General features: G+C 49.5%; 2 protein-coding genes and 1 pseudogene across 4 annotated transcripts in view; all 3 read right to left on the bottom strand.

The window, feature by feature from the left end:
* Positions 1 to 20,796, bottom strand: part of LOC113909702 (corticosteroid-binding globulin-like) — a 26,272-nt gene extending 5,476 nt beyond the window's left edge. For 2 of the 3 annotated variants that reach the window (XM_027571159.2, XM_027571161.1), the window contains exons 1-3: positions 20,391 to 20,796; positions 6,426 to 7,057; positions 405 to 675 (exon numbers count right to left, since the gene is read on the bottom strand). In XM_027571159.2, the coding sequence (XP_027426960.1) occupies positions 405 to 675; positions 6,426 to 7,038 (884 nt within the window). In that variant the 5' untranslated portion in view covers positions 7,039 to 7,057; positions 20,391 to 20,796. Of the gene's footprint in view, positions 1 to 404; positions 676 to 6,425; positions 7,058 to 14,098; positions 14,213 to 20,390 lie in introns of those variants that run through there. The other variant, XM_027571160.2, reaches the window with a different exon arrangement.
* Positions 20,797 to 43,449: 22,653 nt separating this feature from the next.
* Positions 43,450 to 48,058, bottom strand: LOC113909357 (annotated as a pseudogene).
* Positions 48,059 to 56,832: 8,774 nt separating this feature from the next.
* On the bottom strand, positions 56,833 to 66,569 carry LOC113909083 (alpha-1-antitrypsin). The gene is made up of 5 exons (XM_035727905.1): positions 66,466 to 66,569; positions 60,933 to 61,591; positions 59,265 to 59,535; positions 57,951 to 58,098; positions 56,833 to 57,081 (listed from the first exon to the last, which is right to left on the bottom strand). Exons 2-5 carry the CDS (start codon positions 61,585 to 61,587, stop codon positions 56,890 to 56,892), a joined length of 1,266 nt encoding a protein of 421 aa, XP_035583798.1. The 5' UTR covers positions 61,588 to 61,591; positions 66,466 to 66,569; the 3' UTR covers positions 56,833 to 56,889.
* Positions 66,570 to 70,530: the final 3,961 nt, after the last annotated feature.

Raw genomic sequence — 70,530 nt, 5'->3', positions numbered from 1 at the left:
CGTGTGCGCTTGGAGCCCGCCCCTGGTGTGGGCCTGAGGTCAGGCATTCATGGGCTGGTTCTCCTCCTGACGCCCAGGTCATCTGCATATACACAGCTCACTCTCTTTCCCTTACTCACTTATTATCTACTTATGTCTTTCCTTTCTTACTTATTTACTGATGGACTGATTGCTTGAAGAAGAGCTACATCCCTGAGTGACTTAAGAACCATTCATAGGTTTTGTGCTGTTTCCGAGGCACAAACAGACCTCGTTTTGTGGAATGCCCCAAAGTATCTCAGTGTCAGTGGACAGAGATAAACAGGGCTGACTTCTTGGTCAGAGAGCCTCAGGCCTTTGGGGACCCAGCGGAAGAAAACAACGAGCCCTGCAGCGTGAGTTGCGGGGGAAGGACAAGGACTTACCCCCTGATCATGGACTCAGACCACCTCTGAATGGTGTCCCTGCTCAGCGCGGCGATGACCATGTCCATCTTCCCCTCGTCTGGGAGGACGAAGAAGACGGTCCCGTTGCCTACGTACTCTAGCTGGACCACCTGGCAGGGGAGCACCCGGTCATGAAGGTACTTGATGGTGCTCGACTGGAACATCATGGGCACTCTTACCACGGTGGTCTTGTTCACGTAGAAGTTCTCCTCCTTGGTGCTCTCGGGGTTGAAGGGGTGTTCCCATGTGCCTGGGAAGGGAAGGAAGGGGGGAGGCGGGAGATAGGCCTGTGAGAGCCAGAGGAAAACACAGTTTGGGGGGCAGCAGAGTGCTAAGCAGGTGTCATGGCAGCCATTGCCTGGAAGGTCCCCACCAGAGTGGCTAGAATTCTCTGGGAAGTTGTGAAATGCCCAGCAGTTTAAAGCCTGTTCTGTCTTCCACTTCTTGAACTGGATTGAGGATTAACTCAGTTTCTGAGTCTCTAAAATAGAAGAAGGGAGACAAAGGAGAATGCCCTTGGATTTGGGAGTAAACCAGATTCAGTAAACCAGACTTTGCCTCACCCCCTGGACAGGAGGGCTCTGGGAATGGTGCTGAATGGAACTTGGGCTACAAATTCAAGATCAGGGGTGGAGGAGGTTTGGAGAAACAGACAACCCATTCCATACCCACACCTTGACTTCTGGCCACAGAAGTCTAGCAGGCGGCCTGGCTGCCCAGTGGATTGTGTCCACTTCCCTGAGGGAGGCTCCTGACCTCCTGTGTGGCCCCGAGGGCCACACCACATTTCCTGGAGGGAAAGTCAGGATGAGAAGATGCTTTCAAGGTCACATGGTCCCACCCACAGGTGGACTTGAATCCTTCCCCCATGCTTCAGGATGGCATCACACAGCCTCTTTGCCTGCCTGGTGATAGGGAGCTCACTACCTTCACAGACCAGACTTTCATTACTGGTCAGCTCTCATGGGAGGAAAATTGCTCCTTAGAGCCAAAGCCTAACTGATCTTGAGGCCCATCGGCTGAGCCTCTTCGGCTCTTCTGGGCTTATTCCAAAAGACTGCGAGTCTTCTCACAGATGACAGAATTCTGGATGTTTGAAGACATGGGTTGACCTCACCAGGGCCTCCGATTCTCAAGGTTAACTCCTCAGGTCTCAAGGTGACTGAGGACCTTGCGTCCAGGGGTCCCCGGGTGTCTTGGCTGTCTGACCTTAAGCCTGGGATCCCTTGTGAAGTATCTGTTTCCCAACTGAGGCTGCCTGAGGGTGGTTGGCGCAGAGCTCCAGGCAGACCCTTCTCCATCCCACTGCTTGCAGGATCTACGGACCCCGAGGCCAGAACTCTTGTTTTGAGCCAGCCTCAAACCCCCACCCCCCATAAGGGCTCCTAAGGAGGTAGTAGGGAGAGGTGGAAGGATGGAGCGACAGGGCTGTGGATGCAGAGCCTGGAGACCCCAAAGCCATGCCTGCTCCATCCCCAGTGACTGAGTGTGCTGTCACAGTCTGGCTGTCTCACAGCAGGTGAGATCATTGGAAGGTTCTCAACCCATCCTCCAGAGGAGCCCTGGGATCCCCTGGACTGAAGGTGGCGGTGTTTTGTGGCTAACTTGTTCAATTCACAGCAAAAAAAAAAAAAAAAAAAAAAAGTGACTATTTTTCAGTGTTAAGTTTTTCATCCTTAAAAGTTTGCTTTGCTTTCTCCTGAGTATTTCTTTTCTAGAAGCAAACATAACATATCCAGTTTGCACAAAACAAAATACAGAATGGGGTCTAACCTCTACTTTAAGGGATTTCTTCTTGAAAATTCTCAGGCCAGGAGAACTCGTGGTAGGGAAACTTAAGAATTCATGGGGGCAAACTGGAGAGAGCAAGGACGAGCCCTGTAGAAAATCCCGCCTCCCCCCCCCCCCCCATAGAAAGACTGTTAAGATAGTTCACTAAGTAAGGAAGGAACATGCCAGGGACACTTTACGTGTCCTAAGCTTAGTGATGTTAGCTATGTCACCATTCATTGCTATTTATTATGCTGGCTTGCTGGAAATATGACAGGGTATCCCCAGCTTAAAGAGGGGCTTGCCAATTAGTTTTTCTGTGTCCCAGAAAATCTGTGTATAAGGCAGCACACAGCCCTGTCACCCAGAAACGTTTCTGGGCAAACATTCCCAGACTCCTTGACCCTCTCATGGTCAAGTGTAAAGAATGCTGCCTTTTGTATGGAAAAAAATGTAGCCAAAGCAATCTTGAGAAAGAACAAAGCTGGAGGCATCATGCTTCCTGATTTCAAACTATATTATAAAGCTATAGTAATCAAGAGAGTATGGCATAAAAACAGACACAGAGACCAGTGGAGCAGGATTGAAAATTGAGAAATAAACCTTACACATATGGTCAACTAATATTTGACAAGGGAGCCAAAACTACTCAATGGGAAAATGTCTCTTTAATAAATGGTGTTAGGAAAACTGGATATTCATGCAAAAGAATGAAACTGGACCCTTACCTTACACTACTTGCAAAAGTTAACTCAAAGTGGATTAAAGACTTAAACATAAGATTGGAAACCATAAAGCTCCGAGAAGAAAGCATAGGGAAAAAGAAGCTCTTTGACATTGGCTTTGGTGATGATTTTTGGATGTGACTCCAAAAGCACAAGCAACAAAAAGAGAAATAAACAAGAGGGACACATCAAACTCAAAAGCTTCTACACAGCAGAAGACACAATCAACAAAATGAAAGGCAACCTATAGAATGGGAGAAGATATTTGCAGACTGTATATTGGGTTAATATCCCAAATACATAAGGAGCTCATATAACTCAATAGCAACAAACAAACAAACAAACAAACAAAAAAACAAAACCAAAAACAAAACCCCAGGTAATTCAATTAAAAAATGGGCTGAGAACTTGAACAGACTTTTTTTTTCACAGAAGACATACAAATGGCCAACGGGTACATGAAAAGGTGCTCAACATCATTAGTCATCAGGGAAATCAAAACCACAGTAATTTATCCCCTCACACCTATGTGATGGCTAGTATCAAAAAGATAAGAGATAGTAAGTGTTGGCAAGGATGTGGGGAGAAGGGACCCTCCTGCACTGTTGGTGAGAATGTAAATTAGTGCAGGCAACTTAATGTGTGCAGTTCCTCAAAAAATTAAAAATAGAAATTCCATATGATCCAACAATCCCACTCTTGGGAATATATCAGAAGGAAATGCACTCATGGTCTCAAAGAGGTAAGTGTACTCCTATGTCCATTATTAACAACAACCAGGATGTGGAAGCAACTTGAGTGTCCAATTATGGATGGATGGATAAAGAAAATGTGGTGTGTGCATGTGCATGCACCATGGAATATTATTCAGCCATAAACAAGAAGGAAAACCTGTGATTTGGACAATATGGATGAACCCTGAAGGCATTATCCTAAGTGAAATGAGTCAGACAGAGAAAGACAGATCCTGTATGATCTCACTTATATGTAGAATCTAAAATCTAGAACTCATAAAAACAGAGTAGAATGATGGTTTGTCAGGAGCAGGAGGTTGGGAGAAATGGGTGAAGTGGTCAAAAGTTACAAACTTCCAGTTATAAGATGAATTAGTTGTGGGGATCTAATGTACAGCATGGTAACTTCAGTTAGCAACACTGTGTTCTATCCTTGAAAGTCGCTAGGGGAGCACAGCTAATGAATTCTCACCACACACACACACACAAGTAACTATGTGTTGACTCACCTTATTTTGGTAACCATTTTGCAATATACATATATATCAAATCATCACACTGTACATCTTAAACTTATGCAATGTTATAAGTCAATTATGTCTCAGTGAAGGTGGAGGGAAAAAAAATGCTGTTTTTGCCTGGTCAGCCTCACACCCTCCAAGGAGGGAGGCCTCTGCCAGGTGGATTCCCAGACTTGTGAAGAGGATGATGGCAGGAGGGGGGCTCACCAAGATGGTAAGTCTGTCCAGGTAACAAAGAGCTGGGGGGGGTGCAGTTGGCTAACGGGAGGCCCTGAGTAAGAAGCTGGGGAGAAGAAAAAGGGTGTGTGGGGATTCTTTCTGGAGATTATGATCTGGATGAGCTTTAATGTTGCTGAGAGATACATGTTACATGTCATGACTTTTTTTTTTTCTCTTTCACTTGCACTTCTTTGAGGATGACTGTTTAAATGAAACCGAGCCACTTTGGTCTGGGGTTACAAAGTTGTTAAAATGAGGTGTGGGAAGACGGTAGCAGGTACGTATAAGAAGCAAGGATTTCCCTGAGAGAATCGGGGGAGGCTTCATGGAGGACGTAACTTCAAAGCCAAGATTTGAAGAGTGGGAAGAAGTTTTAGGCACAGACCAGTTGAGGGAGGGCTCAGGGGACAGAAAGAGTATGGGTTTTGTGGCAGGCAGAATGGCTCCCTAAATATGTCCATTTCCCAATTCACAGAACCTGTGAATATGTTATGTTACATGGCAAGAGGACATTAAGGTTGCTAAACAAGTGACCTGGAGATGAGCTTATTCCGGATTACCCGGGTGGGTTCCCTATCATCACAAGAGTTTCCTTAAAAGTGGAAGAGGAAAACAGGAGGGGCAGTCAGAAGAGAGGTCATGGGGATGTGATCACTGGCTTTAAGGGGGAAAGGGCCACAAGCCAAGGAAGACAGGTGGCTTCTAGAAGCTGGGAAAGGCAAGGAACGGGTTCTCCCTTAGAGCCTCTGGAAGGAACACACCCTGCCAACACTTTGACTTTAACCCAGCATGACCAATCTTGGACTTCTAACCTCCAGAATTGTAAGGTAATAAATCTGAATTGTTTTAAGCCACGATGTTTGTGTGAATTTGTTAGAGCAGCCACAGGGAACTAATTCAGGCTTCCACGAGGATAGTCATGCTCAAGGACCTAGAAGGAATTCAGTGTGGTTGGACATTGTGTGTGTGTGTGTGTGTGTGTGTGTGAGTGAGAGAGTGTGTGAGTGAGTGTGTGAGAGTGTGTGTGAGAGTGTGTGTGAGTGTGTGTGAGTGTGCTGTGTGTTGGGAACTTGGAGGAGGAAAAATGTTGAGACATGAGGCTCTGAAAGGACAGAGAAGCAGATGCCTCTAGGCCAGGGTTTCTCAGCCTTGGATGATAGCCATTCTGTAGCAGATATCATTGTAGGGGCTGTCCTGTTTGGCAGCCTCCCTAGCCTTTACTTAATAGATGCCAGGAACACATCCCACCCCACCCTCAGTTGTGACAACTCAAAATATCTCTAGACATTGCCAAGTGTCCCAGAGAGTAGAAGGGGGTAAAGATAACCCTGGGTACAGAACCAGTGCTATAAACTAAGGAGTGTAGATTTTCTTCTCCAGGACAATGTATCTCCAAATTGTCTGTTCATAAAAATTATGGGGGAGTGCTTGTTAAAAATACAAATTGTAGGACTTTCTTGCAGAAGCTTTGCTTCAGTAGGTCTGGCATGGGCTCTGGAATCTATAATTTTAACAAGTTGCCATAGTGATTTTTACGAAAAAGATCTTTGGAAGACCTTGCTCCGAATTGGTGAGGACAGGCTGAATTTTGACTAAGAGGGGACTTAGTCAGAGCTGGCTGTGAGTGCTGGGGAAGTGTGTGGCATAAGGCCATCTGGGGGGGAGTTTCTGGGGGGCGGGGCAGGGGCTGTGTCTATCTGGTTCTAGGCTGTGCTTCCAGCCCCTGGTCCAGTGCCTGACTCACAGCGAGCACTCAGCCAATATTTGTAGACCATGAGGCAGCCAGTCTGTTCATTATTACATGTTTGGGCCTCAAAAGAACCTGTAAGAGCTTGGGCAAGTTGCTCAATTCCTTTGGGTGTCATTTTGATCACTTGTAAGATGATGTAGTCTACCTTCCTAGTAAGATTATGGTGAAGATGGAGATTCACAGATGAAAATGTGCTTTGTAAGATCAAAGGCTTTGCCCAAGATTGCACCCTGGGTTTTGATGGCTCTTACTATTCTTGGTAATGGGGTATAGGGGGGTACCTTTGAAGAAGATGTAGTTGACCAGGATGAGCATGGCTGAACTATCCAGCTTTGATAGAAAGTCCACAATTTTCCCTTGTGTCTTATTTTTGATATACTCATTGATTTGTCTGCTGGCTTCAGCCCCATCCTTGAAGTCTGCAGCCAAGGCCTCCAACTCATAGTAGTGCTTGGTGTCTGCTGAGAATGACTCCAGAAGCTCCAGGCTGCGGTCAAGGAACAAGGCATTACCCATAGCCATTTCCGACATGGTTTCTGATTCCTTCTTGAAGAGGTGGCGGAGGTGCTGAAAGCCCTGGTGGATCTCAGCTTCAGGCATCTTGGTGAGGTTGAAGCCCAGGCCTTGGAGAAGCTGGACCCGTGTGTGGCCACAAGCACCCAGAGACAGTATAGCTAAGGCCATGGAGATGCTCACAGGGGAGATGAAGACATTCTTGCCAGGAGCTGAAGCCACTAGATGCCTATACAGGGTAAAGGCAAAGTCAACATTCTTTGGAGCCAAGTCCCGGTGAGGGCTCCTTGTACTCAGGTCAGTATCTGGGTCCTTAGCCTGAACGGCCCAGAGGTCACTAGTGAAAAGCCAGAGGAAATAGGTGCCTAGGGCAAGCAGCATTGTCCAGGATGGTCAGGACCTGTAAAATCAGGAATTCTCATTAGATAATGTAGGGCCTCCAAGGCAGTGGGGCATGGTGAAGTGGTAGGCAAGAGACCCCATGGAGGACCCCATTCAAGCCTCAGTTCCTCCACATAGGCTGTGTGACCTGGGACAAGTCAGGACTCTGGACCTCAAATTCCTCATCTGAAAGTATGATTTTACCTGCTATGATTTATCAAGTACCTAACAGATGCCCAATACTGACCTATGTGTTTTGCCTATATTTTCTCATCTAATCCTCACCAACAAACTAATAAAGTAGGTATTATTATTATGATTTGAGGTAGGCAGAAATGGGGGCCCAGAAAGGTTAAATATCCAACCAGCTAATACATTCAAAGAACTGAAAGAAAAAAAACTGTCAACCAGGAATCCTGAATCTGGCAAAACCATCCTTGAAAAATGAGGGAGAAATCTAGACATTCCCAGATAAGCAAAAACAGAGGGAGTTTATTACCACTAGGCCTCCCCTGCAAGATATGCTAAAGGGAGTCCTTCTGGCTGAAATGAAAGGACACTAGAGAGTAAATACAATCTATATGAAGAAATAAAAATCTCTGGTAAAGGTAAATATATGAGCAACTAGAAAAACTCGTGTTATTGTAATCTTGCTTGGTAACTCCACTTTTTATTTTTGATATGATTTGAAAGACTAATCCATGAAAAGCAGTTATTAGTCTCTGTTTTTGGATACACAGTGAATAAAGTTATAATTTGTGACTTAAATAACTGAAAGAATGTGGGGAACGGAGCTACATAGGTGCAGGGCTTTTGTATGCTATTGAACTTAAGCTGGCATAAATTTGAATGAGAGTGTTATAACTTTAGGATGTTAAATGTAATTTCCATGGTAACCAGAAAGAAAATAGTTATAGAGTATGCGCAAAAGGAAGCAAGAAGGGAATTAGAATGTTTCACTACAAAAAAAAAAAAAAAATCCACTAAACATAAAAGAAGATAGTAATGCAGGAAATGAGGGACCAAAAAAAAAAAAAAAACCCTATAAGGCATATAGAAAACAAATAGGAAATGGCAGAAATCCTTCTTTGTTAGCAATTACTTTAAATGTAGATGGATAAAATTCCCCCATCAAAAGACAGAGATTGGCAGAACAGATTTAAAAAAGGATCCAGCTGTACACTGACTACAAGCGATACATTTTAGATACAAAGACATCAATATGAAAGTGGAAGGATGGGAAAAGATATTCCATATAGTCATTAAAAGAGAGTGGGGTAGCAGAAGGAAGGAAACAATAAAGATTAGAGCACAGATGTATAAAATAGAGAACAGAAAAACAGAGAAAATCAGTGAAACCAAAATATAATATATCTAATTGATACAGTATAATATAGTATGATGATATATAATGAATATAATGTGGTCTTCAAAAAGAAGAACAAAATTGACAAACCTTTAGCTAAACTGAGTAAGAAAAAAGGTGAAGTCTCAAATTACTAAAATCAGAAATGAAAATGGGGACTTTACTGCTAATTCTACAGAAATAAAAAGAATTATAAGAGCGGCTCCTGGATGGCTCAGTCACTTAAGTGTCTGACTTTTGATTTTGGTTCAGGTTTTGATCTCAGGATCCTGGGATTGAGCCCCGCATCAGGCTCTGTGCTCAGTGGGGAGTCTGCTTGAGATTCTCTCTCTCTGTCTCCCCCTATACCCCTCTCTAAAATAAAAATAAATACATTTTAAAAAATAATTATAAGAAAATATTATGAAAAAAATTACACACCAACAAACTGGATAGCCTAGATAAAATGAAAAAAAATTCTGGAAATGCAAAACATACCAAGACTGAATCACAAGAAATGGAAAATCTGAATAGACCTATATGTAGTAAGAAAATTGAATCAGTAATTGAAAACCCAACAAAGCAAGCCCTGGACCAAATGGCTTTACCGTTGAACTCTACCAAACATTGAAGAATTCACACGAATCTTCCTTCCAAAAAAACCAAAGTGGAGAGAACACTTCCTAACTCATTCACTGCCCTGACACCAAAGCCAGACAAAGATACATTAAGGACAGAAAAGTACTGATGAAGATTGCTTATGAACATTGATGCAAACATCCTCAACAAAATACTAGCAAATAGAATTCAGCAGCATATTAAAAGCATGATTATATAGCATGACCAAGTGGGGTTTATTTCTGGAATGCAAGGATGGTTGTACAGAAAAAACTCAACCAATGTGCTATACTACATTAACAGGATGAAGGAAAAAAAGACCATGATCATCTCACTTGATGCAGAAAAGGCATTTGGCATAATTCAACACACCCTTTCAAGATAAAAACACTCAACAAACTAAGACTAAAAGGAAACTACTTCAATATAAAAAAAATATGTGAAAAGCCCACAGCTAATGTAATGGTGAAAGATTGAAAGCTTTTCATCTAAGATTCAGAACAAGGCAGGATGCTTACTTTCGCCTCTTCTATTTAACACAGCACTGGACGTCCTAGCCAGAGAAATTAGGCAAGAAAAAGAAATAAAAGGCATCTAAATTCCAAAGGAAGGAGTAAAATTACCTCTGTCCATAGGCAACCTGATGAACGTCACAGCCACATGTAGAAAACCCTAAAGATTCCATGAAAACCCGGCTGGAACTAAGAAATGAATTAAGCAAAGTAGCAGGCTACAAAACCAGCACGCACACACACACACACACACACCCCGGTTCTGTTTCCATATACTAACAATGAACAAACTGAAAAGTAAATTAACAATTATGCTACTTATAATAGCATCAGAAAGAATGATTTCCTGGACACGACATTAAAGGTACAAACAACAAAAGAAAATTAGACACATTGGATTCTTTAAAATTAAGAACTCTTGATCACTAAAGGACACTGTCAATAGAATAGAGAGGTAACCCACAAAATGGGAGATAATATTTGCAAGTCCCATATCTGATAAAGGATTAACATCCAGATTACATAAAACTCAAGTATAAAAAAATTAAAAAAAAATCCAACTCAAAGAATGGGTAAAGATGTGGAGTAGACATTTCTTCAACAGAAGTTACACAGATAGCCAACAGGCACATGAAAAGATGCTCACATTAGAGTCATCAGGGAAATGCAAATCAAAACCGCAATGAGATACAATTCATACCCATTTGCGTGGCTGTCTCAAAAACCAAACCAAACCAAACTACAAACAGCAAAACAGAAAACAGGTATTGGCACAGATGTGGAAGGGCTGGAAACTACCTTGCTGGTGAGAACGGTACAGCTATGTGGAAAAAAAGGGAATGGTAGCTCCTCAAAAAATTAAATAGAATTACCATATGATCCAGCAATTCTTCTTCTGAGTAGATACACAGAAGAACTGGAAACAGGGACTCAAGCAGTTATTTGTACATTCCAATATTCATGACCGCATTGTTCACAATAGCCAAAAAACCGGAAACAATACAAATGTCCATCAGTGGATGGATGGATAAATAAAAGGTGGTTGTATAAATACGGAAAACACTCTTGTGTTTCTCCTTTCCTCACACACGATTGCCACGCTTCACTCTGACGCCAGAGATGTGGGTTTCCCACACACCAAGCAAGTCTCCACCACCAGCTGGTGGAGAATGTAACTCAATTCTGCAATGAACTACAATCCTACAATGTAACTCAGTTCTGACACTGTTCACCTAGAGGTAGTGTCAACGCCCCCCCCCCCCGCCCCGTGAAAGGCTCAGTTCCCACAAGATTGCCCACCCCCGACTTCAGATGCCAATCGTTAGTCCCAGATTGTCACCCTGTCCTTTTGACTGGGCACCCGAGACCTTCTCACTGGGTTTGATAATTTGTTAGACTGGCTCATGGAACTCAGGGAAACGCTTAGGTTTACTGGTTTATTATAAAGGATGTAAAAAAGAATATGAGTGAACAGCCAGATAAAGAGATTTATAGGGCGAGGTCCAGAAGGGTCCCAAATGCAGGAGCTCCTGTCCCCTGTGGAGCTGGTGTGCACCACCCTCTGGGCATGCAGATGTGGTCACCGACCCAGAAGCTCTTTAACCCCATACTTTGGGATTTTGATGGAAGCTTCATCACATAAGCAGGATGGATGATTAACTCCAGCCCCTCTCTTCTTCCCGGAGAAAGGAGGGTGGGGCTGAAAATTCCAAGCTTCTAATCATGGCTTGACCTTTCTGGGGCCAGCCCCATCCTGACGCTCTCCAGGCACCTACGAAAAGTCACCTCATTAGAACAAAAGACATTGTGATCACCTGGGAAATTCCAAGGGATTTAGGAACTCTGTGTCAGGAACCAGGGGCAAAGACCAAATACTAGAACAAGAGATGCTCCTGGTGCTCTTACCGCTTCAGAAATTAGAAGGGTTTTAGGAGCTCTGTGTCAGCAATGTGGGAGGCAGAGACTGATATATATTCTTTCTTTTATTTCACAGTGTTATAGCAGAGGCTATGGAGGGGGGAAATGGGGAGTTAGTATTTAATGGGTAGGCTTATGGCTGGGATGATGAAGAAGTTGTGGAGATGGACGGTGGTGGTGGTTGCGCAGCAATGAGAATGTATTTAATGCCACTGCACACTTAAAAATGATTAAAATGATCAATCTTTTGTATATTTTACCATAATAAAAAATTCAGGAAAAAATGAAATATAGGCCATTAAACGATGTTTGGTAAGAGAAATTTAAAAAATGCATGCAGCCAAGGTCAAAACATTCTACTTGCAAGGCTGGTGGTCCCAAGCCCTGCTTTATGGAGCCACCTGTATCCCAATAAAGAAGGAGGAGCAGGTCCCCCTGCACGGCCCCACCTATGGGGCCAGCCATTCTGGGAGGGAGTCGGGAGCCCACAGTGAAACCAGTGCCCCCAGGAGAATGTGCTGCCCTCTGAGCATGGGAACCACTGGTCTGCTCTGGAACACCCCAAGGCTGTTTCCCCGGCATGCTCCCAAACCAGAACCTCACGACAGACAGGTGCAACCACCCCCCGACCCCTCTTCCAACCCTCCCCGCGAGTCTCCCTCCGTGTGGAGGGAACAGGTCCTTCCTCGTGGGAAGTTCTCTGCTCTGAGCTCCCTGCTTCTGTGCTTTTCTGCTTTGGTAACAGCCTTGCTGCCCTCCCCTCCTTTCTTGGCTGCCTGGCTTTTCATTTTCCTGGTTTCGTGGCAGACCACGTTGGATTAGGACCCCAGCACTGCTATTTACCAACTTGGTGACTCGGGTGGACTATTTAAACTCTGCCTCCATTGCCTTAGTACAATATAGAATCAATAATAATGCCCACCATTGGCCTTGCCCATCTGACATTCTGATTTTCTGATGTTTGTTTCCCCACTGCCATTTCAGGACACAGTCCAAGTTCGGGGCCCGTCATCTCTCCCAGCTTTAGTGGTCACCCCTACCTGGTCTCTTGCCCCTGCCTGCTCAGCTCCCTCCCACCCTTCCCCTCATCTGCGGCCAGAGGCATCCTTTATGAAAATGCAAGCTGATTGGCCATTCTCCCACTGAAAAACTTTCGGTGGCTCTCATCATTTCCAGGAGGGGTTGGTCCTCACTTCATGACTTTGTGCCTGGTGACAGCCCTGCCCCAGCCTCAAATTTGGCCCCTTGAAGTCTGAGCCACGGCACCGCTGTGTGTGTCGGGGTTCCTCCCGCACACACCAGACTTTCCTCCCTCTGCCAGGGTCAGGGCAGGGCAGGTCATCTCAGTTCCCCATTGTTCGGGAGCCCTGCTCTGACCCGGGAGCTGGGGACAGAGACAGACCTGCCCCATCCGGCCCCCTGCGGCTCCACTCTGCTGTCCCATCCCTTCCCTGCCTTGCCTGGCTCCTTCCTTCTGTCCTTGGACACCCAAGTCCCAGCTCTCCTCCAGGAGCCCTGATCTCTGTGCTTCCCCATCACGGCCCTGTCACACTGCAGTGAAATCCCGGCTAGCCCCGTCCCCTCCAAACCTGTCGGGAGCCCTCTCGGGCAAGGACCTGGTGCCGTGTGCAGCCCAGAGCGGGGTGGGCTTGTCCACTTACCACTTCTTCTGGTCTCCCCTCCCCTTCCTGTTGTCTCTGGGATTTCACACCTCATCCCCTTCTGTGATAAGCCCCCAAGGTAGGGATGAAAACTCTATCCACCTCCCAAGATTGTCGCGAACATCAGTCACAGCGGTTATGAGTGCTTTCCCATGTGGCCTCATGCAGCTGGTCATCCTGGGCCCACTTTACAGATGAGAAAACTGAGGCCCAGGGAGGCAGAGTAACCTGTTCAGAGTTGAGATTCTAAGCCCTGCAGCCTGGCCTCAGAGTTGGTGCCATGCCGTTCTGCCTTTCTCTATAGAAAGCAGAGCGATGAGGGGAAAATAGGTCTCCAAAAAGTACCCAGCAATGTTACAATACAGAGTGTCGATATTCTTCATGAATTTCATTTCATGTATGTCCTCCTTTTCTCTCATTTTTGAAGTGAGGCTCAAAGTAAACGCCCACCGCATTCATTATTTTCATGAATGCCCCCATGGGCCAGGTAGTATCTTGGGCCCTCTGCGTTTAAGCCTTAGAACATGTGGTGTCATGCAGGGAGTCCTGTTGCATCTGCAGTACCCTCGCCCCAGGTGGATGAGCAAGGAGGTAGGTGTGTGCGACCTTGGGGCACGCACAGTCCACTGTGCCAAGGGGCACAGCTGTCCCTGCCTGCATCCCCCAGCAGGGGCCTTGCCTTGCACCCATTCAGCTCCGCTGTCAGACTCTCTTGTGTTACTTGGCTGGGTGGGCTTAGGAGCATCAGTGGAGTGACAGATGGAAATGACTCTTGGCTCAGTGTCAACCCCTGCAAGGCTGGAGGCCGGGGCAGATCAAACCCACATGGGTGACCCACAGATTGCAAAACCCTCCCCATATCACTGCCCATCTACCCAGCCCCAGATCACCCTGGCTACTGTAATGCTCAATGCCCATTAACAAATTAAATAAGCAAGATGCGCATGGCTTCATTCCGGTGGCTGGGCAGGAGCAGGAGGGATGGACAGCGATCAGGTGCTACTCACGGTCTGCAGAGGGCTCAGGCTGCCACCACCGGCTCGGCCCAGCTGTCCTGAGTCCTGGTATGTGTACAGTAAGCCCGCGGGCCACCACCGCTAAATCTTGTTGGCCAGCTTCCCTGCTGGTTAATGGTTAGAGGGGGGCCAGTGGCCTTCACCATTCGGTGGTCCCCTCCCCCCGGACATTAACCAATGGGCTTCCTTTCCAGGATATTTGAACAAACACAGCAGTGTGGCAAGTTAGCTTGCTTCCGTGTTCAGTTCCCTGAAGTTTTCTTTTTAATATCAAAATGAGGCTGGAGTTGCGTCAGTGCTTGTGGTTACCAGGAGGCAGCTGTCACGGAAGCCACAGGTGCCCTTAATTAGCCCAGTGGCATGGACACCTGTGAAGAACCAGGTGCTAAGCTCGGGCTGGGGATGAGTCTAACGTCTGGTAGAAAAGAGACGTGGAAGAAAAGCAGCCAAGTGCTTCCCATGGATTATCTCATGTAATCTTCCAAAGACATTACAAATTAGATGCTGTGCTTATCACTTTTGTTTAGATAAGGAAACTGAGTCACATGGAGCTTAGGTGAGCTTCCCTTGAGTTTCAAATCCAAGACCATTCTACTCGAAAGTCTAGTACCTTCTGTCTTTTCTGCATTTTTATTTATTAGTTCTCTTTTGGTTGAAATTGACAGGCAACAAACTTTTTTAAAGCAAAAAAAAAAAGAATATATGTTGGGTCTCATGAATGAGAGTTCTGAAGGGGGGCAGGGTTTCAGGCTTGGCTGGATCCAGGGGTTCCAAGTTGGGTATCATATCCCTCTGTCTCTTTTTAAAAAAATCTTTCTTAGCTCTTCTTTATTCAGCTTTCCTGCTTTAGCCTGTATGTTGAGGACAAAGGTGGCCACTGAAGTTCCAAGTTATTTGGTTCTAACTGGTTATTTGAGAGACTCACTTTTTCTCCTTGTTCATATCAGTCCCCCAAAGGACTCTGGGCATGATTGCTTATCGTTGGCCTGATCACAGCATGCAAAATATTATGGCCTTGCAAACGCTAGCCAGGGTCCTGTGCCCTCTGCTGGTTGATAACATTATTACTTCCAGGGAAGCTGTTTCCAGGAGTGAAGAGAAGTTGCACTGGTTCTAGAGATTTTGGAGGCACTTCAGTTTTATTAATACTTATGGGTCTTTTTTAAAAAGTTTTTTTATTTGTTAAGTCAATTTTGGTACTTATATCTAGGAATTTATTATTCTTAAATCTACGTCATATCAGTAATTTTTTTGTTTCTATATTTTAATTACATATTTCCTCTCTTCCCCCCCCTTGATGAGTCTTGTTAGGGAAATCTGTCTAGTTAATTAATCTTTTCAAAGGATCAGCTTTTAGTGTTTAGTTTTCTTAATCCTTACTGGTTTTTTTAAAATCTATTTTTTTATTGATTTCTTCCTTTATTTTTACCTTTCACCATCCTTTCAAATTCCTTGTTTTTTTTCTAAATCTGTTGTTCTTTTTATATTTTCTTGAGTTAAATGCTTAGCTAGCTTTCCTACTTTTTAACATTTCCAGTCTCCATATATAAATGTATTTAAAGTTAAAATTCTTCATCTAACTTCTGACTGAGCGATGCCCCACAAATTTTTGATATTGACTATTATCATTGTCATGTTTTGATGTGTTTCTAATTCCCTTTTATTTTTAACCCCAGGGTAAGTTAGTAATATGTCATTTAGTGTATTTAGAACCTTAGGTTACTCTTTTGTTATTTACTTTTTTTTTTTAAGATTATTTATTTATTTGAGAGAGAGAGACAGAGAGAGCATGAGCAGGGGAGAGGCGGAGGGAGAAGGAGAAGCAGACTCCGCAATGAGCAGGAAGCCCAACACGAGGCTTGATCCCAGGACCTCGCGATCATGACCTGAGCCAAAGGCAGACGCTTAACCAACTGAGCCACCCAGGCGCCCCTTGTGTTATTTACTTTTACTTCTCTTTGGTCAACAAATACTATCTACAAGGCATACCTAATAGATGTTGTTGGTTTGGTTCCAGACTACCACAATAAAGTGAATTTCAGAATAAGGTGAGTCAAATGAAGTTTGTGGCTTCCCAGTGTATATAAAAGTTATGTTTACACTACACGGTAGTCCATTAAGTGTCCAATAGCATTATGTCTAAAAAATGTATATACCTTAATTAAAAAATACTTTATTGCTAAAAAATGCTAAACATCATCTGAGCTTTCTGCAGGTCATAATCACTGATCAGAGATGACCATAACAAATATAATAATAATGAAAAAGTTTGAAATATAGTAAGAATTACCAAAACGTGCCATTGAAATACGAAACGAGTGAATGTTGTTAGAAAAATGGTGCCGACAGACTTGCTTGATGCAGGATTGCCAGAAACCTTTAATTTGAAAAAATACAATATCTGGGAAGCAGGATAAAGTGAAGCACAATAAAACAAGGTATGCCTGTATATGATATTGAATGTGTGGAGCTTATTGAGGATTTTTCGCAATCATATATGCTTTATTTTTATAAATGTTCCATGTTTTCTTAAAAATAATGGGTAGTGTCTGTTCAATATGCATAAATGTGTATACATATGTGTATATGTACAAATGTTCGAACTTATTTTTTTATTCAACATCTATGCTGATTCTCTATTTGCTTGACCTTTCCGTCTCTCAGAGAATGTTAAAATCTCCAATCACGATTGTTCATCCATTTATCTCTATCAGCTGTTGGTTGATGTACTTTGAGGCTGTTAAAGCAGATGTACTTTTGATAATCATATCCTCTTGCTCTATTGCTAATTTTTCTTTTATCTCTGTTTCATATGACACATTTTGCCTTAAATTCTACTTTATCCAAGAAGATTGCTTTCCTAACTTTGTTTTGGTTCACACTTGCCTGATATAGTTCACCCTCTCATTTCCAAACTATGTTTTCTTGTTTTAAAAGTGTCTCACATATACATTTGGTTGAATTTATTTTTATTATCCAAAAATGACATTCTGTCTTTTAATTGGCAAAATTAACCTATTTACATTTATCTTTAATTATTGTATTAGGACTGACATACCATTTTATTTCATATATTCCATTTACTATCTGTTTTTTCCTTTTTGTGTCTTTTACTTATTTGCATTGAAAAGATTGAACTTTCTCCTATGGGTTCAAAAGATGTTTATTCTAGTTTTGGTATTATGGTGGTTGCCCTTTACTGAAAAACCTTCAGCCGAGGTCCTAGCCATCATGGGGAGAGAGAAGCCACTCCCGCCATGCCTTGTCTGAATTCCTGTCCTCAGAATACAAGAGCATAATAAATGGTTGTTTCCAGCTATTAAAATTTTAGATAATTTATTATTAAGCCATAGTACCTAGAACAGATTTAGATACCTGGGAGTGGGTGGGGAGCTGAATAACAAGGAGGGAATGAAGCCGCAGTTCTGGGGTCAGCTGACAAATGGGAGTTGGAAAGGTCTTACATGACAGTTAGTGGACACCTGTGACCCTTGAGGAAGTTGTTGTTAGGAGCTTAATGGAAAGTGGGGACCAGGCTGGGGAAAGGTGGAAGAAGACTCTTACTATGCAGAGGGAGACAGTTTAGCAAGCTGTCACCTGCGGTAACATGAGTGTGGAAAATGTTACAAATGAGCTGGTAGCTGATGAGATTTCCAGGTCTGGCAGGTATGGTCTGGTTTATTCTTACTGCTTAGAGTAAAATGTGGGAGGTGCCAGATAAGCTTAAACGTTTTTGTTAAATACACAAGAGCTAGAACTTTCTGGGTTAAAAAGATAATATAGTTTCTCCCTCTTAGCCAAGGATATTGTCTTTTGAGAAGTACCTTGTTTAAGTAAGATTGAAGAGGAGTGACTGTCCCTGTCAGATTATCTTTTTCTTATTGATTGGTAGGAGTGCCGGAAAGAGAGATAAATATATTGCGAAAAACCTTCTCTAAATCTGTGGCCTGACTTTTTGCTATCTGTATGGAATGTTTTGGTGAACATAGTGCAGAGTTCCAGCGGAGCCCAGTCCTTCTATTTATTCTGCAGTCAATGCTGCTTCTGTCCTGTTTCAGAGATCTTTGCCTCCCCTGATGTTGTGAAACCCATTTTCTCATATTTTCTTTTTAGAAGCTTTGGTTGCTTTATTTTTCACATTTAGATCTGCACTCCACCTAGATCTGATTTGTGTGTATGGTGTGAGGTGGGGAGTCAAATTCGTCTTTTCCCATAGGTCTGTGCCATTTAGTGACAACAGGGACTGTGTTCTTTAATAAAAGTGTCAGTCTCATAAAAGCCGAAATGTGTTACCTCTCGGAGGAGATTGAAGAGGCATGGCATCTGTAATGGTGTGATTCCAGAGGAGGAGGCGGTGATTCTGGGAGGGCTTCAGCAAGAAGCTTCTTCCCGGGTTTGGGGTGACCCCAGAAAGACCAGCACGTCATCCCTGATGGCTTCCATTGAGGAAGCACACATTCCCTCCTTAACTGTGGGAATGTGTACCACGAAGGGCATTACTGAGACAATCTACAAGACTGGAATATGAACAGTACATTAGAGGGAAAGTGTTGTACCAGTGGTGACTTTCCCGAAGTTGAGAGTTTTACTGAAAAATAGTACCCCCAATTCTTAGAAAATATACATGGAAGTATTTAAGAGTGAAGGGTCATGGTGTATAAAATGGACTCAGAAAGAATCCTGAAAAGACATATACATATATATCATACACGGCAAAGCCTGGATGCCTCCGTGAGCCTAGCACAGCAGCGAGCACGTGGTCAGGCCTCGATCAGGAGAGCCAGAGCTGAAATTGTTGTTATTTTATCTCCTTAGCGACTGGCGCCTACAGAGTACTGGCTACTGTTAGTGACTGACATGAAGACCTTGTCCTTAACCATAAACCTGAGCCCCTTAATGGAACAAACTAATTTTCTAAATGAACATTTCTCTTAGGCACTTCTGAGTCAGATGTCCATTTGTTAGTCACGTGTTCCCTGAACCGCTGGTCTGTGTGCACCAGACCCTGGCTTGTGGCCTTTGGGTGAGTGAGACCACCTGGTTCAGGAGGACCTGTTCAGCATTGATGCATCTGGGTCTCATTCGGGAAAGATCTGCTGGTCTTCCAGGGTTCACCCCAAACCCTAGGAGGAGCTTCGGGCTGGAGTCCTCTAAGAATGACCATCTTCCCCTAGTGAAATCACCCCATCACAGATGTGTAGCTTGGGTTCCTCTTGTCCAACATTGCCAACCACAGAAGCTGGGACCGGCAGTGTTGCTCAGGGCCTTCTAACTTCTGTAGCTTTGTGGATAAGGCAATGTTGCCTGGAATCTCATCTCCAGGTAAACAGGACCTCGCTCTGGTGTGGGACAGGTCATATCAAGCCAGGGACCTATGGTGATCAGATTCACTAGGCAGGAGTCTTGGCTGGCCTTTGCTGAGCCCTGACTGGTTGTTTACCCAAGGAATCATGAGCTGTGTTGGCAAAGCAGGACGCCAACCTGTACTGATGGCCAATGTGGGGGTGGCATGGGCCAAATCTTGGACTTCAGAGGCTAACCTGAGATAGCCTTTGCTGGTCCCAGAGCCTGCCTTTTGCCTGTGGTAGGTCAGGGGAACTGCCTGACTCCCGGTCTTGCAGCCCTGCTGGCCCACACTGCGGGACCCACCTGCTCCACCTGTACGCTCAGCCTTCAGGCTTTTCCTGGACCAACCAGGACTCTAATCCTCTCTGGGCCTCCTTCACCCGGATAGGCAGGAAATCAGCCCAGAGGGGCGGCCATTAATTCACTGGTAAGCTTCTGCATTGGCTGGCCCCCTTTTATTTCCCTTTAGATTTCCCACCTGCCAATTCTTGCTCTGTTCTGGTTTCACAGCTGAGTGTAAAGCACTGAGCATGGGGTCTGGCGCCCAGGGAGGACAACAGCCAGCATTTAGCGAGCCCTGCCTGGGTGCTGGCTCTGGTGTTTAATGTGTATGGATCTATTTGATCCTGACCAGAACCCACAGGGTAGGTATTATTATCATGCAGGATAGTGCAGCAGTCAAGAGCATGGAACCGGGTTTGAATCCAGACCCTAGCTATGTGATGTCGGGCATCTTATGTCAGCTCTCTACACCTGAGCTAAGGAACAGAGATCCTGGTCTCTAGAATCTGTTAGGTTGTTGTAAAGAATGCCTGAGGTAGTATGTGGAGAGAGCACAGAACAGTGCCTGATGTATTCCAAAGCATAGGAATACTAACGATTATTGCTATTCCCATTTGCCAGATCAGGCTAATTGCAGAGAGGTTGGAGGGCTTACCTGTAGTCACCAGCACATGCAGGAATCAGAATTTGAACCCAGGCGACTTAGCCAAAGTCCTCACCACAGAGTTCGGCTGCCTCCGGCTTCATGCGTTCCCTCCCTGCCGGGCCCCACAGCAGAGCAGGGGTTGCGGGCACTCCAGTCTTGATCCGTAGGAGTTCCACGGGGCAGATTCCCGGGCCCAGGAGGTTGGCGGGGTGTGGAGTGGTGATGGGAACGCCCCCTGGCGGTCCACGTGTGGCCTACTTGGCAGGAGCCTGAAAAAGTCCCAGGAGCAGGGGATGCTGCGGGCAAGTTCTGGGGCGCAGTCCCAGCCTGTTCCTTGCTCTGTCACCAACTTGTTCTGTGACCTTGGGCAAGTTGCCCTACTTCTCTGAGGCTCAGTTTCCTAACCTCCCACCTTCCCTGAAGTCAGAGGAGGCAGGAGATTAGAATTGAAACACTAAGAGAAATGGCCAGGACCTTTGGAATTTGTCAGACCTGTCCCCAGTGTTGTTCGAGCAATTACTCATTATGTGACTTTGGCACATCCCTTACTGTCTGCAGACCTCAATTTTCTGGTCCATTAACTGATGTGAAGAATTGTGCCAGCCTAAGAGGGTTATCGTGTTGATGAGCGGAAATAATGCAATGTGTTACACACAGCAGTCGCAAGGTGCCCCTTGACGACTGCTCTGGCCACATCTGGGTCTCAGTGTCATGCCGGCCTCATTGAACAATTTGGGAAATGTACTCTGTTTCTCTAAAATCTGGACAAAAAGTGTGTAAATTTGATGTTGTTGTTTCCTTAAATGTTTCACAGAATCTGCCAGAGAAATCATTTGGGCTTGGGTTTCTTTGTGAGAAATGTTTTATACATGGATTTAATTCCTTATAGTTACAGAACTATTCAGATTTCCTATTTATTCAAGAAGGATTTTAAAAAATTGTCCATTTAATCTAGCTTTAAAAATTTATGTATATACAGTTTTTATAACATACTCATACTATTTTTTTTTTAGCATGTTCCAGATGCACAGGAATGGTCCATTTTTCAGTTCTGACCTTGGTTATTTGTGCTTCTTTTTTTTTTTTTTCTTGATCAGTCACACCAAGGGGTCATTAATGTTATTGTATATCCAAAGAACCAACTTCTGAGTTTCTTAATCTGTCTTATTTTATGTTGCTTTCTATTTCATTAACTTCCGTTGTGTTTATTATTTCCTTTCTTCTACATTGTTTCATTTGATTTGTGGTTCTTTTTTTAATGTCTTCAGATGATGGTGACCTCATCATTTTTTTTAGCGTATATGCTAACATATGCATTTGGAGCAGTAAAATTTCCTCCTCAGTGCAGTGTTTGATGTATGTGTAAAGGGCAGTTTTAAACAGCTTTATTGAGATATAACTTATATACCGTAAAACTGACCCACTGACAGTGTATGATTCAATGATTTTTAGTAAATTTAGAGTTGTAGCAATGTCATCTGTTTTGGAACGTTTCCACTGCCATACGCACGAAGAATCCCATAAACCCTTTTGCTATCAATTCCTACTCGTATATCCAGCTGTTGGCAATCATTGATCTGCTTTATGGCTCCATGCTTTTTCCTTTTCTGGGTGATTTGTATAAATGGAATCACGTAATTTGTAGTCTTTTTGGTCTGGCTTCTTTCACTTAACATATTGTTTTTGACATTTATCCACATTGTAGTATGTATCAACAGATATTCCTTTTTTGTTGGTGTTCCACTATGTTGATAGCCCATAGTGGTGTGTCTGTGGAGGAGGAAATGATTATATTTATCTCTGTTTCTACCTCTAATCTATCTCTGTCTCTGTTTATATCTATCATCACGTGTGGATGTCTGTATACCTATACCCAATCTGCGCATGCATCCACCCATCCATCTTATGGAAGCAAGAGGAGCATGTTTGCATCCTCATAGCACAAGGGTAGTAGATAGGGAGGATTTGTGATTGAGGGAGGTAGGGGGCAGGATTGCTGGCGTGGTGTCCTTGAGTGGGTGAGGTAAAATACCAACCAGTAGCGGAGGTGGAGGGGGGCCTCAGCCAGGACCATGCCCAGGTACTCCATTGGAACAGGAAGGAAGGTGGAGGTATGAGCAGAGCTTCAGGTGGTGGGCAGATGATCACTGCCCATGTTTTGCTAGTGAAAAAGGAAGTAAGGTTGTCAGCTGAGACTGATTTGCGGCAGGAAGCTCGGAGGTGAAGATGAAAGCCAAGTTATGGAGTATTTACTTAAGGCAGTGGGAGCATGAAAGGCTTGAGTAGAGAGTGATTGCTCCCAGGATCAATGCCACTTTCGAGGTTTAGCGATCATGAATTTAAAATGAGACCCATCAGTGTGTCGTATGTTTTTTTCTAGCTATATTCAGCAGTTCGCATGTAGGCTTGGAGCATGGGGAGAATCGGAGGGTTTTGCCAAGCAGGCATGATAAAGACAGAGAAGGCAGAGGAGCTGAGTACAGGTGGTCATGGAATTTAAGCAGGGCGAGGAGGAAGCAGGCCTGGAGGAAGAGAGGGAGGTGGAAACTGGTAGGCTCAATGGATCATGCATCCCAGTGGGTGGAAGGATTGTTGGGGTTGGATGCCAAAAGGAATGAGCTGGAGAGAAAGGAGGCGATGGTCAGAGAGAGGACACTTGAGCTTGTGGCGAGGTAGTGAAGCAGTGATGGTGTCTTTGCAATGACTTGTGGAGGGCCCTGGAACCCAGCTGGCCCCTCGTGGTGATGATGAGACAGTCCTACCCTCCATGTCCCACAAATAGTGCCCAGGCCACTCACAGCAGGTTCCCCAAGTCATGCAGGGGTAGGGGGCCTGCTGGCCCAGTGGCACCAAAGCACCCTCACACAAGGCGGTCATTTGCTGCGTTATTGAGCCAATTCTCCAAAGGAACACAGGTCTGCCACGGTCCAGGCAGCAAAGGGCACGTACTGACGGCAGGCAGAGGAAGAAGTCCAGAACCAGCCGGGGATGTGAAGCTGCCGGAAGGTCATGAGAGTGATCTGAGTTTGCAGATCCTCCCAGGAATGTTGGTGTTGGGGCAGTGGGTTTGGCTTGTGATCGTGCACCTGTTCTGGACCTTGGTGTGCTAATCTGTGCAATGGGGATAATGACTCAGAGGGGTTTTGTGCAAAGACCAGAATAGACCCATGAGCTGTGTGCTCAGCAGACGTCAGTCTTGGTTTTCCTTTTTCTTCAGGAGCCCAGGGTGGTGGAGGTGGAGGGGAGGCAGGGCCTCTGGGCACCTGACTATGACTTTGCTATGGGATTCATCACTTTCCCCATGAAGAGAAGGTTGCCGCTGCCTTCTTCAAATATTAATAGCAGGAAAGGTCGGTTGAAATGAAAGGTGGGAAGATGGGATCTGGGGAGGGCCCAGAAGCCCGAGGTATCCTCCGCCTCTGCTCCTGTCCCATCCATGGTCAGCTCCGCTGTGAGCTCCTTGAAGCTCAGATGCAATCCCGTCCTTGCTTATAGCCCCTGGTGGCCCTCCTCCCCCAGTTCACAGGCGACTGTCCCAGCATTAGCCTGGCTGACAAGACCCCTCTGGAGCCAGATCCAGCTCACCACGGACCCACTTCCCATCCTGCCCGCCCCCACTCGCGCCCCCCGCCCACTACTTGCCTTCTCCCAAAGTTATTTAATATTTCTGGGCAATTCCCCTTTCTATTCCCCAGAGATGCCACAGTGGTGCTAGGACTTCAGGACTCAATCCAGGGGGCCTTGCCTCTGATTCTTACAGAACCCCAAGGGGACTCCCCTGTCCTCCTGGAAGGGGTCAAGTTTGCAGAAACACACCTGGCCTCGCGCTCTCCACAGCTCCTCCCAGCTCCCCAGAGCAGGGGCGCTTGCCTTCGCGGTGAGCTTGGGAAAGGGGGCATCATCCCTCACTCCCTAATGAGGCTCAGCCCTCTCCTCCGGAGCAGCTCTCCTCAGGACACCACTGGGGTGTTGTAAATCACCATTTCCACGTTTGACTTCCCCACCAGCTGGGGAGCCCTGTGTGCCCCAGGGCACGGGACAGACATGGCATTGGTGGGGCCCCTGGGTGTATGTTGAATGAAGGAGGAAGAGAGGTGCATTATAAGTGGCCCAGACACCTGGGGCATCTAACTTACCCTGGAGATCTTCATGGGGATGGTCTGCAGAGAAATGCCCGTGATTCCTGCATGGTAACGGAATATATCTGGCATGCCCATTGAGGGCAGGAGCTGCTCCAGTTGGCTGTTCCCAGATAAAGAGAATTTTGGAAAATACAGCCTCCTCCTGCTACTTGGGGGAATGAGAGACGAGAACAGAGCTGAAATAATACTACCTAACGAATGGCCCGGGCCAGCAATCTCAGTGCTTGTAGATTAATAGAATAAAACCCATGTCAGCTGTGTCTACTGGGTGCCTTCAATGAACAGACCTGTGCCAGGTACTTTATAAGGTGATTTCATTTTGTCCTCACAGAAGTTCTGGGAGCTGGGTGCTACCATTACCCTCTTCGCATCGGGAGAATAGGGGGAGCCCAGGAGGCTAAGTGATTTCCCCCAAGTTATACGGTTTCTAAAGAGCAAGGACTGGACCCCCTGAAGCGAGCTGAAGCTCGCCCTCAAGCCGGGTTGCCGCCTGTCAGACTGGCCTGCCGCTGGGCCCCGCTGTCTAGGAGGCTGTCTGTCTGTCTGTCCATCCATCTTCCTTGGGCCCCACACATAGCCTTCCCCCCATGGCCCTGCATGAGGGTGGCCCTGAGGCAGGGCTGTGAGCCAGAGTTCCTATTTCCTCCTGACTCACCTTCCCCTGTCTGCACCTGAAAAGCACACAGGGGCTCTGCCCGCAGGAGGGCCCGATCCTGGCTGTCTGGGGTCACGGCCACATGGAGACCGAGTGCCGAGAATGCGTCTGCCCTTGGCCTCCCTGTCTCCATCGCCAGTTGAGCCAACAGTCTCCTCACAGCTGCAGGCGACTTGCAGGGGGCCAAGCAATGGGAAGAGAGCTGAGTCTCTCAGTCCTCTTGAGGGGCAGGGTGCTGGGGACTGAGAAAGTTCTGTCGGGGTAAAAACCTTGACCCTTAGCTTAGTGCAGCTCGCTCCATGTCTCATGGGCCAGGTCTTGGGTCGTGATGAGAACCTAGGGCGGGTGGGGTGCAGGGGCCCACAGTCTGCCCCTGGGTTCATTCCGTAGCACAAAGGAGACCTTATCTTCCAGGGGATAGCTTGCAATGTTTGGAGACATTTTTGGGGTGGTCACAACTGGGGCGGGGGGCGGGTTGTGCTACTGGCATCCAGTAGTTGGAGCATTTGGACATGCTGCCAAACATCACATGATGCACAGGATGGAGCCCCCCACCCCCACCCCATTCCCCGCCATGGTGAAGAGTGGTCCGGCCCATAACGTGCTGAGACAGAATGATGGCTGTCAAGAAGGCACGTGCGAGACAGCGCTTGGTGATTTGTAACGGCTGGGGATCTTGAAGATGGTCCCAGAAGCAGCAGGACCTGCCTGGAGCCCAGGGTAGGGATTCCCAGTCTACAATGTGCATGTGAATCCCCTGGGATCTTGTTAAACTAAAGACTCTGAGTCCGGAGGTGTGGGATGGAGCTCAAGATCCTCTATTTCTGTCAGACTCCCAGATGAAGCCACCGATGCTGATCCACAGGCCACACTGAGTAGCAGAGACCTCGAGTACCTCGGGGGAGCAAGTGAGTTGATCGAGGGCATGGCAAAGAGGAGGGAAGGGAAGTGCAGGTGGCTGGGAAGCCATGACCAGGTGTAGAGAGGCCTGGTCCTGGCTCCCACTGGGGCACTCATGGGTCACGGCGAATATATCAGTGAATGGCCGAGGAGGCAACTCTCCAACCATGGCTTCCATTGTACTTCCACTGTTTGTTTCTAGGTCTTATGTGAAAATGCATGGCATGTTCAGATCCTGTTTGAGAGATGCTGGGCAAAGCTAAGTGAAATATTGCTCGGTCCTTTCCAACAGCTCCGTGCTTTAAAACCTTAACACAAACTGTAAATCTCTCAGAGGAAAATTTGATGCTTCCCTGGGAAGGCACACCAGTTTCCAATGCTTGCAGGAGCATTCAGCTGAATCCTACCTAACAATTAAGGTGTGAACGGTCTCCTCTCCCTCCCATCATGGGTCCTGAGACCAGAAGGGTCACAGCCCCCAAGTTGCAAAGGCAGAGAGGGAGGTTGTTGAGATGGGCTCACTGCGTTCGGGAGCAGAGACAGCTGGGGGTTTACCTTAGTGGGAAGGGCTGAGACCATGTGTCAAACTCCTCTCTCATCAGAGCCTCTTCTGTGTCCCTGGCCTTGCCTCTAGGAGGAAGACAGCAGTGGTGTGGCGGCTGCAAGCAGCTGGAGGACATAGCTGTGCAGGTGGTAGAAACACTGGAGCTGGACCCAGCCCGGCCGCTGCATCATGGGCACCAGGATCTTGAACCCCTCGCTCACTGAGAAGGGTCTGATCCCAGTGAGCTTTGGGTCAAAGCGGATTTTCCACTTCCCTGAGAAGAGAGAGGACACCACCAGCATTCAGGGCAGAAGGCATGGGATGGCAGGTGTCTCGTTCATCTGGGAGGTAGTTTGCGAGGGGCTGCTGTGTGCCAGGCACTGTTCTTGGTGGGGGCACTACAGTGGTGCACAAGAGACTGTTGTTGGAGGGGAGCTTCCGTACCAGGGGGAACAAGGGACAAGAAAAATAAGGAAAAATATGTTCGATGGTGGTAGTGCTGAGGAGGACAGGAAATGCCAGAGGGAAGGGAGAGCCTCCCTGAGAAGGTGACATGGAGGAAAGACCCGACAGGGTGAGGGAGTGATGGCATGACAGGGAGAATATCCCAGAGAGCGGGGATGGTATGTGCAAAGGCCCAGTGGCAGGAATGGGTCTGGCATGTTCAAGGGACATTAGGAAGCCTGTGGAGCAGAAGGAGTGAGGGAGAGAGGGTGTTAGGAAGGGAGGCCAGAGAGGGAATGAGGACCATTAATTTCTTCATGTGCAAACTGGAGGTATAACAGCTACCTCATTGGATATCTGTGAGCATTCAGTGAGCTGCTCTCAGTGAAGCTGAGCACAGTGTCCAGCACATAGTAGTTGCTCAGTAACTGTTGGCTATTGGTCTTACTATTATAGGGTTCACTGCAACTCTTCAAAATATGCCACTATTCTCTTCCCTGGTATCAGCTGGATGGAGAAGCTTGAAGGCAGTCTACAAGTAAACCATGGGCTACGGGGCCCAAGGAGCTTTGTCAGGGTTGGGGTGAGCCCACCCCTCCTCCTTTGGAGCTGGCCTCCTGCTTTTCCTTCTCCCCTGGCAGTGGAGGCTCCCAGCCAGGAGTTGAGGGGTCCAGCTCTGAGGGGCCACATGGCCAGCCTTGCAGGGCAGGAAGCGCCGAGAACCAGGAAGCTGAATTTCTGAGCGCTGTAATCTTGACAGTGTCTGGATTCCAGGTGTTATACCAAACAACGTCTCCCATGTGAAGAAGCCCACAGTCTTGTGGGGTTAGAGACAAGTAATCAGAAAACTATGATACTGCATGTTAAGTCTTCAGGTTGAAGAGAGGAACTGGTACCACCAGAACACAGAGGAGAGGCATTTGTCCCCTCCAGTGGCTCTAACCCTCCTGTTCACTGGAGCCCCCCAACTGTCTATGCGCAGCCCACACCTCTTATGAGCTCCAGACCCAAATCCCCACGGGCCATCTGGTCACCTCCATCCAGATGTCCTAGAAACACCTCACACTCAGCATGTTCAAAACGAAAAAATAGTTTTCCCATCGCCACCTACTTTGGGGGATGGTGGGCAGGGTTGCCACACAAAAATCCAGGATTCCCAGTTAAATCTGAATTTCAGAGAAACAAGAAATCATTTTTTAATATAAGTATACCCATGTTTTGTTTTGTTTCTAAATGTGGCAACCCCAGTGGTGGAAGCTGTTAAGGAAGGTTTCCTGGGGGTGGTGACTTCGGAGCTGAGCCCTGACAGGTGGGTAACCAGTGGTGGGGGAAGCGGAGGGGAAGTGGGGAGCAAAGGGGTGGGTGGCCTGTGTAGAGACCCATAGGCCAGAGGGATCACGCAGTTCCGGAAAGGGGTGTTGTGTCATGTGGCTAGCCTGTGATGCTCTTGGAGAGAGGGAGAGCAGGGAGGGTGACGAGAGATGTGGTTGAAGAGATCAGCAGGGAGCAGGTCACTGAAGGGCCTTGTGGTCCGTCCCAAAGATGTGGAACACGATCCTAAGTGCTACAGCTGGGCTGGGGCGACTTAGAGCTTTTCAGCAGTGGAGTTACAAGGTCAAATGTGGCTGGTGGAATGGTTACCCTGACTGCAGTGTGGAAAATGGGTTAAGGGAGGCAAACTGCAGATAGGAAAGCCTGTTAAGAAGCGGTTGCAACACTTGTGGTAAGAGGTAATGTAGCCTGAATGCGGCTAGTGGCAGTGGAGGGGGAAGGTGGAACAGACTGAAGAGAGATGAAGCAGGAGACCCCACAGGTCGTGGTTCCTGTTTAGAAGGGTAGTGTTGGAGGGAAAAGAGACAGAGGATCGGCCCAGCTTGTGGTGAGACCCGGTTTGGGCAGGCACCCTAAGACTTAGAGGAAAAGAAACAGAAGAGGAGATTTTGGGGGGTGGGAGAGAGAGACAGTGGGAAGAAATCCTTCTTGTTTTGAACATGTTGAACTTAGGGCACTTCTTGGACATTTGGGTAGAGGTGACCAGAGTGTCGGTGGGGGTTTGGGTCTGGAGCTGACAAGAGGTGGGGGCTGGGCATAGGGGTTTGGGGGGTCCAGAGTGCGGGAGGGGAGGTCCCACTGGAAAGCCACGCTTGCCCAAGGAAGATGACTGAGGGAGAACTCTATGGAATGCCATTTTTAACAGACTCCACATGAGAGGGAGGTACACAAAGACGGCAGAAGAGGTACGAGAACGACGAAAACCATGCCAAGCCCACAAAAGGACAGTGTCAGGAAGGAGAGTCCACAAAATAGAGTTAAATGTAGCAATGCTGCGTGGACACAGAAGAGCAGGGCCCCCTGCTCAACGAGGTGTTCCTTTTTGAGGAGGGGACGGGATGCAGCTTGCAAAACACTTTGGGATGAGCCTGGGGCTCAGAAGACTTGTGCTTGGTGGCATGGGAGGCGAGCTGGGATAGCCCGCGTGGGCAGGGCTGGCTTTAGGGAGGTGCAACCTGGCTCTCACAAGGGCCCCGAATGTAGCTTCATGCTCTGTAGTCGCCAACTTGAAAAGCGATTTTTTGAACAAGGGTCCCACATACGCATTCACTGTGAAACACACAAATTATGTAGCTGGTCTGTGTGGGGGGCACTGCGACCTAACTTTTGGTTGCAGTAGGGCTACAGCCTGAGAGGGACCCAGAACGTTCAGGAGAAGGTACCAGAAGAGGGAGGGGCTGCAGGTACAGGGGAGAGAGGAATTACGTTGTAGAATTCTCAGAGAGGCAGGAAGACAATGGCAGGGAAACAGAAATACTCGTCTTGGACAAAAGACAGATGAACTTTGTTACAAACTGCAGAGGGATCTAAATAATCATTTCTTACCTTTATTTATTTTTTTTAAAGATTTTATTTATTTATTTATTTTACAGGGAGAGACACAGCAAGAGAGGGAACACAAGCAGGGGGAGTGGGAGAGGGAGAAGCAGGCTCCCCACTGAGCAGGGAGCCCGACGCGGGGCTCGATCCCAGGACCCTGGGACCATGACCTGAGCCGAAGGCAGACGCTTAACGACTGAGCCACCCAGATTTCTTACCTTTAAAGAAAATATAATTGACCAGAATCAAGATGGTGTCCGGGTTCAACTCCTGGGCCAGCTTCCTGATCTTGAAGTGGGTTGTCTTGCTGGTGAAGTGGTCCATCTGCTCCCTGGCAATGTGATTGTTCCCAAAGCGGATGAGGAAGACCTCTGTGTGGTACAGGTCCTGGGCAATGTCGACAAACCTTTGTGCCAGGTACCACTTCTGGTCCACAAACTACCGGTATGCTGTCCACGTCTGGCCGGCATGCCGCAAGGGGCCGCAGGGAGGCAAGGAGTGGCTGGCTGCAGTGTGCATGGACCCCGTCGTCTGGGACCTGGGTGAGGGGAAAGCCCAGAGCCTCTAGGACCTGGGTGTGCACTTCTGGCCTGGCTTGGAGAGTCAGCAGGGTGAGGGGAATGGAGAAGCTCAGCAGGGAGAAGATGATGTTCTTGCCTGGGTTCGCAGCCACCATCCGCCTGTACAGGCTGAAGGCAAAGTGGGAATTGTTCAGGAAGGTTGAGGAGGCCGACAGGTCTTGGATGATTTTCTTGGTCAGGAGCCCCTTGGCCACAGGCATGAGGACCCAGCCTGGCCACCAGTAGCCAGAAGAACAGAGTGGGGTGCACCATCCTGGACAAACAGAGACACAGAGCACGGTCACCCAGTCCAGCAGAGCGTGACACCCCGGAACTCTTCCTGCTGCTTTCCTCCTCCATTGAGAGTCCTGGGGTACACAGGCTTTGGAATCAGGTGGGCCTGGGTTCGAATCCTGGCTCTGGAACTGTGTGACCCTTGATGTGAGCCCATAGTGGGTGAAACACAGCAGGTGTTTGGTAAAACTATAGGTCTTAGGGAAAAAAGTCCTAGCTGTACCCTTCAGGCTTCTTTAGATTTTAGTTATAATAATAAATTCTACTTAAAACATAATACTCACAGTATAAACATTCAGCTCCCCACCCGCTCAACCAATCCTGCTCCCCAAAGGTAATCAGTTTTAAGAATTTGGTCTAGAATTTTTTCTTTGGGTCTGCATATGAATTGAATATATGATATTTACACATAGAACATAGTTACATGTATGAATAATTATATATGCATCCTTCAAAATGAAGTGGAATCTCTTTTGCAAATTGTTCCATTACTTGCTTTTTAATTTGATATATGATAGATGTCTTTTACTAATTTGTCAGTAGGCGCACATCATTCCATTATTTTAATGGTTATATATATTGTGTATGAAGGATTCACTTACTGTAAGTTATTAAATCGGCCTCTATTGATAGGTGTTGATATTTTTCCTGCTCTTTCAAAAATGTTTCCTGAACATCTTTGTATATATATCAAAATGTGAGTGATTTTGTAGAGTTCATTTATGAATTTGGCATGCATATTTGAAATTTTCCTAGGTACTACCAATTTGCCATCCAAAAGGTCTGAACCCATAATGTTCCTACAAACTCGGGGCAAACCTGTCTATGCCACCATGCTCTTTCTGATTGGGTATTGGCATCACTTTATTTTTGACTGTTTAATAGACGGAAATAGAGTGCCAACTTTTGTTGTACTTTTTTGTTGTTGTTCAACTGTCTTTTTTCCCCTTGATTGGGTTGCAGGAAATTCTTAAGTACATAACAGTGGGACTTTGCCGGTCATAGATGCTGCAAAAGTTTTCTCTTGAAGTTTTTTTTTTTTTTTAAGACTTTATTTATTTATTTGAGAGAGAGAGGGAGGGAGGGAGAAAGAGAGAGAGAAAACGCATGAGTAGGGGGAGGGTCAGAGGCAGAGGGAGAAGCAGACTCCCTGCTGAGTTGGGAACCCAATGGGCTCCATCCCAGGACCCTGGGATCATGACCTGAGCCAAAGGCAGACACATAACCGACTGAGCCACCCAGGTGCCCCTACTTGCCTATTTTTCTGCCAGTACCATACAGTTAAAAATACATTAGATATTGTGCGAGGCAACTTGCTTTGTTTTCTTTTTTCAAAAATTATCAGGTTTTTTTGTGGATTTATTCCACCAGATGAACTTCAGGAACTCTTTGCAAATTGAAAAAATCCAGATGGAATTTCATTAAGAACTATTAATTTGAGGGCAAACGTCTCTCTTTCTAAAAGTGAATCTTTTAAACCAGGATGCAATATAGCTCTCTAAAAATTGGGACCTTTTAAAATTCATTCCCCTTTCCTGTTACACTTATATCCTAAATTGTATGGAGCATTTATACACATTTTCTGTTGTCATTGCAAATTAGCTCCTGAGCAGGAGCTCCCCACCTCCAGCCATGCTGATGGATCGGGAATGGGCACCTGATGCAGGACAGCCAGACTCTTCCTTCAAAATTTGTACTTGGGACTGAGTGGGCCTTGTCCTGTGCTGACTTCCCTTGTCCCGTGGCTGACTTCCCTGTCCTGTGAGCACGGGAATGGTGATGTTTGTCACCATGGAATGGGAGAAGTGGGCAGCTTGGTCTAGAGAGAGAGGGGTTAGGTAGGCTCCCTGAGAGAGGGAGAGAGAGAGAGGGAACTCCTGGGTTTCCCATGCAACCTAGGTCCTAGTCTGGGGATCAGGGTGCCCTGTCACTCTGTCAGGCTGGGCAGGGGTGGACACCAGCCTATCTCCCCACTATCTTCTGCTGTGGTCAGGTCTCCCCATCTTTGGAGCCCCTGTGCTTTATGATTTGGTAAAATATACCTTCATTCTAAAAAGTTGCTAAGGAAAACTTGGGGTTAGGGCTAGGGTGGGGGTCACTGATGCCCCATTTCTTTTTTTTTTTTTAAAGATTTTATTTATTCATTTGAGACACAGAGATACAGAGAGAGAGAAAGCATGAGCAGGGAGAGAGGCAGAGGGAGAAGCAGGCTCCTCGCTGAGCCAGGAGCCCAATGTGGGGCTCGATCCCTGGACCCTGGGATCACGACCTGAGCCAAAGGCAGACGCTTAACCGACTGAACCACCCAGGCGCCCCACTGATCCCCCATTTCTTAAAAACGTCCAGAATCTGAATTTGCCTTCTAGATCAGTGGGAAACTCCATGAAGCCAATAATACAAGTTATATAGTAGGGAGCACTTACACGCTCAGGGCTAAACTCTTTGTGAGTCAAAGTTCAATGAAATAGTCTATGTGCTCATGGCACGTAGTAAGCGCTCGGCAGAAGTTGGCTGTTCCTATTTCTGTTAGGGCTATCTTTCCTGCAGGCTATTCTTTGCTAGCCTTCTGCTCAGATGCCTTGTCTGCCCTTTTCTGCCATGTTTTATGCTCCAAAAGGCTGACCCCCTCTGGACCGGACGGCCAGCCTCTCCTGGCCGCTGACTTCTTCTTGGGTTTGGTCGTGGGTGGGATTGCTGGGCAGGAGAAGAGAGAGGTTTCCTGCTTCAGCTCCATGCCTCTGGAGCAGCTGTGTCCTTCCACCATCTTGGGTCCTTCCAGATAACCCCTCCTCCATGGCTCTGGCTCTCACCATTTCTTCCTTTCACTCCTTCAGCTCTGGATAGGCAAGAGCTCGCTGGTTTTGCTAACCTCTGGGTGTCTCATGAGAGACCCTGCTGTTTTCCCCTCCCATTTTCCCACACCTTCCTATGCTGTCTCTTCATAGAAGTCTCATCCTTTGAACCAATACTCTGAGTAATGCTCTATTTAATTTTTGCAACAACCCCTGCAAAATTTCAAGTCCCAAGGAGGTGGAGTGGCTTGTTCAAGGTCAACAGCTAGCCAGGGACTGAGCCAGCACACTTGAGTCAAGGTCTGCTGCCCCGCAAGGCTTGATTTTATCCTTCATTGGCTCCCTATTTCTGGACAAGATGACTCTATGATAAGACTCACCTGTGGGTAAGCCACAGGTCCTATGGCATTGATCTGTTCCCTCCCCATATCCTACCCCAGACTACGGCCCATAACTGTGCAGAGAGAGCTATGCCTCAGGAACGAACTGGGAGCCATGGGGGCCAGACATGAGGCTAGGGGAAGGAAATTTTTACTTACAGACTAGGAGTCTGACATATCTGTAGCACCCTCCAGGCTGGCCCCTGTGGACAGGGGTCCTTAGCTAAGGAGAAGAGAGGATAGCCAACATCAACAGCTGATTCTGGCGGTCAGGGAGGCAGAAGCACACAGAAAGGGCAGGTTGTACCCTCCTTAGGCAAATGTTCCAGCCTGTGGCCCGCTGCACCTGTACCTTTTGGGTGCACAATGTGCCGTGCTCACTTGTCCGTGGGGAACTAGAGGAACAGGAAGTGGAGGGTGGCTTTGTTACACTGTCAGAGAGACTAAGGAGGAAGGATGGATGATGCCACATTCTGTAGGGAAAGTGTTTTTTCCATCTTCCCATCCATCCATCCATCTGCTTCTGAAGCACCGTGCTTAACCCTGGGTGGGCACTGAGAGGAGATTCAGAGTGATCTTATTGCTGCCTTCAAGAAGATCGCCTTCCTTGAGACCATGGATGCCTATTGTCTCCATACTCAAATACCTCAGGGATAGGTACTGGGGTGTATGCAACTCTAGACTGGGGAAACCCCGAATTGATGCAAGAATACTGAGTTGACAAAGTTTATATTAAACTAACAGAATTTAACTAGAGTTGACTAAGATTAAGCTTCCTCCACCAGACAGAGTAGAGACTTAAGTACTCAGTGGAAGCTCCTGGAAGGATGTAAACCTGACCTGTCCTTGAGGATGGGCAGAATCCAGGCAACCACACAGGAGGCAGAAGAGATGCTGGCTAAGCAAACTCTGAGTGGTGCCCCAGATGGGCTCAGATTCCGCTGCAGTCACACTGCCTTCCTCCAGTTTGTTCATGTACCTTTGCTCCCTCTTGCCCTTCTCCAGGGCATGGGCAGTGTCTTAATTCCCAAGCAGAAGCCCAAGGCCCAACAGATCAATATTGATATGGTACTATTAATAATAGCAACACATGCAAGGGGAGCTGCCATCTTATTTATTTGTTTAACATTTTCTAGGTGGTAGAATATGTGCTGTACACTAAAGGGACCCTATGAGGAGGCAGTAGTCCTGTTTTGCAGGTGAACCCAGGAAGGATCGAGTAGCTTGTTCAAAAGCAAGGTGCTTGCTGAGATTGAGGCAGGCTTGGCATGCAAAACTATGTGACACCCTGATCAGCATTCTACTATAATAGATGGCTTCCTGAGAACAGGCACATTCTGAGGTTGCTGCGGAGGTTAGAAGAGAATTGGAAAGGTGGTTTGAAGGCTTAATTAGAGGTTGAAAAGGAAGCTATTCATATGGAGAGCTCGTACCTGTCAACACACGCACACACATGCGCACAGAACTAGTCTCCAGTTCAGTCATTTCTTCTAGAGTATCTTTGACATATTTTCCTCTAATGAAATGGCCAGTAGTTTTTATCTGACACATCAATTTTAAGCAATTGGTAGGTGCTGCCAGAGAGACTGAATTCCAAAGGCATTTGAGACTCCCTCTTTCTGTATGAGAGTGCCTTAATCCATTAACCAGAACTGTCTTGGATGTGGGCAGAGGAAGCCAGATGACTTAAAATAATGGAGACACCCAAATCTAGGACCCTGGTGAGGAGGTTAGACATTTGGTCTGGGAGAAGAGGAACTGAAGCAGATGGGCAAGTCAAAATGTAAGACCCCAGACAGTGAAATGTCCCCAGTAATTACCACATGAAAGTCTTGAAAGATGCAAAACGAAGTCATGTCTGTTCTTAGAAAGGAATCAGGCTGGGCAAACAGAGGAACTAGAAGGCATTTTAGAGATCATCTGGCACAGGACAGTAAATGGTTTCCATCCAAGCTGCCATCTTGGATCTATCGTAGTGATTCCCAGAATCTTATTTTGAGAAGGTTTCTGAGGCTGTCTGAATGAAGATGAAAATAGGGCCATGGTTGACTGGTGATGTCTGTGTGGATGTGAGAGCGGAAGAAATTGTGCATGGCTAACTGTTTGTCATTTTCAGTCTAGGACAATGCTCTCATTTGATAGCTGAGGAAGTAGAGGTTGGGAGAGGTAACAGAGACTTACCAAGGGTTACACAGCCCAGAGCAAAGTGAGAATTAGAATCCTTTCTCTTGCCTCACAAGCAAGTATTCTTTCTACTCCAGCACACATTCTGTAAGGATTGACAATAAACCGTAGTCAGTTCTTACAGTGTCTAATATGGAAAAACACCTGATATCAACAGAGTATTGATTTTTCCCTCCACAGTCTTGATGACCGTCACCTGCAGCCATTTGTTTGTTGTACAAACAAGCTTTTGAGCCTGTTTGTTAGTCCTCATGGGGCTTATCTCAATCTTGTCTTTGAATTTTTGCCCGTATTTCTTGAGCACTTACTATGTGCTTAAAACTTTACATGTAACACCTTCATCTTCCCCAAAACCTTGTCTTTGTGAATGAGAAAATTGAGTTCCAGTGGCTTACCCAAGATGGTATAGCCAGGAACAGAACCAGGCTCTAATAACTCTTTTCCCTGGTTGCCATGCCTGGTTGCTTGGGTCACTGTGGGTTGCTTTTTTTTTTTTTTTTCTTTTTTTACCAACCCTGTCTGGTATCTTTATTTGTGGAATAGTATGGGGTGTCAGAAGTCAACAGTGGCAAAACTCCTTGCTTATAGCCCCATTACTGGACATTAGCTGGTCTTTAGATGCCAGTGGGCAATGACTTCCCTTCATCATCACTCCTTTCTAAGGTAAACATTAGCTTATGGTCAATTCCCAACAACCCAAACCCTGCAGTAGGAAATCTCCCCACTGCCCCAAGCCCTCATTACATCTGTGTCTACTCTAGGAGTTCAAGGTGAAGATCAGGTCTCTGCTAGCCTTCAGGGTGCCTCCCTCAGTGCAGACTAGGAAAAGGCACCCGTTAGTCTGCTAGAGCTGTCATAACAAAGTACCACAAACTGGGCTCTTTAAACAACTGAAATTTATTATCTCACAGTTCTGGAGGCCAGAAGTCTGAAATCAAGCTGTTGGTTCCTTCTGAGGGATGTGAGGGAAGGCTCTGTTTTAACCTTCTTTCCTGGGCTTCTAGATTGACTGTCTCCTTGCTCACATGGTATTCTTGCATTACCTTCATATTGTCTTCCCTCTATACTCATGTCCCAGTGAACAAATTTCCCCTTTTTATAAAGATACCCATCATATTGGATTAAGGCCTACTCTGATGATCTCATTTTAAGTTGATCACCTCTGTGAAGACCCTATCTCCAAATGAGATCACATTCTGAGGTACTGTGAGTTAGAACTTCAACATATACATTTTTGAGGGGGGCACAATTTAACCCATAACAGCATCTCTCTGGTCCATGCATAACTTGGTAAGGAAAAACATTCCACTTTTCCGCACCTCAACATTTTATTATGACAGTTTTAAAACATAGAGTCAAGATTTTTAGAGTGGACAGTTTAAATCTACCACCTAGTTTCAGTCATTAACATTTTACTATGCTCATTTTATCACATGCTCTCTGAAGTAATAGCATCTTTGTGTAAATTTAAAAGGACACTTCTTAGATCAGTTGGATGTCACCTCTTGGCAAGTGTAGCAGGGCCTGGATTTCAGGCCCCGTAATTCCTCCAACAGGCATCCATGCCCCACTGTCCTTGACCCTGAAGGCAATCCTCCAAATAGGCAGCAGGGCAATAGAATATCTACGAGGCCCTTGCTTCTTTTTACAAAGAAGTTTGTAATTAAAAGTTATTCATTGCATTTACATAGAACTTACACATAGCACAATGGGTAGCCCTGGCCTGGCGTGCGGTTGGGCATTTAGGACAAGATGGTTGGATAAACGATTAACTTAGGATAAGATGGTTGAGTGAAAGATGATTGGTTGACTGAATATACTTTTTCATAAGTTTAGTTTATGTGAACAATGACCAGGAGTCAAAAAAAGTATCCAGACACCAAGACAGGGGGTGCGCTGTCTTGGAAGAAATCCTCCTAGGAGTGGCTTCGATGGCACAATTATTGAAATGGCTCAAGGTGACAATTATCCTGAAGCCCGTTGGTTGGATATTCATGTTGCTTCTGCTGCGTTTCTGCTCCCATTTGGTCCATCACCAGATATTGCCCTGTCCCATGGGAGGAATCTTCCCTAACATGTAACCATAGGGGATTAAAGCTGCATATTTATGGGGGACTCAGCAGGAGCACAATCTAAGGCCAAGAGAGACTCATTGAAGACCTAGCCCATAAGATGAGCAAAACAATATTTATCAGGGCAGTGACTTTGGAGATTGCTGGTGCTCCCCCAGGCTGGAGATTGAGTTAATATTAACAGACCCAAGGTGATGTGGGCTTGCGTAATCCTTGGCCTGGTCATCTCCTCCCCACCTAACAGTCCCGTTTGTCCACTCTGTCTCTTGCACCTCAGCTGCCCTCCAGTTAATGCCCAGGGACGAGCTTGGAAGGCTGGGTCTCTGGGCAACAGCAGATGGTGCTATCACTCTGAACCAAAAATGTCAAATGCCACTCTGCTGCATCAGCATGCTTCCAGTGGATGCCACTGAGTCTCTGGGTGTAGGGGTATCTGGTGTTTGAATCACTGTCTTTGAGCAGAAGGGCATGTTAGCCCAGAAGTGCAACACACGTATGTGGCAGGGGAGTAAGCTCTCAGACCTCCTTATACCTCACCTTGTCTCGCCAACCAGTTCCCCTGACCGCTGCCCGAGAGAGCTAGCTAAATGCAGTTATGCCCTTGCCACAACCTCACTTAACGACCTTCTCACCCACAGCAGCATTTAGCAAAGTGTATTCCATGGAATCCTAGAGACGATTCATTAAAAGAAGAAAAAAGGGGGCTTTGTGGTCAAATAAGCTTGGGGAAGCACTGCATCTTCTCCCTTCCACTTGGGTGGTAATATTTGAAAGATGCTGAGAAGTCACACTTGTCCAGAGTTTTCCAGACCCATTTCATCAAGGACTCTTTTCACCCATAACACAAACTAACACCACAGAGAAATATCTTAGGGGGAATATCCTCCTCCAAGACAGAGCCCCTGCTTCTTTGCTTAAGAGAGAACTGCCTCCTTGAACTTTTCCTTGCCCATCCATCTTCCCAATCTAGCATCCCCTTCCATTTGATTCTTAAATTAATATTTAATACTTTTTAAATATAGAAAACCATAAAGAAGAAAACAAATGGTCTGTGATTCGATTGCCCACATCTTTATATGATTCTGTCAAAATGTAAATCACTTTGCACCTCTGCTGGATTCCCTCTTGGGGCTCCAGGTCACTTAGAACAAAGGCCGGTCCTGGCAGGTGTACAGTATATAAGCCCCCCCACACCCCTAGGCCAGGAACTGCAGTTAGCATCTCTGGCCTCTTTTGCTTCTCTCTCTCTCATACTCTCCCCTGTTCTAGGCACACTACCTCTTTGTTTCCCTTGACCATGCCAGACATCCTACCCCAGGGCCTTTGCATCACCTTATTCTCTATGTCTGGCTGCTCTTCTTCCAGATACCCATGTGGCTTACTTTCTCACCTGCCTTGGGTTTCTCAGTGAGGCCTTCCCTGACCACTCTGTCTGAGCATGTCTCACACCCCAGCACCCCATACCCTGTCCCTGCATTATTTTTTGCTGTAAGACTCATTACCTTCCCCTATTCTATGCATGGTATTGACTTACCAGGATTATCGCCTATCCCTCATCGAGCTCCCGTGGGCAGGGATTTTGTCTGTTTTGTTAACAGCTGCACAGCCAGTGCCTGGCACATAGTAGATGCTTAGTAAATAATTGTTAGATAAATGAATGTGTGTGTTCACAGGAGAAATCATACTTTGTACACTGTTCCGTATTTTGCTTTTTACCCTATTTTTTCTTTTAAAGATCTTTCCCTCTCGGCCCATATAGAACTAGCCTTATGATTTTGAAAGCCCGCATGACATTCCATTATAGAAATGTACCTTATTTTATGTAACCAATCCCCTATTGGTGGACATTTAGGGTTTTTTTTGCTCTTCAGACAATGTTGCAATTAAAAAGAACTTTCCCCCCTACGTTTGTTGTTTGTAAATATTTTCTTATTTTTTAAGATTTTATTTATTTGAGAGAGAGAGAGCACAGAGGGAGAGAGAGAGAGAGGGAGAAGCAGACTCCCTGCTAAGCAGGGAGCCTGACATGGGGCTTGATCCTAGGACCCTGGGATCATGACCTGAGCCAAAGGCAGACGCTTCACCGACTGAGCCACCCAGGCGCCCCTGTAAATATTTTCATGGGGTAAATTCCTAGCAGTGAAATTCCTGAATCAAAGAATTTTTTTTTCTACTTTTAGCTTTAATAGATGTCACAAAACTATGTTCCCACAAGATTGCACACATTTCTACTCTCCCATCTGTTGTATGAGAAGATCTGTTTTTTTTCACATGGAAATCAGCAGAGTATTGTCAACTTTGCACATTTATGCTAATCTGATAGGTGGCAGGTGGCACTCTGATCTGTGTTTCTTAAATTATGAGTAGGGTTGAGAATTCTTTTATATTTCCATTGGCCATTTGTATTTATTTTTTTGTACACTGCCTGTTTAAATCCTTTGCCCATTATTTTACTGGGTTACTTGCTGTCTTCCTTATAGATTTGAGAGAGTTCTTTAAAGTTAAAATGATTCTTTGTCATACTGGCTAAAAAATTTCTGATCTTTGGCTTTATGGCATTTTTTTTGTAGAGCAGTTGGATATATATATATATTTTTTAACGAATTGATGTGACATTATCATTAAAACCATAGAATTAGGAGTAACAGCTAACGTGTCAGGAATTTCACTGGCTTATTTAGAAAATGTTGGTCATACATTATCATTACTATCAAATTTTAAACGAATTTGCATCATGTTGTCTTTCATTGTGAAAGACATCTTACCATTTTGAAGTGTACAGTTCAGCGGTACTAAGGACATTGATGTTGTTGTGCAACCATCACGACCATCCGTCCCCAGAGCTCTTCCCATCTTGCAAAACTGAAACTCTGTCCCCAGTAAACAGTGCCTTCCCATCCCCTCCTCCCCTCGCCCCTGGCCCCCACCATTCTGCTTTCTGTCTCTGTGACTTCGATGCTCTAGGTACCTCACAGGAGTGGAGTTGTACAGTACGTGTCCTTCCATGACTGGTTTATTTCACTTTCTCAACTATGTTAAGTAGAAGAGGCCAAAGCAGGCATTTGGGACTTGCTCCTGAAGAAAACATTCAGTCTTTCCCCATTGAGTCTGACGTTAGCTGTGGGCTTCCCATACCTGGCCTTTGTGATGTTGAGGGTAGTCTCTTTATGTTCCTCCTTTTCTGAGTGTTTTTATCACGAAAGGGCGTGAAATTTTGTCAAATATTTTCTCTGCATAAACTGTGACAATCATATTTTTTCTCTTCATTCCATGGACGTGATGTATTGTATTGATCGATTTCTGTATGTTATCCCAGGCTTGCATTCCAGGGATGAATCCTGCTTCGTCCTGGTGGATGATACTTCTGCTGTGCTGTTGAATTGTCTTTGCTAGTGTTCTGTTGAGGAGTTTTGCATCCATATTCATCAGAGATGTTGGTCCGTGGTTTTCTTTTCTTATACTGTCTTTGTCTGGCTTTGGTATCAGAGTAATGCTGGCCTCATAAAATGAGTTAGGAAGTGTTCCCTCCTCTTCCATTTTTTTGGAAGAGTTTGTGGAGGATTTGTGTGAATTCTTTTTTGTTCCAATACCGTGATTAACAGTTCTATCCATTACTCAGTGCTCACCATGATAAGTGTGGTCACCATCTGTCCCCATACAACATTATAACAATATTATTGACTGTATTCCCTATGCGTACTTTCATATCCTTGACTTATCTATTTTATAACTGGAAATTTGTACCTTTTAATCCCCTTCATCTATTTCATCCATCCCCTTATCCCCCTCCACTCTGGCAGCAACCAGTTTTTTCTCTGTGTTTAAGAGTCTGGTTTTTGTTGTTGTTGTTTTTTTGTTCATTTGTTTTGTTTTTAGGTTCCATGTATAAGTGAAGTCATATATATTTGTCTTTCTCTGTCTGACTTATTATTTCACTCAGCATAATACCCTCCAGGTCCATACATGTCATCAAAAATGGCACCCCACCATTCTTTTTTATGACTGAGTAATATCCCACTGTGCATGTATACCACATCTTCTTTATCTATTGAGCTATTCATGGATACTTGGGTTGCTTCCATGTTTTGGCTATTGTAAATAATGCTGCACTAAACATAGGAGTTTATATATCTTTTCCAATTAGGGTTTTCATTTTCTTTGGGTAAACATCCAATAGTGGAAATACTGGATTGTATGATATTTTTATTTTTAATTTTTTGAGGAACCTCCATGTTGTCAATGGCGGCACTAGTTCGCATTCCCACCAACAGTGTACAAGGATTCCTTTTTCCTTGTCTTTTTGATACTAGCCGTTCTGACAGGTGTGAGGTGATATCTCATTGTGGTTTTGATTTGCATCTTTTCACGTGTCTGTTGGCCATCTGGATGTCTTTGGAAAAATGTCTACTCAGGTCCACTGGCCATTTTAAAATTTAATACATTGTCTTTTGGTGTTGAGTTGTGTAAGTTCTTTACATATTTTGGATATTAACCCCTTATCGGATATGGCATTTGCAAATACCTTCTCCCACTCAGTAGGTTGCCTTTTTGTTTCGTTGATGGTTTCCTTTGCTATGCAGAAGCTTTTTATTTTGGTGTGGTCCCAATGGCTTATTTTTGCTTTTGTTTTTCTTGCCTGAGGAAAACTATGTTCCTAAGGCTGATGTCCAAGAGATTACTGCCTATGTTCTCTTTTAGGAGTTTTACAGTTTCAGATCTCATATTTAGGTCTTTAATCTATTTTGAGTTTATTTTGGCATATGGTGTAAGAAAGTGGTCCAATTTGTGTGAATTTGTGTGAATTCTTCTTTAAATGTCTGGGAGAATTCAATAGTGAGGTCATGGAGTCTTAGGCTTTTCTTTGTTGGGAGATTTTGATTATTGATTCAATCACCTTCCTAGCCTTGCCTCTTTCCCTCTTTGCCTGTTACACTTCTACCAAAATCTAAATAATTAACTAGGTGTCCTGTCCCACTTCCCAAGAAGCCATCTCCTGTCATTGCTCGCTTTCTATGTCTGCTTATTAAACTGTGGGTTTCAGCCAACATTTCACCTTGCCTAGCACAGTGCCTGGACAGTGTGCATGCTCAAGGCATATGAACTAAGTGGATACATGAACACTTGTTGTGACCTGGATTCCACACATATAAAGGGAGACCTCAAGACAAGAATATTAGGGATGTGCTCATCACACTCATGCTTGGGCAGGTCCACCATTCTTTAATGTCATCTAGGGAGGGGGCCTGGCCTGGGAGGGGATGGTCATTTTTTGCATGGGGTTCACCATCTTTCCCATGAAGAGGGGAACGTTGGTGTTCTCATCCTTGATGATGACTAAGAAGGGCTTGTTGAACTGGATGGACAGATGCTTAGACCAGATGCTCTCTTCTGAAGGGGTGGCTCCAGAATATTCTGTCACATTCTCATCGAAGCTCAGCACAACCTTATGCATGGCCTGGAAGGGAGAGACACAGGGGCCTACTGGAAGCAGAGACAGGCTGCACCAGCCCCCACGCAGAGCTGGGAGCAAGGCCAATGTGATGAAATGAGAGCTGTCATGGGGGTTCAGGGAAGGGATCTTTCCAAATGCCCGTCAAGGACCTGGGTCTTTCTAGCACTTCGTTGAAATAAAAATGAAAATAATGACAAATAAGCAGAATTGCTAGTTGGGTGTCTGCCATTTGAGCATTTTTATTAAAGGATCACAAAATTTACAACTGAATCATCATGGTGTATATAGTAGAAAAAATATGACTTTCCATCACAAGGACCTGGGTTTAAATCCCATTTTCCCCACTAACTAACTGTGTCACCTCAAGGAGATGACAACTCATCTTGAAACCTTGGTTTCCTAAAGGGGAAGATGAGAGCTATCCAATATGGACTCCCAGGACCACTAAGGTGCTTCATGTGAGGAGCCCTGTTCAGTGTAGGTGCTCAGTAAATGTGTGTGTGTGTGCATAACGTATGTGTGTGTGTGAGAAAGGTGTGTGAGTGTGTGTGTGTGTGTGTGTGTGTGTGTGTGTGTGTGTGTGTGTGAATGGGGACTAATAAGTCAGAGTTCTTTAGCTGGTAATTATGGGCTCCTTCAATAGGTCATGTTTACCCAACCGCCTCAAGGACACTTCTCCTTAACCTTTTCCTCCCCGGGGGCTGGCCCCTTCTCTGTGCCTCATTATCATACTCAGGCCTCTCTCCTCACCTGGCCTGTCCTTCCACAACCACAGCCTCCCTCCCTACAGGCAACACACAGGCCTTCACCACCTTCTCCAGCCCTTGCCTGACTCCACCGGTGGACCCTACTTCTCCATCCTCACCAACCTGCTCAGCCTCCCTGGGAAGCCGCCCACAACCCCAGCAGGGAGACTTCCCTGTGATTCGTCTTCCTTGGCTCCTGCCTTGTTTCCAGTATCAGATGTCAAGTGCCCTGGGGCCCCGGACGTTGACAGGGACCTTCCCTGTGCCTGGTCCACACCAGGCACTCAGTTCCCATCCAGCCATGGGGCTGCAGTGGTGTCTTTGGTCACCTGCCACTCTCCTGAATAAATGTCATCTTTAGGCAAAATCACTTGTTAACTCCGACTCTGTGATTGGCCAGTAGCTCCTGGGTCCCAGACGCAGGGGACAAAAGTTCTTTGAAATCCCTGAGCCCAAGCCTGTCTTGGTAAACATGGGTCCGTCGAGGCCCAAAGAAGGGAAGGCCCTGGCCAGAGATGACCCAGAGGGTCAGTGCCACCAGCGCAGAAGTCCCTAATGTGGCAGAAGCCCGTGAGGCCCCTCCTCCACTGTCACCTGCCCACATTCCAGTCCCAGTGGCTCCGGTGGCACTCCTCAGGGACCTCGGTCCGCAGGTGCGTCTGTGTCCCTTTGTCCTCCCCCAGACCACCTCTGCGCTGTGGTCCCGTACACGCTGTGGCACCTTCTGACCCACGGACGCCAGGGACAACTCACCTTGGACAGCTTCAGGGGCCCTTGCTCCGTGATCCCCGAGAGCTCAGCCTCGTTGCTGAAGACTTTGGTGATGCCCATTTTGCTCAGGATGGTTTTCAGATCATAGGTTCCCGAAATGGACAGTTTGGGCAAACGTAAACTGGCAGACCTGTCATGACAGGAAACAAGGGGGTTTCACACATGGAGTGTCTCGTTTCTGGCTGTTTCTCCCTCCCACAGGGGGACGGGCGGTGTGCATGGGTTTATTCTATTTCTCGTTCCTCCAGCCCCTGGGGCCAGAGAATGTAGAGTCACAGGGATGAGCTTGTCCTGCAAAGTCTCAGGGGCTGCCTTCTGCCTCCTCTGAGCAGCCCTCGGGGCACTCCACTGGGGAGTGGTGGGGGAGGGAGTCTCCAAGGACACAGGACTTTGGCCTCCTCCCCGTGGGCACTGTCCCTCTCATGGAGCCTGGCTGGTGCCATGTGAGTGACGCGGGCCTGTGTCCGGGACACTGGGTCATGCGCAGTTGTGCGGTCCATGGGATTGTGGGTCCACCCTCCTTCCCTGCGGCCGGGCCCGACGTGGCAGCACCCAGGTTGGCCCTGGACCGGGAAGCACCATATGTTAATGACCCTGAGGATGTTGGAGAGTTGGTTTCCGGAGACCTTGTCCTCCAGCTGCCGCATCTTCCTGGGGCCAGGCAGGATCAGGAAGGCGCTGACTCTGCCTCGGCGCGCTTCCTCAGCAGTCAGCTGGCGAGCTCCCGGTCCCAGGGCAGGTCAAACATGCCCAGGCGCTGGATCATGGGCACCTTGATGGTGGTCTTTTCATTCACATGGAAGTCTCCTTCCACCATGCGCTCAAACTTGAATTTATCCTTCCATTTGCCTGCAAAGTCGAAGGTGCACATCAGCCAGGATGGGAGAAGGCTGGCATAAGTGTGCTAGAAGGAGTGCCCAGGTAAGGCTTTTCTCTCTGAGGCTCAGCCGCACCAGCTGTAAATTGGGGCTACAAGGACCCCATCAGGGGACTGAAGGGCTTTGTGGGGCTAAAGTGAGGCTAGAGGAGGTTTTAGAATTTATATATCACAGAGGCTACATGGCACAGAGCCTGCCCACATTCCAGTCCCGGTGTACAGAGCAAGCATTTTTACCTGGATTTTATGTTTATCTTAGATGGCCTGAAGATGATTAATGAAAATTATTAGGTGTATCTGGAAGCTCCCCAAGTCCTACTTGGGCACCTCCCTGTCCAAGTCTCTCTGCCCCTTGTTAGTGGGCGGTTCTTATCATTCAGGGAATCACTCTCCCCCCGACTCCAAAGCTTTCCCTGGATCACCGTGCGGAATGCAGATGCCTGGGCAGCTCCTCCCCACCCCCCACCCCCACGCCAAGACAGCGGCCCCATCCGGGCAAGTCAGAGTGGGAGGGTGCCCCGGGGACCCCTGCACCCAACTCTCCCATTGGACAGAGATGGAGACTGAGGCTGGAGAGGGGCCAGACCCACCAGAAGCCCCACAGCGGAGCTGGGACCTAAGACATACTGATTCTGGCCTGAGGCTCTCCATTGCACTGTTGTCTCCAGAATGAGGAGCCGGCAAAGTGAAGGAGGCCATGCTGGCCTCGTCTTTCCTCCCCCACCAGGCCATCTCCATGGGGTGTTCCACTACCTTAGAGTGCCCTCCGTGGCCCACAGGCCCCCCACATTGCCATCCCTCAGGGAGGAGGCCAGGCTGAGATTCAAGTTCAGTTGAGCACCTGTTACATGAGCCTGTGGTCCTGTGTTCTTTGTAACTTGTTCAGTCCTCACAGACACCTGACAACAAGGGTATTAGTATGTCCCTGTTACAGAGGGGAAACCTCAAAGTGGAATGATGATTGCCCACAAAGAGCTAATAATCGGTGGGGGAAGGATTCCAACCCTGGTGCTTCTGACTCCAAAGCCGTCCCTCCTCTCACTGCACTGGAGTTATCAGCAGTTGTGTTCCAAGAAACCCCAGTCCCTTCATACACTCTGCTAAAACTGCCCATTTTACCGCCCTCCCTGGTAGGGATCAACAAGGCACACTAGGACATTAAAGGCTCTGAAAAGTCCTGCAGAGAAGAGGACTGTCCCACCCATCAGCACCTGACCTTAGTTGATCGAGGAAAGTATGACAGTGGTTGTGTGTGGGATACTATGAATAACAGCTGCAGACATGCCCTGCCATACTCCTTCCCACACTGCCAAGGAAAGCTTACAAAGTGAGTGTTTAAGAATATTTTTGCGTGTTTCCTTTAGAACCAGCTCATACTGGTGGTAAAGCCTACCATGAAAGAAAATGTAATTCACCAGAACAAGAGTTGTGTCTTGTCAAGATCTTGGACCAAATCCACAATTTTTCCTTGGGTTTCCTTCTCTATATACTGGTTGATCTGTTTTGTGGCCTCCTCAGTGTCTCTGAAGTTGATGGAGAAGTGGGACAGCTTCGTGACAGCCTCCAAAAACTTACGCACTTGCTTCTGATTCTTATCGACGAATAGTATAGTTCTGCTGGGCAGCTAGAACTGGCTGTCTGACAGGTTGAGGGTGCAGAGGAAATGCTGTAAGCCTTTGTGGACAGTGGCCTTAAGTGTCTCCTTGAAGTTAAAATCTAGGCCCTATGGGATCTGGGTGCGAGTGTCACCTTTGGTCCCCAGGGAGACCTTCGCAAAGGCCACCACGATGTTCACTGGGGAGAAGATGATGTTGTTGTTGGACTGATGGGCCAGTCCATGGTGCAGGCTGAAGGCAAAGTTGGCCAGTTTGGTGGCTATGTTGGGGAAGGGGGCATGCTGATGGAGCTTAGAATCCTGCCTGGATGTGTTCAGGGAGCCGGGAACCTGATAGCATGTCAGAAGGAGGAAAACCCAGGCGCTGGAGGATGGCATTGTCCTGCAAGAGAAAGAGGAGGGGCACCACGCCCGAGTCAGGCCACACGGTGAGTCCCCCGGCCACTGACTGACCCCAGGTGGAGCGTCCAGAGTTTACTAAACCTCTACTATGTGCCGGCGCTGGGCCAAGCACTCTCCTACGTCCTCATCACGCAAGGACAGAACAGTAGCAAAGACTTTACAGGGCTCACCGCGTGCCGAGTCCCATTCTAGGCACTTGGCTGTCTCAGCTCATTGTCCTCTCGTGATGACCTGTGACCTAGGGCACAGGACCGTTGCCCATCCACAGAGGAGGAGACCGAAGGCCAGAGAGGTTGAAGCCACCTGCCCAAGGCCACAGAGCAGGAAAGTAGCAGGAGCAGAATCACAGACCCGGGCCGTCTGGATGGGAGTCCATGCTCTTGATGGCTGCCTACTTCCTGCAGTGGCCCTGTGTGCAGGTGTCACAGATCCTGTCTCACATAAGGGGAAACTAAGGCACAGGAAGCATAATGTACGGGTGCACGATTACCCAGGAAGCATATCAGGTCAAGTGCAGGGATGCCTGGATCTGGAATAGTCCCCCATTTGCCCCCATTGACATGATGCTGCTGCCCAGAGGAGGTAAGATCTTGCCCAACGACACACAGCCAGAAACCCATCCTGGCTGATGGTGGCCCAGACTCTGCCTGACTCCGTACACTTCATCCCCCTTTCCTTGCAGCTGCTACAACCCTCAGAGTAGGGGCATCTTAGCCTGGAGTGGATTAGGATCTGACCCTATAATGTTCTGGGTCTGGGGCATGAGGCTGACAAAAGCGCTGCGGGCCCTTAACCTCAGGGCACTCAGAGGCATTTACTTTTGTTTCAATGACTTGAGGCTTGGAGAGTCGTTCCTGAACTTTCTCAAGGCCGCACGGCTGGTCAAGCAGCACTGGCCCCAGACAGGTCTGCAAGCTTCTGGTCCGGTGCTCTGTACTCAGAAATGCTCACCTAATACTTCCCTCTCTGAAGCGGGAACGTGGCTGCTTCTGAGGGCTGAGCACACCGGGAGTCAGGGCTCTCGAGCTCAGTACCATTGACGTTCTGGGCTGGAAGATTCCATGCTGGGAGCGGCTGTCCTGTGCATTGTAGGATGTTCAGACGCATCCTAGACAAAACATGATGCCAGTAGCAATCTCGTGACTCCTACGTAAGACAAACAAAAATTCTTCAGACATTGCCCAGGGTCTCCTGGGGTCAAAGTGCCCTTGTGCAGGGGGAGGAGGGGTTCAGAGCACATGGCCCACTTGGAAGGCCTCATTTTTCCAAGTTGGACAGACTTTTCTCATTTCAGAGCAGGTCTGGGTCCACTGAGTCCCGGCTTGGCTCACTGGGCCCACGGCATTCACTGGACCCGGTGAGACGGAGGTGTTCATGCTCCTTGGGTGAGGGCCCTTTCTTAGCGGGGGGTCCCAGGATTCTGCTGTGACATGCTGTGGCAGGGCTTCGGGAGACCGCAGCAAATCTCCTCACCTGTCACCTTGGGAACGCAGATGCCCCGATGGTCCTCCTGTCACTGGGAGCTTAATGACAAGTTCCTCTGAGTGTCAGGGTTGTTCCCACTAAACGCTCATGCCCAGCTGCAGCCCCTAGAAACCTTTCTTGAGCTGGCCCCATGATGAGTCTCAGTGCCGGTCCCCACACTCTGTGGGCCCCACAGTCAGCTCCCCGGCTCCCCGGACAGCACCCGAGTCCCCACCCTGCGCTCGGGTGGCAGGGGCCTCGGAGACGCCGGTGGCAGAGGGTTGACGTGGAGGGGAGGAGCTGGTTAAAAGCACACTTTTTAGCGTCAGACAGGCCTGGGTTCTAACCCGCTTCGATCCCTCGCTAGCTGTGGACCCAGGACACAAATGGTTCATCTCTCTGAGCTTCCTCTTTAAAATGAGATTGTTGGAGACGTGAGTGAAGCCAGGCTAGCCATCAAAACTCATGGCCAGAAGGGACCTGAGAGATCAACTCTTTGGGGGAGGAGGGTGGTGGGTTTCGCAAACAAAAGCTTTTACAACCAGTAAGGGGCCAACGAGTGGGAGATGGGGCCGTGAACCCAGATAAGAAAGGGAAGGAGGTGACATACAAGATAGCAAGGTTATCTGGGGAGTTAATGAATACACCTCAAGCTTTCAGAGGAGGAGTTCCAACGACAAGACCAAGGCCAGGGTCCACTGAGCAAGAGGGCGGGGGGGCCAGGGAGTCGGCGGGGGGCACCACGCGCCATCCCTTGGAAATCTGTGGAGCAGGTTGCTCTGGGGGAAAGCTAAAAGGGCATGTGCTTTCTCCAGTAAGATAGTTAAGTGAGGGGCGTGGAAGCTACATGGCAAGGGCAAGGACTCTGGCTCTGGCTGGAGCTGAAAAGGAACCAGGTAAAAGAGAAGGATCCTGAGGTGTGTTGGAGAAGCACATTGGGAACGTGGAAAGGGCGCTTCAAGGGGACTTGTCCCTGCCACCTGCAGGTGGCAGAGACACAGGGGAAGACCACCAAGGCCACAGGATCTTTTCTAAGCCTGGGGTGGCTGGGAGAAGGGAAAAGCAACCCTCCAGCTGTCCCACCCACCAGCACGCATCATGATAGTGGGCCTCCTATGTGCTGGGAGTGTTTGAATGGCGTGATTCCATCCTCCCCACTGGCGGCACTGAGTGGAACAGCCTGCCTGCCAATCCTGACCAGGCAAATCAGAGCCCAAACTGTCTGTGCCTGGGTTTTCTCCTCTGTTATGTGGAGATTATAATCCTGGCACAGGGGCTCCGCCTCGCAGACCAGTGTCAGCTCGGGAGGAGGCTGATGGAAAGTGACTCACTCAGCAGAATGCACTGATTTCCCAGACAGGCTGGACGGGCTGGACGTGCACGGCAGGTGTCCCACACTGGCTCACGGGGCTTCCCCTACTTATGGGGCAGTCTCAGGGGGCTGGGACACCCAGTCCTGTGGACCCACAGCCACCCCCGCTGCAGGAAATCAGCCTGGGGAGCCTCCAGGGTGCAGGCGGCGAGTGCCTGATATCATCAGAGGGCCTTGCTGTTCTTCTTTGAAGTGGGCTAGTCCAGCGGATCCAGGAGGCACAACGGCCATTGGAAGGATGGGCTGCTGGGGGCCCCCTGGTCATGCAAGACCCAGAGTTCATTTTGCCTTGATACTGTCCTCACAGAGCTGTCGGGAGGAGAAAGTGAATTACAACACCTCCAGAGCCTAGAATTGTGCCTGACACATGGTTGATCTCCGAGAAACGTCGGCCCCCTGATGTCACCCGACTTGTGACTGCCAAGGTCCCAGCCCTTGGAATCTTCACACTGGGCACTGGAATCTGTGTCCTCTGGGCTCCAAAGTCCATTTGTCTGGGCACAGAAAGGAAGTAACAGGCACCTGCCAGGTGCATCATGATAGTGGGCCTACTATGATGGGAAAGAACAGCGTCGGGCTGCCCTGAGGTGGTGAGTATCTGGCAGAATATCAGGACCCAAGGGAGCTTAGTGCTCCCATTTTACTGGTGAGAAAATCGAGGCTCACAGAGGGGTGGTGGCTTCCCTAGCGCCCCGGGCGCCTTCGTTCGTGGTAGAGCCTTGAAAAGACCCCAGGCTGTCGGACTCCCAACTCAGGTCTTCAGGAACAAAATGTGGAAGTATCTGTAATTCACCCCTCTGTTAATTTTCTGCCAGCGAATCAAGAGGCGGGGGAAACCAGGCCCCCAAACCGCTACTTTCAGAATCTGCAGTCTGATGTTTAATATTCGGTAAGGACCAGCACTGAAGAAAGACGCCATTGCACCATCAGCCATAGAGGAAACTTTGAACGAGTTTGGTCTCACTGTCTCCATTTTGCAGTGACAGGAGCTGAGGCCGGCTCAGATGCAAGTGTGGTCGGGAGCCCTGCTCACGCTGCCACACTATTTCGAAGGCTGCCTTGGGATTCTTGAATTCTGTGTGCTTTATCACACTGCCTTAGGCATTTCCATCATAATATATTTTTTCTTTTTTAAAAAAGACTTTATTTGGGTGCCTGGGGGGCTCAGTTGGTTAAGTCGTCTGCCTTCGGCTCAGGTCATGGTCCCGGGGTCCTGGGATGGAGCCCCGCATCGGGCTCCCTGCTCGGCGGGAAGCCTGCTTCTCCCTCTCCCACTCCTCCTGCTTGTGTTCCCTCTCTCGCTGTGTCTCTCTCTGTCAAATAAATAAAATGCATACATACATACATACATACATACATACATGAAGACTTTAACAATTGCACAGAAAGTACAGAGAGGGGGCACCTGGGTGGCTCAGTCGTTAAGCGTCTGCCTTCAGCTCGGGTCATGATCCCAGGGTCCTGGGATCAAGCCCCGCATCGGGCTCCCTGCTCTGTGGGAGGCCTGCTTCTCCCTCTCCCACTCCTCCTGCTTGTGTTCCCTCTCTCGCTGTGTCTCTCTCTGTCAAAGAAATAAAATCTTAAAAAAAAAAAGAAAGCACAGAGAGTTCCCAGGTACCTTCCCCCCCTTGCACCCCAGTTCCCCTGATAGGAACATCTTGCACAGCTGTGGGACACTTGTGACAATCGAGGACTCAATGTCAATGCTATTAACCAAAGTCTGAACCTGCAGTTTAGATTTGGTTCGCTCTTGGTGCTGCAGTTTGCTGGTCTTTTTATCCTGATCGCAGGAGTGAGAAACACTTTTTCCAGGTCCACCCAAAAGCAGGGTTCAGTGGCATCTGTGACCAGGCGGGCTGCAGGAGACTCGCTGCCCTCCGGGCCTGGGTCCCGTGGGAAGTGGCCCCAAGTCTGGGCTCTGCAGAGCTGCCCGGCAGCCCACAGACCTTAACATGCCACTGGTGGTTCCACAGCTCAGCTCCCTGAGCAGCAGGTGGCCCAGAGCTCGGCCAGCTGGGCACAGCTGTGGGGCTCCCCACCCTGGACGTGCAGCCTGGGAACCAGCCCCGAGCTGGGGGCGGGGGGGCAACACTCTGGGGGGAGCAGTCTCACAGTGGGGCCTGCGTGCCCTGCAGGTGCTCGGCACCTCTCTCCCTGCCCTCCCTCTTCCAGCTGGCTCCGGTGACATCGCCAGACCTTTTGGCTAGAACCCTGGTGCTGAAAGATGCCAACTCACTGTCAGCTGTCTTGAGAGGGGCCCTAATCCATCACAGCACAGTCAGTCCAATTTACTTTCAGGATGTGCCCCATGATTTCTGGAAGCAGGAAGGCAGGTGGTAATGGGGCGGGGCTGACACACCTGGGCTGACTGTGGTGGTGGAGGGAAGGAGGATGGATGGGGGCTCTGGACAAGGACCCATGTCACAGCGAAGGAAACTGCAGTGGCCCTGACATGTATAAGTGAGTGAGCTCGTCTTAGTATCGAGGTCTCCCTGAAACGAGCCTGTTGTAATCTACTGGATGGACAACAACTGTAAGGAAACGATTGTTCTTATGGTGGGAATGTAAATTGGAATCACCTTTTTTGAGGCGAGGGCCATTTACAGACCGCTATCAACATTAAGAGGCACACACCCTTCGTTTCAACAAATCCAACTGCACGCGATGTGATGATGAAAAATCAGAGCTGCCAGAAGTAGTTTAGTGCCGTGGTGTGCCTTTCACGGAGAGCACAGTGAACGGAACAGCAGACATTGGCAATGTGCATAAATAAACAAAGCGATTTCTTCACTCTGCCACTGTCAGGAGTCTTGAACTATGTCCTGAGTCCCATGGCTCGGAAGTGACTGTCAGTGGGCACCGGGTCGTGGAAAGGCAGCTCTGACTTCTGAGAACAAACGTCCCTGGCAATCAGCCTTCAGCCCCACCCGGGGCCAGGCCCTTCCCTGCGGGACTGTCCCGCCATTAGCCGTTAGCCTGGCCCCCGTGACACAGCCCCGCCTCCCCCAGAGTTGCTGGTACATGCTCGCCAGTCCCCAGTCCCAGTGGCTGGGCTGCAGCCAGCCTTAGGCCAGACAGGTGGCTCTCGTGCGGACCGGAAGGTTGGACTCGCCTGTAAGATCTGAGAGGGATGGGACATCCCGCGCTCTTGGGGCAGCCCGGGCCTGAGTGCGGCACCCGATTTCTAGGCCCGTGCTGGGCAGGTCTTCTAACCTCCGTCTGTCAATGGGGGATGACGAATGGCAGCCTGGGTCCTTCAGGGACTGGTTTGCGGGTCACACTAGGCAGTGACTACATTTGAAAGAACAGGCAAAGCCGGGGCTTCTGGCTGCCCTGGCTGATTAGTGTCACACTCCTGTCCTCCTTACGACAAGGTTGTTTGGATGTTTTGCCCACCCATGAATGGACCCTGTGGGTTGTCAAGAGCCTGTGACCTCCGCACTGGGGATTTTCAGGTCATTCGAATTGGGTTTCTGTCACCACAGCTCAGACGAAAGTATCTGCAGACCATTCTTGGAAGTGGAATGATGGTTTCTTAGGTGAGCGCCCTTAGGTCTTCCAGCTTTTTGGTCTTTCCCTGGGCTCCAGGAGTCCCAGCTGGCCTTTGCATGTGCTCCCCAATATTGGGGGGGGGTGTGCAGGGTTGTGCAGGTTGCTTGCTGAAGGCTGTGAGCTCTTCAGCCTCGAGTGAAAAAGGCTCCCGCAGATCGGCTACTTGCCCTCTGGGGCGGAGGGTGTTTTCCCGCACAGGTGTCCTCAGCATGTGGCTGTGCGCCCCAGCATCGCCCAGGCTTCAGGCAGGAATCTAGCTTGTGGGTGTCTGGTGGGGAGCGTGGGTGGTGTGCTGAGGTTTGCAGGAACAAGTGGGGCTCCTGAAGCCAGCTCTGCCACTTATTAGCTCCATGACCTCGAGCAAGACCAGTGGCCTTTCTGAGCCTCTGTTTCTTCACCTGGAGAATGGGCACATGAGAGCCGAGCCGCTCCACTCGCCGCTCCACAGTGCTGAGTGAGGAGTAAATGCTGGAATTGCCCCTCGAGGGGCTCCAGGCTTACAGAGGAGCTCATGAATGTCACAAATGTCACCCCTTACATCGGCACCCAGCTCTGCTCTCCTTCAAAAGCTGTTTTGAGTACCTGCTTTGAAGCATACACCAACTCAAAGTCATGGCTATAACCCTGATGAAGATGCTGACGCCCAGAGAGGTTTGGTGACTTCGCCAAAGTCACACAGCTGGGACGCTGCAGGGTCTGGACTTGCTCTCACTCTGGCATCGTCCCGGGTGTTTGACACCGGGTGTATCATTAATGGAATTTGTGGAGGTTGGATGTGTCCAGGCAGAGAAATCGGGATGATATCAGACTTATCTGGGAGACAGCTGAAGTTTTAACCGTTATATTGGATTACATGGAATTGCACACATGTGGCCTTTCTGACTTAAAAGGTGTAAATTTCATATGACTCACCGCAGTTGTGTGGATGTGCGGTCAGCCTCCGTGAGTGACTTAAGGGGGGCGTTACTAGGTTCTTATGGGATGGGGCAGTCTTTCCCACAGACAAGCACATTCCTTTTTTTTTTTTTTTAAGATTTTATTTATTTATTTGACAGAGAGAGACACAGCGAGAGAGAGAACACAAGCAGGGGGAGTGGGAGAGGGAGAAGCAGGCTTCCCGCGGAGCAGGGAGCCCGATGCGGGGCTTGATCCCAGGACCCTGGGATCATGACCTGAGTCGAAGGCAGACGCTTAACGACTGAGCCACCCAGGTGCCCCAGACAAGCACATTCCTGTGAGTCCCGGGAGCTGGCTCCCTCGGGCTGGGGGTCCGGCAGGACTTCCCGAGTGCCATAACCCTTCCGTGGGACTCTGGAGGATGAGAAAGAACCACATGGCCCTTAGTGAAAGGGCTGCTCCTGGGATGGCCACTAGCTGTGGTAGGAGTTGTGGTTTCCCTCTGAAGACCACAGGGTGGGCCGTGGGGCAGGAACAAGGCCAGATGAAAAGTGTCCCCTGTCAGAGCTTAGCCAAGGGAGGGCAGGGAGGGCAAGTGAGGTTGATGGCCTGGCTCCTGTCCCATGCCCAAGGACTCATTGGAATGAGTTTCCAGAGCCACAACCTGGCCCCATGATTGGGTAGAAGAGGACACAGGGTAAGTGTCTTGGGGGCTCTGGCAAACCGGGACGAGTCTGAGCAGGTGACACAGCCCAAGACGCAGAGACCCACCTGGAGAGAAGAGGATGCGGAAGACCCGCTTGCTGCTACGGGTAATGTGTTTGAGGGTCCTGGGGCAGAGATGGAAGACAAGGACAAAATATGTGTTCCCAGCCTAGCCCCACTGAAAGAGTTTCCAGGAAAAATCAACCATAGCTTTTTGCAGGAAAGACCTTTGAGCGGTAGGAGCCCAAGCCTAGCTCAGGTGACAAGGTGGGAGGAGAAGGGGACCGAGGCGTCTCTCTTTGTGGTTGGAGGTGTGGCAGCTCCAAGCCCCCGTGTGAGCTGAAACCCCTGGAGCCATGGGGGGGGTGGGGGCGAAGCCTCGGGTTTGGTGCTGGCAGCCCTGCAGGGGGTGCTCTCATGGGGGGCTCCGCGAGCAGCACCAGGGCTGGGGGGCTTAGCCAGCGATGCTTGGTGGAGGTGGGGTCTGCAGGCTGGTATCTGAGCCCTTGCGATCCCCCTGGGCGATTCCCAGATAAGACTGAGAGCCTAGACTTTTCCATAGTGACTGGGGAAGAGCCGCTAAACGGTGTGTTGCAGGCAGTGGTTCTGGGCGTAGCACAGCTCCTGGACAGTGTAAGTGCCACTACAGGGTAGGACAGTGCCTACAGGGGAGATGCTGTGACTGTTCCACCCACTTCCTGGGGACGGAGAGGGAGACCTGAGAGATGGGGGGCTGAAGGATTCACACGTCACACTCGAGCCTGGGCCGGGTCACTCTTTAATGTCATCTCGGGAGGGAGCCAAACCCAAAAGGCAGTTACTTTTGGGTGGGGTTCACCACCTTTCCCACGAAGAGGGGGCTCTTGGTGTTTTTATCATAGATGATGATAAGGAACGGGCTGTTGAAGTCGACACCTGGGGGCATCGACATGGGGATGGCTTCCACAAACGTGGCCCCAGCAGCTTCTGTCCCTTTCTCGTCAATGGTCAGCACAGCCTTATGCAGCCCCTGCAGGGAGAGAGCACAGGGGCCGGTGCTGAGCGGGGCCGTCCCCTCCCCCAGCCTGGTAGCAAGGCCAGAGGAGGGGTGCAGGGGCCCAGGGAGGGGCTCATTCAGGTCTTCCTCCACGCAGCCTGTCTTTCCCCATCCCCGACCTCCCTCCCTACAGGCAACACACAGGCCTTCACCACCTTCTCCAGCCCTTGCCTGACTCCACCGGTGGACCCTACTTCTCCATCCTCACCAACCTGCTCAGCCTCCCTGGGAAGCCGCCCACAACCCCAGCAGGGAGACTTCCCTGTGATTCGTCTTCCTTGGCTCCTGCCTTGTTTTCAGTATCAGATGTCAAGTGCCCTGGGGCCCCGGACGTTGACAGGGACCTTCCCTGTGCCTGGTTCACACCAGGCACTCAGTTCCCAGCCAGCCATGGGGCTGCAGTGGTGTCTTTGGTCACCTGCCACTCTCCTGAATAAATGTCATCTTTAGGCAAAATCACTTGTTAACTCCGACTCTGTGATTGGCCAGTAGCTCCTGGGTCCCAGACGCAGGGGACAAAAGTTCTTTGAAATCCCTGAGCCCAAGCCTGTCTTGGTAAACATGGGTCCGTTGAGGCCCAAAGAAGGGAAGGCCCTGGCCAGAGATGACCCAGAGGGTCAGTGCCACCAGCGCAGAAGTCCCTAATGTGGCAGAAGCCCGTGAGGCCCCTCCTCCACTGTCACCTGCCCACATTCCAGTCCCAGTGGCTCCGGTGGCACTCCTCAGGGACCTCGGTCCGCAGGTGCGTCTGTGTCCCTTTGTCCTCCCCCAGACCACCTCTGCGCTGTGGTCCCGTACACGCTGTGGCACCTTCTGACCCACGGACGCCAGGGACAACTCACCTTGGACAGCTTCAGGGGCCCTTGCTCCGTGATCCCCGAGAGCTCAGCCTCGTTGCTGAAGACTTTGGTGATGCCCATTTTGCTCAGGACGGTTTTCAGATCATAGGTTCCCGAAATGGACAGTTTGGGCAAACGTAAACTGGCAGACCTGTCATGACAGGAAACAAGGGGGTTTCACACATGGAGTGTCTCGTTTCTGGCTGTTTCTCCCTCCCACAGGGGGACGGGCGGTGTGCATGGGTTTATTCTATTTCTCGTTCCTCCAGCCCCTGGGGCCAGAGAATGTAGAGTCACAGGGATGAGCTAGTCCTGCAAAGTCTCAGGGGCTGCCTTCTGCCTCCTCTGAGCAGCCCTCGGGGCACTCCACTGGGGAGCCCTCAGCACACTGCTCTGCAGGGTTAGGTTCCCCCCAGATGGGGACTTCTCCAGGGCCTGAATCAAGGGTCTGCCGGAGTGAGCTGATGGGCACAGAGGCTCCCTGTGAGCGGCTCTGGGTTCTGCCCCACCTTGTCTCCTTCCTTAGCCTCTGGTGCAGGGAACACAGGGGTGAGGTCGTCACCTCTGGTGGGGTGGGGGAGGCGGGGCCGGGAAAAAGGTCTTAAAACTGCTATTTTAATTTTAACCTTATGCTCTTTTCTATTCTCATATGTATGTGTGTATGTATATGTGCATTATACCGTCTTCTGCATTTTAATTTTATTTCTTAATTCTAATTTTAATGTATTGGATTATTTTTCTATATTCTTATTGCATACATTTATAAAGGGATGTGTATTTTGGAGTGGACCCGATAAACTAGTTCCTGAGGCCTTGGGCATCGTATGACTACTGAGTGATGCACGAATCTGCGCTGCATGCTCACATATCACTTCACTTGGGGACCTCACCAAACCACACTGGTCTAGTGACCGAGGAACCCAAACCAACCTGGGTCTGTGCTTTTCTGGTCCCCAGGCGAGCTCTCCCCTTCTAGCCCTGACTGTCCACTGCTCCCCTTTCCAGAAGCCCACGTCTCCTTTCTCGGTTCTCCAGGGCTCATGCTGGCATTGCTCACCCTGCTCCGGGTGCTGGCACAGGGAAGGGGCAGTGTCCGGGGCGGGGGGAGTCCCCAAGGACACAGGGCTTTGGCCTCCTCCCCGTGGGCGCCGTCCCTCTCCCGGAGCCTGGCCGGTGTGGTGGGAGTGACGTGAGCCTGTGTCCGGGACACCGGGTCATGTGCATTTGTGCGGTCCATGGGATGTGGGTCCACCCTCCCTCCCGGTGGCTGGGTCCCGACGAGGCAGTGCCTGGGCTGTTCTCCGGTTTGGGAATCACCTGGTGTGTCTGTTTTCCAGGAACTTGGCCAGGACTTCCTTGGTCAGCATGTCCTCCAGCTGCTGCATCTTGCCCTGGTCAGGGAGGATGAAGATGGCGGTGGCGTTTCCCACGTAGTCCATGAGCAGCACCCAGCTGGACAGCTTGTCGCAGTGATAGATGTCGAACATGCCCAGGCGGCTCATCATGGGCACCTTGACCGTCGTGTGCTCATCCACGTGGAAGTCCTCCACTGTGGTATGTTCCTCCTCGAAGGGCTTCTCCCATTTGCCTGGAGAGAAGGCAAGGTGGGCCTCAGCCAGAGGCGGGAGAAGATTGGGACAATATGGGGGGCGCTAAGAAAGCCCTGCACCTCCTCGCTGAGAGCCTACTCTTTGAACCCGTTTCACCAGCTGGAAAATGGGGCTGCGGTGAAATCTACTGAAAGGACTTCCGTGAGAACAATGCAAGACCTGAGTAGGATCCAGAATGTCTATCTTAATGGAGGCTAAGGGATGCCAAGCTGGATGTGCAGAGCGAGGATTTTTACTTGTATTTCATGCTTACTTATTTGAGGGTGGCTTGGGAGATTCTAAATGAAAATGATTGACATCAGTCCTACTCAGCACCTCCTTGTCTGAGTCTCCCTGCCCCTTGTTAGCGGGCGGTTCTTGTCATTCAGGAAATCACTCTCCCCCCGACTCCAAAGCTTTCCCTGGATCACCGTGCGGAATGCAGATGCCTGGGCAGCTCCTCCCCAGCCCCCACCCCCACGCCAAGACAGCGGCCCCATCCGGGCAAGTCAGAGTGGAGGGGTGCCCCGGGGGCCCCTGCACCCAACTCTCCCATTGGACAGAGATGGAGACTGAGGCTGGAGAGGGGCCAGACCCACCAGAAGCCCCAAAGCAGAGCTGGGACCTAAGATGTGCTGACTCTGGCCCGGGGCTCTCCATTGCACTGCGGTCTCCAGAATGAGGAGCCGGCAAAGTGAAGGAGGCCACGCTGGCCTCGCTCTTTCCTCCCCCACCAGGCCATCTCCATGGGCTGTTCCACTACCTTAGAGTGCCCTCCGCGGCCCACAGGCCCCCCACATTGCCATCCCTCAGGGAGGAGGCCAGGCTGAGATTCAAGCTCATTTGAGCACCTGTTACATGAGCCTGTGTTCTTTGTAACTTGTTCAGTCCTCACAGAGACCTGACAACAAGGGTATTAGTATGTCCCTGTTACAGAGGGGAAACCTCAAAGTGGAACGATGATTGCCCACAGTCAAACAGCTAATAATCGGTGGGGGAAGGATTCCAACCCTGGTGCTTCTGACTCCAAAGCCGTCCCTCCTCCCACTGCACTGGAGTTATCAGCAGTTGTGTTCCAAGAAACCCCAGTCCCTTCATATACTCTGCTAAAACTGCCCATTTTACCGTCCTCCCTGGTAGGGATCGACAAGGCACACTAGGACATTAAAGGCTCTGAAAAGTCCTGCAGAGAAGAGGACTGTCCCACTCATCAGCGCCTGACTTTAGTTGATCGAGGAAAGTATGACAGTGGTTGTGTGTGGGAAACCAAATAACACATGTGGAGACTCACTGCCCACTCATTCTGCGCTGCTATGGAAAGTTTAACAACTGTGTGTTTGAGAATATTTTTGAATGTGTTCGTGGGAAACAGCTCAGGCTGGTGTTGCAACCTTACCTTTAAAGAAAATGTAATTCACCAGAGCAAAAACTGTGTCTTTGTCAAGATCTTGGACCAAATCCACAATTTTCCCTTGGGTTCCCTTCTCTACATAATCATTGATCTGTTTCTTGGCCGCTTCAGTGTCCCTGAAGTTGGTAGAGGAGGCTTCTGAGTGGTACAGGTTCTTGATATCCTCCAAAAACTTATCCAGCAGCTTCATACCCTCAGTAATGAAGAGACGATTGCCAGTGGTCAGCTGCAGCTGGTTGTCTGGGTGGTTAAGGGTGCGGAGGAGTTGCTGGAAGGCTTCGTGGACCTCACTCTCTGCTCTCTCAGTGAGGTTGAAACCGAGGCCCTCCATGATCTGGCCATGAGTGTCACCCTTGGCCCCCAGAGAGAGCATGGCGAAGGCTGTAGTGATGCCCACGGGGGAGAAGAAGATGTTGGTGGTGTTGGACTCACGAGCCACCTGGCGGTACATACTGAAGGCGAAGTCAGCCAGGTTTGGGGCAATTTTGTGGCAGGCTGGCTCCTGGTGGTGCTCATGATCGTGCTGGGATGCAACTGTGTCCTGGACAGCGTCTCCCTGGAGACACTCAGCCAGGGAGTGGGGGCTCAGGCAGCACAGACCTGCCAGCAGGAGGAGGCCCCAGGTGATGGAGGATGGCATTGTCCTGCAAGAGAGAGAGGAGGGGCACCACGCCCGAGTCAGGCCACATGGTGAGTCCCCTGGCCACTGACTGACCCCAGGTGGAGCGTCCAGAGTTTACTAAACCTCTACTATGTGCCGGCGCTGGGCCAAGCACTCTCCTACGTCCTCATCACGCAAGGACAGAACAGTAGCAGAGACTTTACAGGGCTCACCGCGTGCCGAGTCCCATTCTAGGCACTTGGCTGTCTCAGCTTATTGTCCTCTCGTGATGACCTGTGACCTAGGGCACAGGACCGTTGCCCATCCACAGAGGAGGAGACCGAAGGCCAGAGAGGTTGAAGCCACCTGCCCAAGGCCACAGAGCAGGAAAGTAGCAGGAGCAGAATCACAGACCCGGGCCGTCTGGGTGGGAGTCCATGCTCTTGATGGCTGCCTACTTCCTGCAGTGGCCCTGTGTGCAGGTGTCACAGATTCTGTCTCACATAAGGGGGAACTGAGGCACAAGGAGCATAAGAGACTTGTGCACAACAGCCCAGGAATCGGGCCAGATCAGGCTCAGGTATGACTGGATGAGGAATGGGAACATTTCCACTAGCTCCTTTTATTTAATGGACAGGAAGCTGCTGCCCAGAGAGGGTAAGAGTCTGCCCAGTGACACACAGCCAGAACGCATGGAGCTGCAGGGCTGTCCCCACTCACCAGTCATGGTGAGCCTCAGCCCCCAGCAACTCTGCCTGAGCTGAAGGGCAGCCCCACATGTGTCTGTGGCCTCAGCCACACGAATGGGGTGCAGTCCCTGCGGTGAGCTTACCTGCCCATTGTCGTCACCACCTCTGTCCCGGCTCTGGGCCTAGCAGTGATGCGGGCTGTAGAGATACTGATTTCTCCAGCAAGTTAGGGGGTGTGTACTTGTGTGTGGGGTGGGGTGTAGGACTTCAAAAAACATCCCTTTTTCAGACAGCCCTGAGTTCTAATGTGGGCTCTGTCACGGCCAGCCATATGACCCAGGACAGGCCACTCGCTCTCCCTGGTTCTCATTCTACCTCATATAGAAAGTGGGGGTATTGGGAGAATTTTGTGAAATAAGTCCATGCATCAGACCTTACACTGACAGGTTCTAGAAGCTGCTAGGGGTTGCAAATCAGAAGCCTTCGGAGGGCAGGCAGGGGAGGGACATGTGTTCTGTGGCTCCCAGATGTGCCCCTGCCTCAGGGCCACCAGTCTGCACCCCCTGAGTACAACCTGGTGGGGAAACTGAGGTCCAAGCCGAGGAGAGTGTGTCTGCGGCCACATGGCTAGCTATTTCTCATGGGACTAACTCATCGTTTTAGTAAAACACAAAGACAAAAGAATCTTTGAATTTGGAATTTGAAAACCTGGGGGGAAGAAGCTGGAAATGAGGAAGTCTATCCTCACAGACTTTTTATAAAAGTTTCTTTCGAATCAAACAACAAAATGGGGAGCCTGGGTGGCTCAGTTGGTTAAGCAACTGCTTTCGGCCCAGGTCATGATCCTGGAGTCCCGGGATCGAGTCCCACATCAGGCTCCCTGCTCGGCGGGGAGTCTGCGTCTCCCTCTGACCCTCTTCCCTCTCGTGCTCTCTATCTCTCATTCTCTCTCTCTCAAATAAATAAATAAAATCTTAAAAAAAAAAACAACAACAAAATGAAGCACAGCCCTGGTTTCTCTTCGCCACCCTTTTTCTGGCCTTGGTGCCTCTAAGTAATCCAAACCTGACGGACTGCATGCTACGTGATACGTGTTTATATTTTTCCTAAAGTAATCAGCCAGTGTTGGCACTGGCTCTGCAGACGTCCATCTCCCTCGGCTCTTCCTCGCTTCCCCACCGGGGTTTGGCGCGGGTCTTCATGGTTTGCAGAGACCCCTCGTCTTTGCAGGGCTCAGAGATCATGAGGGACTTGGGTCTCTGCAGGGTGGGGACACTAAATATCGAAGGGGCCTCAAAGGCTGTGGCGTCCAGCCCTGATGGGACCACTAGCATCCCCTCGGCCTTGGGCACGCAAGTCCCCAGCTGCTGAAGTTGAGGTGGGGGAAGACCTAAACGAGTTTCCCCTGGACTAACGTTGGATTCTCAGAAGGTATTTGGGTTTGGTGGAGCAAAATGGACTGAGACTTCCTGTTGGGGGTGGGTGGGTAGGGGGTGGGTGGGGTGCCCTCTCCCTCCAAGGGCTGCTGGCCTGGGCTGAGCTGGGGAGGGGCCACAGCGGTGGTGAACACATCCATCTCAGTGGGTGTCACATCACCTTTCCTGGCTCCTTTTTATAGTAAAAGGTCTGAGATCCAGAGAGGGTCAGGGCCTTGTCAAGGCCACATAGCAAACCAGTGACAAAGCTGGAAAGAGTCTTGGTTTTCCCGCCACTTGAACTGCAGACTGAGACAACTGGGTCCTCTGGTCTTGGGCTCTGTGAATGCCAGAACGGGGCCCCGAGGGACCCTCGCATTGGGCTTGGGCCTCCTGTCGGCTTCCTTTTGTCTCTCAAGTATTCTTTCCAACTTCAGGGACCCCAGACTTCTGCTTTCTCCATGCCCTTCTATCAAAGGCCGTACCCTGCATCCCCCAAAGACTAATGCTGGGGAAGGCAACAGGAGTAGATAAAGTAGATAGTGAAGCACCCAGAGGTGTATAGACAGATCAAGCTTTAAACCAAAAGAATGAAGACGTCAGAGTGACGTTCCTGGCGTCCAGGGCTGGTGCGAGCTGTGTGCCAGGTGGGGGCGCAGGAAGTGAGCCCTCCCTTTACCTTTACCTCTATTTCCACCCATGAGCATAAAATGAATGATCGGGGTGACCCAGGGAGGTCCAGGAAAGCCACTGGGGCATCAACGACCTGCTAAACCCTGACACTGGAAAAGCCCACGTGTGACCCAGCCTTGCTGAGTTTGGGCAAGTAGCCCCGGGGAGGTGCACTCTTTTGAGCCATGGCTTCCTGTCTGTGGAGAAAAGAATCCCTCACCAGGCAGATGTGAGGGACGAACAAGGCAGTGGGTGGGCGGGCGAGCACCTGCCAGGTGTGGAAGCTCTCCCCGTACCTGCGCACAGGTAAGGTGCACATGTAAAAAACTGGCAGATTTCTTCCTGGCCAGTTGCCACATTGCCCAGGACCAGAGATGTGGCCCCTTCTGGGCCGGGAACTGCCTCTGAGTTTGGAAAATTTTAAATTCAATTCTCTGAGTATTTATGTATTGCCTCCTAGCTGCCAAAGCCCGTGTCGAATGAACACCAGCACCAGCATCAGCATCCTGGTGGTCACACCCAGTAAACAGCAGGTGTTTTATGCGCACTGTCTCATCTAATGTCCCCCCAATGCTTACCCTGTGGAGTGGGAATGATTATTAGCCCCATTTTATAGATGGAGAAATTGAGGCCTCCAGAGGTTGAGCAACTTACTGAAAACCACAGACCTGGTTGCTTATGAATCTGGGATTTAATGCCTGGCATTTTGATTCTGGGACTCGGCATTCAATCCTTCTCTGTTTACAAAGCTAAAGCCAGAGACCTTGCAACAGAAAAATGCTTGGATGTGATCGGGCTAAATGAAGAGGGCATCGCGTGTGCCTCTGGCCAGTGGCTCTGAGGCCATGATGCCTGAGTTCAATTCCATAGCAGCTGTGTGACCTTGGACAGATTAATTAACCTCTCTGAAACTCCGTTTCCTGGAGATGACAAGGGTGCACTTCCCACGGAGCTATTGTGCAAATTAAACATGTACAAAGTGCCAAGAAATGCTTGACACAAAGTCAGCTGTCAGGGAGGCTTAGCTGTTATCGATATAGTTATGGATCTTTTGGAGCACTGCATGGGAGTCTGGTGGCCTTGGCCTTGGTCATCTTTGTAGCCCCCGTCTCCAAGAACTGATGACAGAAAAATTTTATCCTTCCCACTCTCCAGAGATCAAGGCTGGGGGGCCAGGGCGGGGTGAGAGCAAAGAGGGCAAAGGTTGTCTACAGTTTGTCCAAGAGGACAGAGAGGTTGAGCAGGGGCCCAGGGTCACCCCACATCAAACAGGCCTCGAGGCTAGCCCACCTGGGTTTCTCCCATTCCCCAGCTGGGTCCTAAGACCCAAGAGAATTATGTTGGTGGGAGGTAGAGGTTTGGGAGGGTGAGTTCTGGATCTAGGTGGCCCCAGTGGGAATCCTGGATAGTGTGTAATTTGGGGCAAGTCATGAGCTTCCCTGTTCCTGATTTCCTTATCTGTAAAATGGGAATCATCTCAGTGACCACCTCGGAAGATTGCTCTAAGGCTCAAATGGCTGGCCGCATGCAAGGAGCTCAGCAGCCGGCTGGCTAGAGCGAGGGCTCAGGAGCACAGCGGAAAGCCCGAGCCGGGGCCCCCTCCATGGTTTCCCATCTTCCACCGTGCACGAGGGCACACAGAGACCCACTGAGCACGGGGGGTCCAGCATGGTTCTGTTCTGGGCGTTTCTGCAGAGGACGGAGACCCCATGAGTGGCTGGAACTCTGTGCTCTGGTCCCGTCTGGCTTCCCCACAAGGTCTCTATGGGAGCCTGGGCTCTCCACGGTCCCTCTCTGGGCCTTACCTTTCTCACCCACAGAAGGGGAAGCCCGGGGAAGGTGGTGAGGCCGGCAGGGGACAAACAGGAGGGACATAGGAGTTGTGCCCACAGAGGTGTGCTCCTTCCTGGGGTCGCCACTTCCCCGCGGCTCCTCGAGGGCCAGTGTATCCACCAGTAGATACTGGTGGACACACTGGAGGCCCCGGGGCAGGCTTGGGAGAGGAGAGGGACCTCTGGGGCTGCTGTTGCCATGATGACAGGGGCTCCAGCCCCAGCCTGTTCCATCCTCCCTGCATCCCCGGGGCCTGCTTGGCAGCACGGGGGCCTCCAGAGGCTCTCCCCAGTGGAAGGCATACTTACAGTTACTGTCCCAGGCCGGGGCTGGTGACCAAGGCTGAGGAGACAGAGCCTTGTCTCTGGTTCCTATTTAAGCCGTGGACCCACAGGGATGACGGGGGAGGTTGCTGGTGAATATTAACTAAGGTCACTCCAGTTATCAGAGGAGCAAACGGGGTCTAAGTCCAGAGGCCACCGCTGAGCTGTCCACCCGCGCCACCCGTGTGTGCCCTGCCCAGGCAGCCCACGGCCCTCTGTCCCGTCTACCAAAGGCAGTCATTGTACCCAGCTCATAAACCGTGGCGTCCTGCATCCATGGAGAGGTGGCATGACTCAGGCACTCTTGGGGACAGCATTCCTTTGGGGGCCTGCCCTCCCACTGGGGAATTCTCACTGGCTGCCCCAGCAAGAGCTACTATTTACCCAGGCCCCTTGAGATGTCTCCTGCTGGAGATGCGCTGGAGGAGGCGGGGAAGTGAAAAGCGCCTTTGGCAGAGGAGGCAGCAGAGGTCCAGGGTGGAGAGGCTGCTCATTCGTAGTCACCAAGCTAGCCCCAGATACGAGCTCTGTCGATTTTCCCGAGGAGGAACATGGGCCATAACCGATGCTGACACAGCCGCTTTGGGCTGGCACGGGCGGCCCAGGGCACAGACCAGCGGTCAGATGGTAAATACATAAAGCAGGGTTGTGCTCCCTCAGGCAAGCTGCTTCACCTCTCTGAACCAGGGGGTGGTTTTGTCTGCATCAGAGGGGTTTGGAAGTCCCGCCCCCTAGCACGGTTGTCAGGGTTGTGCACAATAACTTCTGTAAAGTGCCTGGCACACAGTGGGCTCTTTATCTGGGTCTGCTCAGCCCGGCTCTCCGGGCTTCTCTGGGCAGGACGAGGCTGAATTCTTGGCCAGCCTCAGCCTGTTACTGTTTCCACTGGGTGTGGCTCCCAGCAGAGGAATACGATCCACATATGCTTGAATTCTCCTGGGAATGAGGCCCTGTTCTGGAGCTACTGCAGGCCCCCAGGGCACTAGCAGTGGGAGAGGTGGTAGTACAGGGTTGAGGTTGATTGGGCCTTGCTTGACTGTGATCTCTTTAAAAACTGAAGGCAGACCACATCCCTCTCTGTGCGCTCTGATGGCTGCCTGGCACATGGCAGGCTCTCTATGCGTATTTGATGGAGCGGCAGAGGGCATTTTTGTCCCTTCTCTCATTCCCCCGGTCCCAAATGTGGGACTGTGCCAGGTGAACGGCCCGCAGCTTCCTTTGCTACACATAGGTTCAGACCTGAGAACCCAGCTCCCCTATTCAGTGACTGTGAGATCTCAGACAAGCTGTTTCACTTCCCCGTGCCTCAGTTTCCCCACCTGTAAAATGAGGATCACAACGGTACCCACCTCATTGGGCTGCTGTGAGGATTCAGTGCAGCGGTTCTGGGTTAGTTCAGAGCCCAGTGCTGGGTGTGCACAGCGAGCCCTTAATGATGGGGCCCCACCTGTGCCAGTGGGTCTCCCTGGTGTCACTGCGGCAGAGGGGAGGCTTCCGGGAATGCCCCCCAGGCTTCTCTCATTCAGTGCTCTCAGTGACTCTGGGAGGGGAGTTCATGCCACCTGCCAGACAGGAGCAGGAACGAGCTCAGAGAGGGGAGGATTCCCCACTCCCATCCTGATCCCAGTTCCACCATCGGGCTTCAGGCTCTTTCCCTCAGCTGGCTGGATGGGCTTCTCCCCACTGGGGCCCTCCATCCCCTCACAGCTCAGAGAGGTGAGTGTTGACTGAAGTGGGGCCTGACCTCCATACCTCCCGGGCATCTCTTCCTTGCCCCATGTCTCAGTTTCTCCATCTGTACAATGGCCTCCCTCCAAACCCAGCTGCCCCTCCCACCTCCCTGCAGTGGATGGGCAATGCCAAGTGCCCCACCTTCCACTCCGTTGCCAAGCTTGGCTCCCTCAGCCCGGTGGCCTCGGGGCTGGTGGTAAGGCACTGCCCTACACCCCCTCTACCTCCAATCCTTGAGCTGCGGTGCCTTCCACACCTCCTGTGGCAGCCTGCCTTTTCCTCCTCCTTCTCCTGCTCTGGCACTCTGTATGCACCTGGGCAGTGCACTGTCTCTGCCAGCCTGGGAGGAAGGAGGCTCTGGGTGTCAGAGGCAGCAGGTCCGGGAGGGGCGGGGAACTGGGACAGGAAGCCGCCTTGCACAAAGCTGTGGGTAGCCAGGCGGGTGCAGCCGGCCCTCCCTGGCCCAGGCAGTCCTGCTTGTCACCTGCTCTTCTAGCCGTGTCCAGCCCGTGTGACCCCAACGAGTCAACCTGTCCCTCTGAGCTTCTGTAAGAGGGAGGGTCGCACTGGGCTCAGGGCGTTTGCGGAGATAGCAGGTGTCACCCCCCTGGCCTAGGGACTGGCACCGGCATCTTGGCAGCTTTCCAGGGCCAGCCGTAGAGGGAAAGACCGAGCCACCCGAGAAATGCCCAGCTGGAGCCCCACGGAAGCTGGGAAGGGTCTGTGGGTATGGGAGAGGTGTGTGTCATGGACGTTGGCTGGGTACAAAATGGATGCAAGACGTCCCAGCAGGGACTGGGACATTTGGAGGGGAGCACGTGAGGGGCTCCGGGGCCCTGTGCCATCTGAGTCAAGGTTCCATGCTCAGCCCTTCCTTATCTCCCGATCCGCATGCTCCAGGGTCCCTACTCCCCTGGGGCTTCCTGCTGCGGAGAGCTCCTCTGGACACATATCTTAGGAAGAAGGGGTGGGATGATCCGGGAAACCGAGCAAGGACGGAATCCTGGCTGGCGGTGGTGGAGGGCACCCAGGGACCATTCTCAGTGACAGTGTTCCTTGAACCAGGAGCCATGGTAGAGAACGTCTTGTCCACTCAGTGGCTTCTGGAATTGTCGAAAGTAGCCTCTAGGCTGATTCCCTGGGAGTGAATGCATCCTAGGAAGATGCTGTGGGCTGGTTTAAGTAAGAAGCTTCTGGGGACACCCTACCCTTCCTGGGGCCCTGGGCCAAGTCAGGAGGGTGGAGGTACACTTCAGAGGCCCCACAGCCACAGAGCGTGGGGACCAGCCTGTATGTGCTGCCCCATTCAACACACAGGTGCACCAGGCTCTCAGCGCGCACTCCCACTCGGGTCCTGCTGTGCTCACTCTGGGGTCCCTCCCCCACAGGCACTGGCTCTCTTCTTCATTGTAGGGCCGTGGTTAAGGCATGGGCTCAGGAGCCAAACATCTGGTTCAAGCCTGAACTCCACCCCTGTCCTTTGTGAGAGCTTCACCACGTCCCTCCCCGTGCCTCAGTTCCCTCATCCGTAATACGCAAGATAAGATATATCACTTGTACCAGGACTGGGAAGGGTGAACGAGATGATTTCATGTAAGACTCGAGGCAGCCTCGGCCCAGGTGGGCCCTAAGTCGATGCCAATTACCATGAGATATTTGGGGATGTGTCTTGGGCCCGGGAGCCCATTCAGATGCTTTCCCGGGGTCTGAGCAGGAGAAAGATGGGGGGAACGGTGCTCTTTGTCCAGGCACACTTCTTAGCATTCAAGCTTCAGCTGATCCCAAAAGGCCTCACTCCCCTCTGCTGGGCTCTGAGCTCATTTTGCTTCCTAGAGGCACAGGGTTAGGAACAGAGGACCAAGTTGGGTGTGGGGTGGTTTGTAGCCCTGTCAACTTGGTGGGCTGATCTCAGAGCCTTGGTTTCCTCATCTGTGAAATGGGGATAATAAGAGTCTTTTTCTCATTATAGTTGTTGTGAGGCTCAAATGAGTGGATGCTTGTGGGGTATTCTACCCCAGGCCTGCTCCGTGAGCATAATCGACAACTGTGTCTGCCTTGTCATAGCCTGTTCACATTAGGAGGGTTAGTCGGATGCTCCTGGGCTTCCTCCCAGGGTGTGAATTAAGTTTGCACCGTGAATCTGCTTCCTGTTGGCATCTTGCAAATCATCCATCTTGCAACAGCCGACCGGACCCTCTTCCTTCCTGTACGTGACCTCTGGGCCTGCTTCCTGTGTGTGGTTCAGGTCTGACTTTTTCTGGAAATGTTTGGCTTATGGCTTCTTGTTTTCACTTTTCATCCTTACTCAGAGGAAAAGAA

This window comes from Zalophus californianus, chromosome 6 (assembly GCF_009762305.2).
Source record: "Zalophus californianus isolate mZalCal1 chromosome 6, mZalCal1.pri.v2, whole genome shotgun sequence".
NCBI lineage: Eukaryota > Metazoa > Chordata > Mammalia > Carnivora > Otariidae > Zalophus > Zalophus californianus.
This window is presented reverse-complemented; position numbering and strand designations above follow the sequence as displayed.

Excerpts from the sequence above, each read along its gene's own strand:
- LOC113909083 (XM_035727905.1), bottom strand. The coding sequence starts at position 61,587 with ATGCCATCCTCCATCACCTGGGGCCTCCTCCTGCTGGCAGGTCTGTGC. Across the intron at positions 59,536-60,932 it reads GAATTACATTTTCTTTAAAG|GCAAATGGGAGAAGCCCTTC; the intron begins GTAAGGTTGCAA and ends CCTTCTCTCCAG. Across the intron at positions 57,082-57,950 it reads GGCCCCTGAAGCTGTCCAAG|GGGCTGCATAAGGCTGTGCT; the intron begins GTGAGTTGTCCC and ends CTCTCCCTGCAG.